The 71,367-nt window shown below is 43.8% G+C and overlaps 4 protein-coding genes and 1 pseudogene across 4 annotated transcripts; 4 read left to right on the top strand and 1 right to left on the bottom strand.

The window, feature by feature from the left end:
* Window positions 1–35,663: 35,663 nt before the first annotated feature.
* Or1m1 (olfactory receptor family 1 subfamily M member 1) lies at window positions 35,664–46,318 on the bottom strand. Its single transcript, XM_027954959.2, has 2 exons — window positions 46,285–46,318; window positions 35,664–36,610 (listed from the first exon to the last, which is right to left on the bottom strand). The coding sequence occupies exon 2, from the start codon at window positions 36,603–36,605 to the stop codon at window positions 35,664–35,666; it is 942 nt and encodes a 313-aa protein (XP_027810760.2). The 5' UTR covers window positions 36,606–36,610; window positions 46,285–46,318.
* Window positions 46,319–48,791: 2,473 nt separating this feature from the next.
* Window positions 48,792–49,784, top strand: LOC114107460 (olfactory receptor 7G2-like). Its single transcript, XM_027954881.1, has one exon. It carries the CDS (start codon window positions 48,813–48,815, stop codon window positions 49,782–49,784), a length of 972 nt encoding a protein of 323 aa, XP_027810682.1. The 5' UTR covers window positions 48,792–48,812.
* Window positions 49,785–56,626: 6,842 nt separating this feature from the next.
* On the top strand, window positions 56,627–57,565 carry LOC114107504 (olfactory receptor 7G2-like). Its single transcript, XM_027954913.2, has one exon. It carries the CDS (start codon window positions 56,627–56,629, stop codon window positions 57,563–57,565), a length of 939 nt encoding a protein of 312 aa, XP_027810714.2.
* Window positions 57,566–64,362: 6,797 nt separating this feature from the next.
* Window positions 64,363–65,489, top strand: LOC114107461 (olfactory receptor 7G2-like). The gene is made up of 2 exons (XM_071604247.1): window positions 64,363–64,430; window positions 64,538–65,489. Exons 1-2 carry the CDS (start codon window positions 64,363–64,365, stop codon window positions 65,487–65,489), a joined length of 1,020 nt encoding a protein of 339 aa, XP_071460348.1.
* A 499-nt stretch (window positions 65,490–65,988) lies between these two features.
* LOC114107462 (olfactory receptor 7G2-like) lies at window positions 65,989–69,275 on the top strand (annotated as a pseudogene).
* Window positions 69,276–71,367: the final 2,092 nt, after the last annotated feature.

Genomic DNA, 71,367 nt, shown 5'->3' with positions numbered 1-71,367 from the left:
CCCAGGCCAAATTCTATGCTGGAAACCAAGAATTATAGTACTATTCTTGTTATTACTATTATTATCACCACAGTGGAAACAGCAATCCTATAACCCTATTCTGGGCTGCTTGCTTATTCTAGGAGTTGTTTTTATTTTATTTTATTTTTTATAGAAATCCTTCTATTTCCCCTATCTCACAGAGAAGGAATAGGGGGTCAGAGAGGCCCTAAGTCATTCAGCTGAGTTAGGATTTGAACCTGTGCTGTCTGGCACCAGATGGGTTTCCATTCAATACCTTGCATCTCTCCACCCTCATGGAACATACAGCATAATGGGGGGACATGTAATAATTACTTAAACAAGGTCATTTCAGGTATTTAAATACTCCAAAGATTCTAAAACAGGGCATTTCCTGTATTATTTTTTTCTGAGAGGGGGCTGGTCGTACCTGGAATGCCAAAAAAGAGACAGCTCTGGGGAGAGCTGCAGAGAGAACACCCAGCTAGAATAAAAGCAAGGGCAAAGGCCCCATGGCATAAACCAGCTTGAAAAGAATCAGAAACAGCAAAGGTCGGGGAGGCTAGAGAAGGGGTAAAAGGCAGCAGAGTGGAATGCAGAGGTCGTAGGTCATGCAGAGTGTTGGGATTTTATTCTGAGGACAGGAGCCTAAAAGCACCAATGGAAGAATGGGAAGCTGTATTGTAAGCAGGCTAGAATCTAGCTTCAAGCTCCCATAGGCACCATCAGAGGCATGCTCCTACACTAAAGCATCCGCAAAACTGTCCCCTCTGTTTGCTTCAGCTAAAAGCACTTGGAGAAACTTAAGAGGGACCTGCCGTGGTCACCCAGTCACTCTAGGCCACCTAGGGTAAAGCTAGCTCCTTCCAGTATTGAACTGAGCATGCTCAGAAGCGTTCCTGTCCACCATCTCTCTGTTTTGACCAGGTTCTTTACAACCTGGAACTGAGCCTGCTCAGAAATGTGCCTACCCCTGCATGCGCTTGCCTGTATAAATGTGGACAGGTCCCCCAGTAAAATCCAGTCCTTCCTTTGTTCTGGGAGAGCTGCCTGCGGTGGATTCCAGAGCTCTCCTTACTATCAGTCGGCAAAAATCCTTCTCTGCTCTTTTAGCTTCGGGATCTGCTCACTGGCTTTGCAAGAGGAGAGCCTGTCGCATTCAGACGCACCAGGGCCAAGCTCCTTCCTCCCCTTCCTCCTGCCAGAACCAACCCTGTGAAGTCCTTGCTGCCCCCAAATACGACAAACGAAGCCAACCACCCACAGTCCCCCTCCCTGCTCCTATACTTACTCTCTTCCCACTTTGGCTTTCTGTTGGGGACTCTGTCTGTGTAAGGACAAATAAAATGTATAGTCAGAGCCCAAGTTCCCTGTGTGTCCTGGTTTCTGAGGGAGGGCAAGAGCTGATTTCAGTGGCTGCCTTGTTCAAATTGCAAAACTACCTCCTGTCATAATGAAAAATTTGTTTTCCTCTGGATAAAGCCAGTTAGCTAACACGGTCCGTCCCTGGCCAGGCTGATCTGGGTGGACTTTGTGTGACAAATGGTGCTGTCAAGCCCTCTCACTGAGGGCTGGTGCCTGTTTATCTCAGCATGAATGCAAAGGGCTGCTGGCTTGGCTGTGGCAGGTGTGGGAGAGTTTCCTGTCTTTGAAACCTCTCCGTGGCTGGCTCTGATGTGCTCCACATTCTCGTCTGATGCTTATTCAATAACAAAATAGTCCCCCCCCCCCCCCCCCGTCTTCCTTTCATGGTGAGATTTCCTGGATTAGAAGATTTTTGTTTTTGAATATATTTCCTTAACCTCTATAGGTTCCTACTTCTTTCTGAATCTATACAGCCAGCCTGAGTTTTGGGAGCCCCCATGGTCCAGTTTGTCATTATACTTTTAGTAGGCTGTGTCGTCAGTCCTGGGTTCAAATCCTGTGTGGCCCTAGATAAGTCACTCAATCTCTCTGTGCCTGAGTTTTCCTTTTGGAAAGTTAGGGTGACGAGTGTCAGCACCTATTTGGGAAACTCACTGATAGCTTAGTGTAGATCCCAGCATTGGGCTAATTTCTTTTACTTTTTATGAAATTTGTAGTAAAGTATGTGTAACATGAAATCCACCATTTAGCCATTGTTTCAATGCAACCGTGGCCACCACCCACCTCCATAGCTTTCATCTTCCCCAACTGAAACTCTGTCCCTACTGCATGCTGACTCCCACTCCTTCCCCCCAGGCCCCCACCACTCTCCTCTGTCTGTGAATCTGAGGCAGAGTTCTCACACCGAGTACTAGTGACTCATCCAAATGGAATCAGACCCTATTTGTCCTCTTGCAACTGGTTGATTTCACAGAGCACAACTCCTCTGGGTTTATCTCTGCACAACAGGTGAGAATCTCTTTCCTTTTCAAGGCTGAATGATATTTCATGGTAGGGATGGAGCACATGGTGTTAAGCATTCATCCATCAAAAGACACTTGTTCCAGCCCGCAGGGTGGCGAATGCCTGTCATCAGAGCAACTTGGAGGCGGAGGCAGCAGGATCTCAAGTTCAAGGCCAGCCTCAGCAACTTAGCAAGGCCCTGAGCCACTTAGTGAGACCCTGTCTCAAAATTTAAAAAGGGCTGGGGACGGGGCTCAGTGGTTCAGTGCCCCTGGGGTGTAATCCCCAGGACCAACAAAAAAGACACTTGTGTGGCCTCCATCTTTTGACCACGATGAATAATACTGGTGTGGACACGTATGCATGTAAACATCTCTTTGCGGCTGTGCTTTCCGTTATTTTTCATATGTACCCAGAAGTGGAGCTGCTGGACCATGTGACAATTCCATTTTTATCTATCTGTCTGTCTGTCTATCTATCTACCTGCGGTTCTGGGGATTCAACCCAGGGCCTGGCACCTGTGAGGCGAGGGCTCTCCCACTGGGTTGCATCCCGTCCTGAGGGCTCCTTTTGTAGTTTTGAAGGCACCTGCGGAGCCTCTTGCTCAGTGGGTCCTGCTCACACCCGGCGTGAGGTGAGGCTCACTCATCTTGCCCATCGCCTTTTTTTTTTTCTGGGGAGCTGCTGGGTGGAACTATCAGTAAAAACAAAACAAAACAAAAAAACCTCCCTTCTTTTTCTCAGAATCCCTGAGGGATGCTCGCAAAGCGCTAAGAGATGTGCGGGCCAGGCATCGCTCTGCCAGCCTTCCTGAGCCTCAGCTCACGGTTCCCAAGAAAATCCCAGACCCCCCACATCACCTGGGTACCCTGTTGGAAATGCACCGCACCCCTCCCCCTCGCTTGAAAAGGAACTAGGGGCTGGGCCTGCCTGTGTGTTTTAAGAAGCCCCCTCACCCCACTGTGTTCCCTACAGTGAGGGCCACTGTCTGGATTAACCCTCATCCAACCCTGACCCTCTTCCACAAGCCCATTGTACTGGTGAGGAAACTGAGGCACAGAGGGCAGGGGGACTGGACCAAGGTCAGTCAGTGGGACTCAGGGCTCTGACTTTCAACACCTCCAACCCCACTCCTGCCCCACCCCGCAGGTGACTCTCAGGCTGGGGGGACTGGGAAGCTGAAGGAGGGGTCCTCTGGGCTTTCAGGCTGACGGGGACACAGGGGGGATTCTTTTCATTTTCCATTTTTGGTTGCAGAGCTGAGGTCATTCTTGTTTACAAAGTGAAAAGAAATGGAAGCCATAAAACTGCTTCTCAAATGAGTGGGGTCCTCAGAACCAGCCGGATCAGCATCCCCCGGGAACCTGTTAGAATACAGACTGAAGCCCTTCGTGGCCCAAGCCTGTCATCCCAGCAGGAGGATTGCAAATTCAAGGCCACCCTCAGCAATTTAGTGAGGCCCTAAGCAATTCATTTGAGACTTTGTCCAAAAAAAAAGGCTGGGGATGTGGCTCAGTGGTTAGGTTGCCCCTGGGTTCAATCCCCACTGCAACAAACAAACAAACAAAAATATGCAGATTTGTGACTGGGTACATAATTCAGTGGTAGAGCTCTTGCCAAGCATTGGTGAGGCCCTGGGTTCCATCCCTAGTCAGGCCAAAATAAATAAATAAATCAACAAATAGAATTATTTTATATTTAAATAATTTAAATATTTTTATTTAAAGAAATAAAAAAAACTAAAAGGAAAGAAAAGCAAAGCATACAGGTTTCTAAATAAGTAAAATGTGATAAAAAATTGAAAATTAAAAACCAATTTAAAAAGTGCATATTTGTAAATAAAAATAAATTTACTTAAAATCAAAATACAATGCCAATTTCCGGAACCCGCTCCAGATTTACTGTCTGTTATGGTTTGGATATGCGGTGGCCCCCAGAAACTCATGGGGGAAACGATGCCAGAAAGTTCAGAATTGAAGTGATTAACTTGTGAGAGGTGTAGCCTAATCAGTGGCTGAATCCAGTGATGGGGATTAACTGGAGAGTATCCTAAGTCACTGGGGGCACGTCGTTGGAGTTTATATTTTGTCCCTGGAGAGCAGAGCTCTCTCTGCTTCTTGGTGCTCCCCTCTGTGGGCCCCGAGCTACGGGGATGGCCATCTGTGGCCGGAGACTGTACAGTGGTCCTCATGCTGTGACGCAGCCCTTGCTGGCTCCTTTTTAAAAGGACAAGCTTTCCTTTCCTCTCCGCCCTCTCCTCCTCCCTGACCTGGGGCCAGGAACAGGACCACCTTTTGCCCATCCTAGGCTGAGTTTTGTGCCCATGAGCACTCGGCCACCACAGGGACCAGGTAATGACTTCAGGGAAGGCGGGATCTAAGCGATGGCTGGCTCCCAAATTAATGCGAATCCCCTCCCCCTCCATCCCCCACAGGGAACACCTGGAATGAATCGCTTCTTTAAGGACCCTCTTTTCTCCCTGATGGGCAGAACCACAGCCTCTGGGACAGGAGTCCCCAGTGCTTCTCCTTTGCTGGCAAAGCAATAAACCTTCTTTTTCCTTTTTTTGTCAAAACCACATCCTCATTACTGCATAGGCCTAGGGCACAAGGACCGAGCTTTCAGTAACAAGACCGCTGAACCATGAGCCAAGATAAACTTTTCCTCCTCTAATTGTTCTTGTCAGGTCTTATGGTCACAGTGATTTAAAAAAAAGAAAAAGAAAAAAAACCTAATTAAAACACTGGCCTATGCACGAACTGGGTTTTAACCACTCAAACCAGCATTTGGGGTTGATGGTCTAGCTCAGCGGTACTGAGCCGGTTAAAGGCCACCTTGGAGACAAAGAGCAAATGCGCTCCCAGGCCTTAAATCATGGCCTGACACCCATTAAAAGATGGTGCAGGTTTTTTCCCTTAACTCCTAGTCAGCTATGAAGCCTGGTACCTGCCTGGCCCAACCCCTTCACCAACCTGGTCAGCTCAGACACCAGGTGCAACGTTAGGACCAGGCGGCTCTTGCCAGGACTCTCGGAGGACCAACCAGACAAAGGACAGAAACTGCTGAGGAGCCATCAGGACAGCCAGTGCCCGGCCCTCTCCTTGTCACGGCTGTGCTTTGTGTTTCCTTCTGTTCCCGCCTGTGACTTCTTTGAACAGCTACAGCAGAGAGGCCCAGGGAGAGGCCACCAGGGCTTGCGAGCTGGGAGGCCACAGGGTGGAGCTGCACAAGCCCTTTGGAGAGGCTGACACGTGTCCCGTGTCCCGTGTCCCCGATGCGGGTGCGGAGCTGCGGCCACAGCAGTTCATGGAATCTCGAGGCAGAGACCCTTACCCAGGACGCAGCCTCCACTTGCAGATCTAACCTTTGGTTCCAGAATGACCTACTGACCTTGCCTGCCTCAGAGTTAAGGCACCCCCAGAGGAAAAGAAAAACACACCTCAGTTAGTAAAACTAACTAGTTCGTAAAACTAGCTCTCCCTTTTGTTCTGGGGGCCCGACACGCTCCCCAGTGCTGTCCCCCTTCTCAAGTGAAGCTCATGAAGCCTGTGCATCTGCTCCCTGACCTGTGTTCACCCTGCCACCGTCAAGTCCAAGTTCCCAAGTTCAGCACAGCTACAGCGCGGTACTGAGCATGGGCAGGCGTCAGGTCTCCGTCAAACCAGAGGGATAAGCTCTGGAGGTCCTCTGTTCCACGTCACATCCCTCAGTGGCCTCGGCCATCAAAAACAGCCAAGTGAAATCCACCGTCTTGGGTGGTGCGGTCAGGAGTCTGTTAATAGGGTACATCTTGTATAAAGTGTTCTTACCAAAGTGAAATTAAAACAACAACAACAACAACAACAACAAACAGTTCCAATAGACAGGGACACCTTCCCCTAGACAAAACCGAGGAACCAGCAGCCATGTTTCTGCAGGTCTTCTAGGATACACTGGTGTGTGGGGGCCCAGCCCTGTCCTGCCCTCCAGCAACCTCCTTCCAGTCTCCCCGTAAGCTCCACCTCCTGGGAAGACCTTTTCTTATCCACTTCTGGGCCTAACTCAGGCAGCCCCTGTGCTTCCCCTTCCCCTCTGTGAACCCACATCTCCCCTCACCAGACTCAGGTGCCAAAGTCCTCCTCTCTAGCAGCTCTCAAGGGGACGCCTTGTTTGGAAATGGCATTCTGGACGATGGAACTGAGGCCTTTCTGAAGGGGGGGGGGCGCCCTAATCCCATTTTATTGGTATCTTATAAATAAAAGAGATTGCAACACAGATGTGTACACAGAGAGAACACTTTGTGAAGGTTACGGTGGACAGCGAGAAGCCAGGGCATGCCACAGATGGCCAGAAACCGGGGGACAGATCCAAACCAACCCTGCCGCCGCCGACGCTGGATCTCTAGCCCTGAGCTCCAGAAGGAGAGGCGACAGACTTCCATTGTGGAAGCCCTCAGTCTAGGGTAGGTTGTTACAGCAGGAAGTGAACACAAAATCTAATTCCTTCTCTTCTCGTGGAGTCCCTGTGTTCCCTTTAAGTTCTCAAAACCTGTAGAACTTCTCTGTCAGAGACTCCATAAAATGTCTATTGTGTGACTGAGGAGCCCCCCCCCCCGCCCCGCCAAGGGTGTCTAAAAAAACGTTCCCCTGAATTAGGGAACCCACCTTTCCTGCTGCATCACCCAAGGAAAAATCCGGAGTCCCTGGAGCCTCGTTTTATTCCCCTGCAAAATGGGTCTTCAGACCAGCCAATATTTCTAAGATCCCCATGGGGATTGTGCATCCTACATGACACCTTCCTTTAAGTCTGCAAGGAAAACGAGGCTTCTTCTAGTGTCGCGCAAAGAAGGTCCCTTCCTTGCCTCTCAAGGCTCCCGTGCCCTTCCCACCTCCTGCAAATTAATTAAATTTGGCTCGAACCTGCTTCCAGCACAGAGTGAACTGCACCCAAGTTTGGTACCTAAAGGAACGCAACCTGACTTCAGAGTACAGCCCTGTAGCAAAGGGAGCCTCCGCCCCAGGGGGCCAAGCTTCAGCCAATCACAGGCTGCTGCCGGCTGATGCCTTCATTTGCGTATTAGGCTAATGCTGCGCTGTGGCCAATCAGGTCATTTCTCTGCATCGCCTCCCTTTGGGGTCTATAAATACTGCCTCTCCGCGTGCTGGGTTCTGAGCGCTGCCCTTGGTCCATCTTTGACTCCAGGGCACTCTGCCAGATGTTTTCTTTCTTTAGCAACCGCAAGGTTCCTTCTCCTTGAGCCTTTTAAGGTGCCGCGCATGATCCGCAGGGTCCCACGGACTCCACCCAACATGCTCTACCAGTGTATGACCGTCCTTTCCCTTTGACAAATGAGGAAACTGAGGCTCATCAGATTGGCCAAGTCCGTGGTTTAGGGACCCACAGCCAATGAGGGGGTGAAGATGAGATTCAGCCCCCCCCCCCCCCCAGAGTCAGCCCTGGGCCTCCCGCCGCCCTCCCCAGCCAGCCCACTGGATGGAGTAGCCAGTGCGGGTTGAGAGTGTTCCGAGCAAGCACTGCAGCCCCCTGGGAGTAAGCCAACCACGGCCAGGAGCTCACAGGGCAAAGGGAGGGACCGACAGACAGTCATTGTGGAACTGGTGAGGTTAAAGGGGAAGGAGTGGGAGAGTGGGACGCTTTGGGAGAGGTCTTTGGGGGACATGGGAGAAGTGACAGCTGGAAAGAGCGACCCCGTGGGGTAGTCAGTTAAGCCAGCCAGAGATGAGCCTGGGCCCTGGTGCACCCGCGAGCCCCCTCCCCAGAGGACTAGGACCTGAAGGAGTCCCTTACCTGCGGGCAGCGCGCAGCTCAGCATCAGCAGCACCAGGAGCCTCTGCTGGCCTCCAGGGGGGCCCTGCCGTGGGCAGGCCATTCACGGCAGGCATCAGGAAGACACGGGCCACCCCTCGCCCTCAGCCCAGCCCCCTGGCTGAGCCCACAGACGTGCCTGTCACCCCCTCCCTAGAGCCAGGCAGCCGAATGGCTGAGATGGGGCGGGCGGGTATGGAGGGTATCGAATGTGCACTGAGTGAATAATCCCTGAGTCGGGCGGGGCTGGGCAGGGTCCCCTTGCCGGTTCCCAGGCCCCACTGGGCTCTTCCTTGAGGCAGTCTTCCTGGATTCCCAGGAAGGCAGGTATCCTGGGCACGCGGGGTGGGCGGCCAGGCGCAGCGGCAGGTGTCAGGACGCCTCCCCAGCCCGTTTTCCAGGTGGCCTTGTGACTTCGGTAGGCCATAGTCACTTACTTTTTTTCCTATTAAAGAAAAAAATAAATTTCCATGTTGCAACCGTACTACTGGTATACTAGTAAAGGAACTCAGGCCGAATTATGTTCCTTTCCCCCTGGTTTGGAAAGAAATTAATACATTTTCACGAGGCCTTAAAAGTATTGTGGGCTGGACATAGTGGCCAGTGGCACAGGCCTGTAATCCCAGCAGCTTGGGAGCCTGAGGCACGAGGATGGAGAGTTCAAAGCCAGCCTCAGCAAAAAGCCAAGAGCCAAGCAACTCAGTGAATTCACTCCCCAGTACCAAAAAAAAAAAAAAAAAAAAAAAAAAAAGGATTGTGGGTAGATACTTGGGCCTTCTTAACCCAGACCATGTTGCCTCAGAGGAAAGAAGGAGAGAAAATCTCTGGGAAGCCTGGGAGCCTCCTCTTAGAGGACTGGAATGTGGGCTAAAACTGCACAAATATCTGGGGGTGGAGTTCAGAGGCAGAGCACTTGCCTGGTGTGTGTGAGACCCTGAGTTCCATCCTCAGTGTGATGCAGGGGGAAGAGAAAGAAAGAAATGCCTCCACAAGTGAGTGAGCAAACCCATTGAACTCTGCATTTCTTAAACCTGTTTGATCAATAGCTGCTTTAAGAACAGAGAGGTTAAACTGGGCATGGTGGGACGTGCCTGTAGTCCTAGCTAACTAGGAGGATGAGGCAGGAGGATTTCTTGTTGCTGTGCTCTGGATGGAACTCGAGAACTTGCTTATGCCAGGCAAGCACTTTCCTCTGAGCTCCACCCCCCATCCCTACATTAAGTTTCTAAAATTAGCGTTATTATTAATAGTACTGTTTATTTCAGTACTGAGGATTGAATTTAGGGATGTTCTACCACTGACCTACCTCAGAGATTTTTTTGTTGTTGTTATTTTATGTATTTATTTATTTTTGTGTTTGGGAATTGAATCACATCCCCAGCCCTTTTTATTTTTTATTTTGAGACCAGGTCTCACTTAATTGCTGAGGGCCTTGCTAAATTGCTGAGGCTGGCCTTGAACTTGCAATCTTTCTGCTTGAGCCTCTTCAGTCGCTGGGATTATAGGTGTGCAACACTGTCTCTGGCACACATTAATATTGTTTTTAATTGGCAAATCACAATGGTACACATTTATAGGGCACAGTGTGATGTCTTCATATCTGCAATGATTAAATCAGGGTCATTAACCTATCTATCACATCTCTTCCCTATCTTTTTTTTTATATATATATTGAGGCATTTGAAGTGTTTTTTCTCTGTTATTTTAAAATACATCTCTGTTTTGTGGTCACTTTGTCGTGCAATAGATTTCAAAGCTCCCTCCTGTTGCACTGAGACTTTGTCCCCTTCCATGGGTCCCTCCCCACTCCCTCCCTCCCAGCCCCTGGTTCCCATGGTTTCCCTCTCTGCTTCTCTGAGTTCAACTCTAAGTATCAGTGAGAGCATGTGGGTTTTGTCCTTCTGTGCCTGGTTGATTTCCCTGAGCATCACCCACCAGGTTCATCTTTGTCATGCAACAAAGGTTTACTGAGCAGCCACCATGTGCAGGGTGGGGGGCAGTGATGACACACATTGTTCTAGGTTCTTTTTAAGGTCATAGGCACCGCATGACAAAAACACACCAACATCTCTTTGTAGCCAGGAGCCCCCCCCACCCCCATGAAAACACCGGGAGCTCAGTAACTTCAGACACCAAAAAAATAACAGAAAGAGTTGCGATGTCGGATCTGTTGCTCTGTATGGCGAACACAGTTATAATAATGTATCATATATTTTTAACTGCTAAAATAATAAATTTTAAATGTTTTCACCATAAAAAAAAGAAGTAGGTAAGGTGATAGGCATGTTCGTTAGCTTGACTTAATTGTTCCACAGTGTGTACATATGTCCATGCATCTCATTGAAACATAAACATGTGCAATTATTTGTCAGTTAAAACAATTTTAAAAAGAAAGTTTAAAAAAATCTATTGCTTTGAGATGTAGTGTTAGATCATTTATTGGTTGACTTTTTATTCTTTAAATGAATGTACTCAGTGCAATAAATTTTCCTCTGGGTACTGCTTTCCTAGTGTCCCGGAGATTTTGATGTGTTGTATCAGTGTTCTCATTTACCTCTAAGAATTTTTTTTAAATTCATCCTTGATTTCTTCTAGGATCCATTCATTGTCCAATTGTGTATTATTTAGTCTCCATTTGTTACAGTAGCTTCTATTTTTTATTTTATCATTGATTTCTAATTTCATTCCACTGTGGTTGTTCCAGTTTTTAGTGGGAATTGCTTTCAACTTTTCTCCATTTAGAATGATGCTGGCCTTGGCTTTGGCATAGATAGCTTTTACAATGTTGAGGTATGTTCCTACTATCCCTAGTTTTTCTAGTGCTTTGAACAGGAAGATGTGCTGTATTTTGTCCAATGCTTTTTTTGCATCTATTGAGATGATCATATGATTCTTGTTTTTAAGTCTATTAATATGGTGAATTACATTTACTGATTTCCATATGTTGAACCAACCCTGCATCCCTGGAATGAATCTCACTTGATTGTGGTGCACTATCTTTTAAATATGTTTTTGTGTACAATTTGCCAGAATTTATTGAGAACTTTTGCATCTATATTCATCAGGGATATTAGTCTGAAGTTTACTTTCCTTGATGTGTCTTGTCTGGTTTTGGAATTACGGTGATATTAGCCTCATAAAATGAGTTTGGAAGGGTTCCTTCCTTTTCTATTTCATGGACTACTTTGAGGATTATTGGTGTTAATTCTTCTTTGAAAGTCTTGTAGAACTTGGCTGAGAATCCATCTGGTCCTGGGCTTTTGATGGTGTTTTCTTTTTTTTTTTTAAATTTTTTATTGTTGGTTGTTCAAAACATTACAAATTTCTTGATATATCATATTTCACACTTTGATTCAAGTGGGTAATGAACTCCCATTTTTACCCCATATACAGATTGCAGAATTACATCAGTTACACATCCATTGATTTACATATTGCCATACTAGTGTCTGTTGTGTTCTGCTGCCTTTCCTATCCTCTACTATCCCCCCTCCCATCCCCTCCCCTCCCCTCCCCTCTTCTCTCTCTACCCCCTCTACTGTCATTCATTTCTCCCCCTTGTATTATTTTTCCCTTTCCCCTCACTTCCTCTTGTATGTACTTTTGTATAACCCTGAGGGTCTCCTTCCATTTCCATGCAATTTCCCCTTCTCTCTCCCTTTCCCTCCCACCTCTCATCCCTGTTTAATGTTAATCTTCTTCCCCTGCTCTTCGTCTCTACTCTGATCTTAGTTACTCTCCTTATATCAAAGAAGACATTTGGCATTTGTTTTATAGGGATTGGCTAGCTTCACTTAGCATAATCTGCTCTAATGCCATCCATTTCCCTGCAAATTCTATGATTTTGTCATCTCTTAATGCAGAGAAATACTCCATTGTGTATAAATGCCACATTTTCTTTATCCATTCGTCTATTGAAGGGCATCTAGGTTGGTTCCACAGTCTTGATATTGTGAATTGTGCTGCTATGAACATCGATGTAGCAGTGTCCTTGTAGCATGCTCTTTTTAGGTCTTTAGGGAATAGACCGAGAAGGGGAATAGCTGGGTCAAATGGTGGCTCCATTCCCAGCTTTCCAAGAAATCTCCATACTGTTTTCCAAATTGGCTGCACCAATTTGCAGTCCCACCAGCAATGCACAAGAGTACCCTTTTCCCCACATCCTCACCAGCACTTGTTGTTGTTTGACTTCATAATGGCTGCCAATCTTACTGGAGTGAGATGGTATCTTAGGGTGGTTTTGATTTGCATTTCTGTGACAGCTAGAGATGGTGAGCATTTTTTCATGTACTTGTTGATTGACTGTATGTCCTCCTCTGAGAAGTGTCTGTTCAGGTCCTTGGCCCATTTGTTGATTGGGTTGTTTGTTTTCTTATTGTCTAATTTTTTGAGTTCTTTGTATACTCTGGATATTAGGGCTCTATCTGAAGTGTGAGGAGTAAAGATTTGTTCCCAGGGTGTAGGCTCCCTATTTACCTCTCTTATTGTTTCTTTTGCTGAGAAAAAACTTTTTAGTTTGAGTAAGTCCCATTTGTTGATTCTAGTTATTAACTTTTGTGCTATGGGTGTCCTATTGAGGAATTTGGAGCCCGACCCCACCATATGTAGATCGTAGCCAACTTTTTCTTCTATCAGACGGCGTGTCTCTGATTTGATATCAAGCTCCTTGATCCATTTTGAATTAACTTTTGTGCATGGTGAGAGAAAGGGATTCAGTTTCATTTTGTTGCATATGGATTTCCAGTTTTCCCAGCACCATTTGTTGAAGATGCTATCCTTCCTCCATTGCATGCTTTTAGCCCCTTTATCAAATATAAGATAGTTGTAGTTTTGTGGATTGGTTTCTGTGTCCTCTATTCTGTACCATTGGTCCACCCGCCTGTTTTGGTACCAGTACCATGCTGTTTTTGTTACTATTGCTCTGTAGTATAGTTTGAAGTCTGGTATCGCTATACCGCCTGATTCACACTTCCTGCTTAGCATTGTTTTTGCTATTCTGGGTCTTTTATTTTTCCATATGAATTTCATGATTGCTTTCTCTATTTCTACAAGAAATGCCGTTGGGATTTTGATTGGCATTGCATTAAACCTATAGAGAACTTTTGGTAATATCGCCATTTTGATGATGTTAGTTCTGCCTATCCATGAACAGGGTATATTTTTCCATCTTCTAAGATCTTCTTCTATTTCTCTCTTTAGGGTTCTGTAGTTTTCATTGTATAAGTCTTTCACCTCTTTTGTTAGGTTGATTCCCAAGTATTTTATTTTTTTTGAAGATATTGTGAATGGAGTGGTTGTCCTCATTTCCATTTCAGAGGATTTGTCGCTGATATACAGGAATGCCTTTGATTTATGCGTGTTGATTTTATATCCTGCCACTTTGCTGAATTTATTTATTAGCTCTAATAGTTTCTTTGTAGACCCTTTTGGGTCTGCTAGGTATAGAATCATGTCACCTGCAAATAGTGATAATTTAAGTTCTTCTTTTCCTATTTTGATGCCTTTAATTTCTTTCGTCTGTCTAATTGCTCTGGCCAGTGTTTCGAGAACTATGTTGAACAGAAGTGGTGAGAGAGGGCATCCCTGTCTTCTTCCAGATTTTAGAGGGAATGCCTTCAATTTTTCTCCATTCAGAATGATGCTAGCCTGAGGCTTAGCATAGATTGCTTTTACAATATTGAGGTATGTTCCTGTTATCCCTAGTTTTTCTAGAGTTTTGAACATAAAGGGATGCTGTACTTTGTCGAATGCTTTTTCCGCATCTATCGAGATGATCATATGGTTCTTATTTTTAAGTCTATTGATGTGGTGAATAACATTTATTGATTTCCATATATTGAACCAGCCTTGCATCCCAGGGATGAATCCTACTTGATCATGGTGCACAATTTTTTTGATATGTTTTTGTATCCGATTCGCCAGAATTTTATTGAGGATTTTTGCATCTAGGTTCATTAGAGATATTGGTCTGTAGTTTTCTTTCTTTGAAGTGTCTTTGTCTGGTTTAGGTATCAGGGTGATGTTGGCCTCGTAGAATGAATTTGAAAGTTCTCCCTCTTTTTCTATTTCCTGAAGTAGCTTGAAAAGTATTGGTATTAGTTCCTCTTTAAAGGTTTTGTAAAACTCTGCTGTATACCCATCCGGTCCTGGGCTTTTCTTAGTTGGTAGTCTTTTGATGGTTTCTTCTATTTCCTCAATTGATATTGGTCTGTTTAGGTTGTCTATATCCTCCTGAATCAATCTGGGCAGATCATATGACTTAAGAAATTTATCTATGCCTTCACTATCTTCTAATTTATTGGAGTATAAGGATTCAAAATAATTTTTGATTATCTTCTGTATTTCTGAAGTGTCTGTTGTGATATTGCCTTTTTCATCCCGTATGCTAGTAATTTGAGTTCTCTCTCTTCTTCTCTTCACTAGCATGGCTAAGGGTCTGTCGATTTTGTTTATTTTTTCAAAGAACCAACTTTTAGTTTTGTCAATTTTTTCAATAGTTTCTTTTGTTTCGATTTCATTAATTTCAGCTCTGATTTTAATTATTTCTTGCCTTCTACTTCTTTTGCTGTTGTTTTGCTCTTCTTTTTCTAGGATTTTGAGATGAAGTATGAGATCATTTATTTGTTGGTTTTTTTCTTTTTTTAAGGAATGAACTCCAAGCAATAAATTTTCCTCTTAGAACTGCTTTCAATGTGTCCCATAGATTCCGATATGTTGTGTCTGTGTTTTCATTTATCTCTAAGAATTTTTTAATTTCCTCCTTGATGTCTTCTATAACCCATTGATCATTCAGTAACCTATTGTTCATTCTCCAAGTAATGTATGCTTTTTCCTTCCTTCTTTTATCGTTGATTTTCAGTTTCATTCCATTATGATCAGATAAGATGCATGGTATTATCTCTACTCCTTTATATTGTCTAAGAGTTGCCCTGTGACATAATATATGATCTATTTTTGAGAAGGATCCATGTGCTGCTGAGAAAAAAGTGTAACTGCTTGATGTTGGGTGGTATATTCTATATATGTCAATTAAGTCTAGGTTATTAATTGTGTTATTGAGTTCTATAGTTTCCTTATTCAACTTTTGTTTGGAAGATCTGTCCAGTGGTGAGAGAGGTGTGTTGAAGTCTCCCATGATTATTGTATGGTGGTCTATTAGACTCTTGAACTTGAGAAGAGTTTGTTTGATGAACATAGCTGCTCCATTGTTTGGGGCATATATATTTATGATTGTTATGTCTTGTTGGTGTATGGTTCCCTTAAGCAGTATGTAGTGTCCCTCTTTATCCCTTTTGATTAACTTTGGCTTGAAATCTATTTTATTTGATACGAGTATGGACACTCCTGCTTGTTTCCGAAGTCCATATGAGTGATATGATTTTTCCCAACCTTTCACCTTCAGCCTATGTATGTCTTTTCCTATCAAATGCATCTCCTGTAGGCAGCATATTGTTGGGTCTTGTTTTGTGATCCATTCTACTAGCCTGTGTCTCTTAATTGGTGAGTTTAAGCCATTAACATTTAGGGTTATTATTGAGAAATGGGTTGTTCTTCCAGCCCTATTTGTTTATTTCTGTTACTAAACATGGTTTGTTTTCCTCTTTGATTATTTTCACCCCCTTTACTGTCCTACCTCCCACTGTTGGTTTTCATTGTTATTTTCCATTTCCTCTTCCCGTAATGTTTTGCCGAGGATGTTTTGAAGAGATGGTTTTCTAGCTGCAAATTCTTTTAACTTTTGTTTATCGTGGAAGGTTTTAATTTCATCTTCCATCCTGAAGCTTAATTTCGCTGGATACACAATTCTTGGTTGGAACCCATTTTCTTTCAGTGTTTGAAATATGTTATTCCAGGATCTTCTAGCTTTCAGAGTCTGTGTTGAAAGATCAGCTGTTATCCTGATTGGCTTACCCCTAAATGTAATCTGCTTCCTTTCTCTTGTAGCTTTTAAAATTCTCTCCTTATTCTGTATGTTGGGCATCTTCATTATAATGTGTCTAGGTGTGGATCTCTTATGATTTTTCACATTCGGCATCCTGTAGGCTTCTAGGATTTGGGATTCTGTCTCATTCTTCAAGTCTGGGAAGTTTTCTCGTATTATTTCATTGAATAGATTGCTCATTCCTTTGGTTTGGAGTTCTGTACCTTCCTGTATCCCAATGACTCTTAAGTTTGGTCTCTTAATGTTATCCCATATTTCTTGGATGTTCTGCTCATGGTTTCTTAACAGTCTTGCTGAGCTGTCTATGTTCTTTTCAAGTTGAAATACTTTGTCTTCATTGTCTGATGTTCTATCTTCTAAGTGTTCTACTCTGCTGGTAGTATTCTCCATTGAGTTTTTAAGTTGGTTTATTGCTTCCCACATTTCTAGGATTTCTGTTTGTTTGTTTTTTATAACCTCTATCTCCCTGTATAGTTGATCCTTTGCTTCCTGGATTTGTTTGTGTAATTCATTGTCGAAGTGATCTTTCATTGTCTGATTTTGCTGTCTAATGTCTTCCTTGATACTCCAGATCATCTGAAGCATGTATATCCTGAATTCTTTATCTGACATTCCATCTGCTGCAGCTGTTACCTCTTCTAAAGTTGAGTTGACCTGCATTGCTTTTGGTCCTTTCTTTCCTTATCTTTTCATACTGCTTGCGTTTCTTTCTGCTTGGTGAAACTGTTGTGTTTTTGAAATGTTTTTTTCCCCTATATATTTATATTGCTCTTGTATAGTTGAAAAGTCTCCCTTGCAGGGTCGGGCGGCGGTCTGCCTACCTTGCAGGCGCGGGCGGCAGCTCTGCTCTCTCCTTACTCCAATTGGAGTGTCGTGACTACCACGCCGGCAGGTCACTGGGCCTGTTCCGGGCGCGGGTGGCGGCTCTGTTCTGCCCCTACTCCAATTGGGGTGACGAGTGTACCATGCCGGCAGGCCACCGGGCCTGATCCGCCGGTCGGTTGCAGGTCTGCCTACCTTGCGGGCACGGGTGGCGGCTCTGCTCTGCCCCCCCTCCAATTGGTGTGACTTGTCTACCACACCCGTGGACCACTGGGCCTGTTCTGGGCGCGGGTGAAGTCTCTGTTCTGTTCCTACTCCAATTGGGGTGACGTGCCTACCACTCCGGCCGGCCGCTGGGTCTGTTCCACCGGTCGGTCGCAGGTCTGCCTACCTTGCGGGCACGGGTGGCGGCTCTGCTCTGCCCCTACTCCAATTGGGGTGTCGTGACTACCACGCCGGCAGGTCGCTGGGCCTGTTCCTGGCACGGGCGGCGACTCTGCTCTGCCCCTACTCCAATTGGGGTGACATGTGTACCACGCTGGCAGGCTCCTGGGCCTGATCTGCCGGTCTGTCGCAGGTCTGCCTACCTTGCAGGCGCGGGTGGCAGCTCTGCCCTGCCCCTCCTACCACGCCTGCGGACCGCTGGGCCTGATCTGCAGGTTGGTCGCAGGTCTGCTCACCCTGCGGGTACGGGTGGCGGTTCCGCTCCGCCCCCACTCCAATTGGGGTCACGTGACCACCACACCGGCGGGGCCTGATCTGAGCGCGGGTGAAGGCTCTGCTCTGCCCCTACTCCAGTTGGGGTGACGTGTGTACCACGCTGGCAGGCCGCTGGGCCTGACCCGCCAGTCTGTCGCAGGTCTGCTTACCTTGCAGGCACGGGCGGCGGCTCTGCCCTGCCCCTCCTACCACGCCTGTGTACCACTGGGCTGCGGGTCTGCCCACCTTGCGGGCGCGGGTGGCGGCTCCGCTCCGCCCCCTCTCCAATTGGGGTCCCGCGACCACCACGCCGACGAGCTGCTGGGCCTGCTCTGGGCGTGGGCAGCGGCCCGGCTCCTCCCCTCTGGCTCGACGACAAATCGAGAGAGACTCGGGTGTCTGTGCCTCACCCTCCCTACCAGGAGACCAACTGTTTCTGTCGCCGCTGGTATTGATGAAGTTCTCTCCTCCGCCGCTTTCTGATGACATCAGATCTCTGCCATGTTGGTATCCTATGGGAATGGCAGCATTTCGTTCCCTTTGCCGGGTATCCAAAGCAACGGGTGATTCCTGACTGGCCCTCAGCAGGACCCGGACCGAGAAGCAGTTTCCCCGGGCTCCTTAGCCCTGGGCCAGGGCAGCTCTGGGAGCCAGAACTCAGCCGCTCCGTGCTCGGTGTATGCTCTGATAAGAGCAGGCTCCAAGAAGCACTCAGGCACTGAGCCTGAGTAATCTGTCTGCAAGCCGCAGGTGAATGGCAGCCTGAAATTACCTGTTCTATGGCTGAATGAGCTGTGGTCAGTCGAAAACAGGGATGGTGACGTCAGCTCTCCAATATGGTGGCCGCTGGCCTCCTCTGTGGTCTGACCGGTGTGGAGAACCGAGATGGACCGCTTCCTTCCCCCGTCTCGAACCCAGTATTCAGCACTGAGTACGGCGCTTGCACGGCTGGCAGAAACTGCAGCGCTGTATCCCTGCGCCGCTATCTCCTTGTTTCCCAGCGCGCTGCAGACTCTAGCCGCGGGGCGATTTGCTGAATAAGCAGTGTTACCCTCCGTGCGACAAATCTCTCGCGTTTGAGTCCCCGTAGCCGATCCTCGTGCGATGGAAATCCTTCCTCTAGGTTCCGGAGCACCCCACTATTGCTGGAAATTCCTAACAAGATAGCCTTTAGCCGTCCTGACTCATCATACTCCCACACAGTGACGTGGCACACGGGGGCAATGCACTCCCCTCGCCGCCATCTTTGATGGTGTTTTCTATTTCATTACTTGAAAATTGATCTGTTTAAATCATGTCTGACCTTCTCATTCAGTTTGGGTAGGTCATATATCTCAAGAAATTTGTTGAAGTCTCCCATATTTTCTATTTTATCAGAGTATAAATTTTTAAAATAGTTTCTAATTATCTTCTGTATTTCAGATGTATCTGTTGTGATATTTCCTTCTTCATCTTGTATTTTAGTAGTTTGAGTTTTCTCTCTTTTTCTCTTCATTAGCATGGCCATAGGTTTATCTATTTTATTTATTTTTTCAAAGAACCAACTTTTTGTTTTGTCAGTTTTTTCATTGGTTTATTTTATTTGATTTCGTTAATTTCAACTCTGATTTTAATTATTTCCTGTCTCCTACTGTTTTTGGTGTTGATTTGTTTTTCTTTTTCTAGGTCTTTGAGATGTAGTGTCACCACTTCTATTCAACACCACCCTTGAAACTCTAGCCAGAGCAATTAGGCAAGAGAAAGAAATTAAAGGGATACAAATAGGTAAAGGAGAACTCAAAGTATCACTATTTGCTGATAACATGATTCTATATCTAGAAGATCCAAAAAATTCCACCAGAAAACTTCTAGAACTAATAAATGAATTCAGCAAAGTAACAGGATATAATCAATGCCCATAAATTAAATGCATTCCTAGACATTAGCAATGAATCCACTGAAAGAGAAGTTAGGAAAACTACCCCATTCACAATAGCCTCAACAGAAACAAAAATAAAAACACCTGGGAATCAAACTAACAAAAGAAGTGAAAGACCTCTACAGTGAAAACTACAGAACAGAAAAGAAAGAAGTTGAAGAAAATCTCAGAAGATGGAAAGATCTCCCATGCTCCTGGATAGGCAGAATTAATATTGTAAAAAAGACCATACTACCAAAAGTGTTATACAGATTTCATGAAATTCCTATTAAAATCCCAATGACATTCTTCAGAGAAATAGAAAAAGCAATTATGAAATTTATTTGGAAAAATAAGAGACCCAGAATAGCTAAAGCAATCCTTAGCAAGAAAAGTGAAGCAGGAGGCATCACAATACCAGACCTTCAACTCTACTACAAAGCTATAGTAATAAAAATGACCTGGTATGGCACCAAAATAGACTTGTAGACCAATGGTACAGAACAGAGGACACAGAGACAAACCCACATAAATACAGTTATGTCATACTAGACAAAGGTGCCAAAAACATTCACTGGAGAAAAGACAGCCTATTCAACAAATGGTGCTGGCGAAACTGGAAATCCATATGTAGCAAAATGAAATTAAACCTCTCTCTCTCACCCTGCACAAAAATCAACTGAAAGTGGATCAAAGATTTAAGCACTAGAACAGAGACCCTGCATCTAATAGAAGAAAAAATAGGCCCGAATCTTCACCATGTTGGCCTAGGATCTGACTTCCTTAACAAGACTCCTAAAGAGAAAGAAGTAAAATCAAGGATCAATAAATGGGATGGATTCAAATTAAAAAGCTTCTTCTCAGCAAAGGAAACAATCAATAACATGAGGAGAGAGCCTGCAGACTGGGAGAAAATCTTTACCACATGCACCTCTGATAAAGCATTAATCTCTTGGATATATAAAGAACTCAAAAAACTTAACTCCAACAACAAACAAACAAACAAACAACAAATAACCCAATCAATAAATGGGCTAAGAAACTGAACAGACACTTCACAGAAGAAGAAATACAATTGATCAACAAATATATGAAAAAGTGTTCAGCATCTCTAGCAATTAGAGAAATGCAAATCAAAACTACTCTAAGATTTCATCTCACTCCTGTCAGAATGGCAATCATCAAGAATACAGGCAACAATAAATGTTGGCGAGGATGTGGGGGAAAAGGCACACTCATACATTGCTGGTGGGACTGCAAATTAGTGCAACCACTATGGAAAGCAGTATGGAGATTCCTCAGAAAATTGGGAATGGAACCACCATTTGATCCAGCTATCTCACTCCTTGGTTTATACCCAAAGGACTTAAAATCAGCATACTATATTGACACAGCCACCTCAATGTTTATAGCAGCTCAATTCACAATAACTAGACTATGGAACTGACCTAGGTGTCCCTCAATAGATGAATAGATAAAGAAAATGTGGTTTATATACTCAATGGAATATTACTCAGGTTTAAAGAAGTGAAATTATGGCATTTGCTGGTAAATGGTTGGAGTTGGAGAATGTCATGCTAAGCAAAATAAGCCAATCCCACAAAACCAAAGGCCGAATGTTTTCTCTAATATGTCGATGTTAATTCACAATAAGGGGGGCTCTAGGGAAGAATATTGTCACCTTAGATTAGGTAGAGGGAGGTGATGGGAGGGGAGGGGAGGGGATGTGGGGATAGGAAAGACAGTAGGATGAAACAGACATCATTACTGTATGTATATATGTGGCTGCATGACCAATGTGATTCTGCAACATGTACACTCAGTAAAGTGAGAAATTATGTCCCATCTATGTATGATCTATCAAAGTGCATAAATGCATTCTACATAAAAAAAAATATTATTGCTAAGATCCTCGTTTCAAATCTAATACAGCAGGGCAGGGGGGACCTTGTCCTTTGAGCTTAGATGTGTTTTCTTTCATTTCCTTCTTTCTCTTGCGGGGCGGGAGGCTGGACTCGGGTCTTGGGCAGGCTAGGCCAGCCCTCTACCTGGGGCGAGCTCACCACATCCAGTGGGAGAGGGTCTGGGGAACACCAGAACCAGAGTCCAGAAGATCAGAGCAGAGATCCTGGCTCTGGGTCCTCCCTCTGGGATTTGGTAGCTGCCCTGCCCTCTGGGGAATGCAGGGACCCAGCCAAGGGCTGGCCTTAGTAACTGAGCTGCCCCATTGTCCTTAAGCTGCCCGTCCATTGTCCTCCTGGGAGGGCAGTGAGGTGCCTAGTGAGGTCAGTGCTGGTTGGGGCTGTTCCATGGGTCCCCAGGGTTCTGGCTTATCCCCCTAAAATGTGAGGTTTTGCCACACAGATGGGCTCCCAGGTCAGCAAGGTGGCTAAGGGTAAGATTTCTTGGAGGTCCTTATGTTCAGAGCAATAACCAGACGCAGGAAGACAAATGCCATTTCTCACTCCTATGTGGAAGCTAAAAAGTTTGTCCCATAGAACCCAGTGGGAGGGGGATCACTAGAGATGGGGAGGGGCAGGCCGGAGTGGGACGAAGAGAGACTAGTTGCAGAGGAAACAGGTGGGAGGGGTCCGCTCTGGAGTCCTTCATCCCAGCAGGATACTATTGTCTTCAGCCACTTGTGGTTCATTTCAAAATAACTACTGAGCAGAGTGCGAATTTCACAATGTATAGAAATGATTAATGTTTTGTGAGATGGAAATGTTTATTACCCTAATTGGCTCATTACACATTGCTCATATATTGAGCTATCATGCTGTACCCCATAAATAAATACAAATACCATCACTCAATCTGCACAAGCACACACATTTTGGTTCCTGAAGTCAGATGCTAAGGTTCCCATCTAACTTGGATCTCTGCCAGCTGTGTGACATTGGACAAGTTACTCAACTTCTCTGAGCCTCAGTCTCCTTACCTGCCAACGAGGATAAGGCTGACTCTGCCTCACACAGTGGGCTAGAGTGGTAGTGTGTGGAGACCTTTCCAGTTGCCATTGACTCAAGGAAGAAGTGTTATTGGCATCAAGTGGGCGGAGGGCAGGGTGTTGCTCACCATCCTAAAATGCACAGGACAGTCCCACCACAGAGCTGGCCAGCCTTAAATGTCAAGAACACCGGGGTGAACAACGCACTGTGCAGTTAGAGTGCAAGTGTCTGTGGCTAAATTGACAGTCTGTGCTCCTGGCAAATATTTGCTCTGGTGTGTGGTACATCTTATATGCCCACGAGTCTCCTCTGAACACTCCTTAGAAAACAGATCAGAAACATCTCACCCAGGGCTGTCCAATAGGAATAAAATTGGAGTATGTATGTGTAATTTAAAACTTTCTTGGAGCCACACCTACAAAGGAAAAAGAAACAGGTAAATTTAATTTTAATTATGTATCTTATTTAACTTAACATATTGAAAAACACTATCATTTTGTCAGAAAAATCAGTGTAATAAATTATTGTATAGGATTTGTTTTATCCATGGCTTTACTCTGTGCAGTTTTAGTTACCCATGGTCAAGGTTGGTACAAAATATTTAAAGGAAAATGCTAGAAGTAAACAATTTGTATGTTTTAAATTGTGTGTTATTCTGGATAATATAATGAAATTTTACCACATCCCAATCCATTCCACCTGAGATCTAGGTCATCCCTTTTGTCCACTGTATCCACATGGTATATGCTACCCTACTATTAGTCACTTTCTAGTCATCTCAGTTATGACAGTGCTTGTGTTTAAGTATGACAGTGCTTGTGTTTAAGTAACCTTGAGAGAAAAGGGAGGAAGAAGAAAAGGAGGGGGGAAGAGAGAGAGAGAGAGAGAGAGAGAGAGAGAGAGAGAGAGAGAGAGAGAATGCATGCACAAAGGAAAGGGGAGGGAGACCATATTTACATCTTTTATTTTTGTACTTTTTATTTCTTTGCAATATTGGGCATTGAAACTAAGGGCACTCTACCACCAAACTACATTCCCATACCTTTTTTTTTTTATTTTTTAGTTTTTGAGACAAGAGTTCACTAAGTTGCTAAGGCTGGCCTCAAACTTGTGGTCCTCCTGAATTGCTAGGATTGCAGGCATGCGCCACCAAGCCCAGTCGTTCATAATTTTAATCACAGTATATTGCTATAATTGTTCTGTTTTATTATTATTGTTGTTAATCTCTCACTGTGACTGATTTATGTAGGCTTCAGTGCCATGTTGATTCAGACACCCACTGGGGTCTTGGAGCATATATGCTCCATGAATAAAGACGAGGGTGTTAATTAGATATTTTACATTTTTTTTAAACTCAGCCTTCAAAATTCAGTATGTTTTTTTACATTTGCAGCACATCTTAATTCAGATGCTAAATTTTTTATCAGTATTATTTCATGTGTATTTAAATTTCATGAAATTTACAGTCTAAAAAGTAGGTCCAAATAGCCAATTTCTTTTTTGCTGTTTGTAAACATTTTTTTTTTTTCAGTACTGCGGATTGAACTCAGGGGTGCTCTACTACCAATCTACACAGCTACCTTATTATTATTATTTGAGACAGAGTCTTGCTGAATTACCCAAGCTGGCCTCTAACTTGTAGTCCTCCTGCCTTAGCCTCCTGAGTCCCTGGGATTACAGGTAGGCACCACCACGCCCACTTGTTACCTAAATATTTTTCTGACTGTAGGATTGAATATCCCTTTTCAAATTAAAATGAATTACAATTGAACTCACCCCATGCTACAAGCCACCCTTCCAGCTGCCCTGGGTGCAGAGGGCCCTGACTTTCTCTGCAGAGCCCACTGTTGAGCTGTAACAAGTGTCTGCATGGAGATCCACCTGAGATCAGCAGAAGGGAAATCCAGGTTCTAACTCAGGATGGAATCATTAGAGTTTTGACTCTTTTAACGATCGCCCTTGCTCTCTGCCGGGCACTAAAACAGGACCCGGACAGGTCCACGGACACCTAGAAAGCCACCGGATGGGGCTCAGCGACTGCATGGATTCAGCTTCTGCTGTGGCTGCACACCACCCCAAGCCCGCCGCCCGCCCAGGGTGTCATCAGCCCGTAACCCAGTGAGGGCGAGTGCTGACAGCATTAGGCCCATCGCCCAGAGAACACGGAGGCCCAGGGAGCTAACGGTCTAGTCCAAGGTGAGCTAATTAGCGAGGGATAGGGAATTTCTGCCCAAGCACCCTGAGCCTGTGCAGGTGGCCCCAGAAACAACCGAAATCACGGGTGTGTCCCCAAGTGTGTGTGTGTCTAGCAGAGCAGCTGGCTCTCCTGAGGCGCGCAGTAGGGTTGGGGACCCCAGGAAGGCAGAGCAGGCTGCATCGGCTTATTGCTTATGAAGCCCTCTGCCTTCCTTTGCCCCACAAAGACCAGAGGGACCCAGAGACCATGGCTGCACTCTCCTCTAGAGGACAGCTCCTGTTCTCCCCTCCCTTGTTGGAGGACCTTGACAGATATATGGAAACCTCATTCTCTCCCAATAGCACAAACATTTTCTTGGACTCCCTGGGAGCCGGGGGAACCACAGCACCTTCCCTGCTTCCAAGGCACAGAGAGAAAATCTCTTTGTGGGGTGCCCCAGGCTTGCTGGGCCCTGAGGACACGGCCGTGAGCAGGACAGATATATGGTCTCTTCCTGAAGGACTTTCAGACCAGCTGGGAACCGGATACTCCACAAATCCTCAAGTAATTCATGAATGACATTTGAGACCGATGCTCTGCCGAGGGGCAGGGCACGGCATGGCACAGTCTGGAAAGAGGGTTTTAGAAAGCCTTCTGTTTTTTCTTTTGATTGACACATACACATACGGGGTATGTCATGATAGTTCTAGATTGTGTGTGTGTGTGTGTGTGTGTGTGTGTGTGTGTGTTTGGAGCCTTCAACCTCCTCTTAGTCCTTCATTAAATATACAACAGGCAGGTGGTTGGGGACTGTCCTGGGCCTGCTGGGCTGTAGAACACGAGCACTTAGTCCTTCTATTTAACTGCATCTTGGTCCCTACCGTCCAGCCTCCCTCTGTCCCCCCTACCCCTCCCTTTCCTAGTCTCTAATAATGACTGTCCTACTCTCTTCTTGGAGATTGGCTTTTTACGCTTCCGCATGTCAGTGACGACGTGTGGCATTTGTCTTTCTGGTTCTGGTTCATTTCACTTCATGTGATCTTTAAGCTCAGGACTGAGCTGCAGGAAGAGGCAGAGGAAGGGAGGGGGTGGGCAGGATTCCAGCTCCCCAGGGGGCCTCAGCAGTGGCCACTGCCTCCCAGCCTGGCCTGGCCACTGCTCCCAGGTGGCACCTCCTCCCAGCCGCTCACCATTCCTGTTTGCAGGACGACTCCCCACCATCTGCTCTGCACCCATCTGTTCACCCCGGGCTCCCCCTCCCTCCAGAGGCTCCGGACTTGGCAAGGGAGGTCTCAGCCATTGCTGGGACTCGTTCCTATTTCCTCACACTGGTCATGGCTGAGCTGGAATGGCCCCATCTGCCTTCTCGGAGGGATTCCTCCACCCAGCCAGCCTGCCCTGTGCCCACCTTCACCTTGACTCAGACATCGCCTTCCTGGCGAGGTGTCCCCTAACCCCTTGATTTAAAGCTACGATCTTATGAAGGGATAAAAAGAATGTGGTCTGCCTACATAGTGGCACATTCTCCAGCCACAAAAAGGAATGAAACTGTGTCCTTTGCAACAGCCCCCATGGAGCTGGGGGACACCATTAGGTAAAAACATCAGGCTCAAAAACACCTCAGGTGTTCATTTATATGTAGAAGCTGAGATTTTTTTGTCTAGAGAAGCAGAGAGTAGAGGAGCACCGGGCAGGGTTCTGGAGAAGGGAGGGAGGCCAGGGGGAGGGTTAGTGGGGTGCTGTTGCAAGGGAGCAATGGCTGGCAATGTCCCCGAGCGAGGGAGGAGCGAGATTGTGGCTGACAAAGGTGTATTTCCAAGCCGCCAGCAAGAGGCCTGGAATGTACTCAGCACAAAGAGGTGAGGTGGCATAGGGTCATCGATAGATAGGTCAGTTCCCCTCATCAGGTCATTACAGACCATAAACAAGACATGAGACCTGGCCAGGAAGTACAGTGGACCAGGTAGACTGGATAGTAGAATGCTAGTCAGGGGAATGGGCCCCAACTAGGTTTTTCCCCCCCTAAATGCAAAGAACACTCCATGACGTTAACCCGTGGAGACATTCCAAATACCCAGCTGACTCCTCTGTCCTGCAGCGGAAGGAAAACGCAGGTGGGGATGGACCCAAATGGAAATGCCAAGTTCAGGTTCAAGGGCTAAAGGTCACACCGCCAATCAGAAGGTCACGCGCCACGTCAACAGCCTTCCTCCATTTTCTAATACCTGTTTAACATGGGTTCTGACTGAAGGGAGAGCGAGGAACAGAGACAGGTAAGTGAGAAATGAAAGACAGAGACCAGGCGGAGATCCACAGAGTTTATTTGTCAGAGCTGAGAAATGAAGGCCAACTGTCTATAGGAGAGAGAGGCAGCACAGGCCTGGGTTCTGGGACTCTGATGGGGCAGGCTCAGGAATCCGAGCCGGGGAGGGGGTCCTAGTGCGGGTGGTTAGGGGTGGGTTGGTGAGAGGGAGTGGAAGCCTTTCTCAGACAGGCCCTTGGGTGGGGAAACTGAAACTTTTTCTTTAACAGGGTGGCTGTCACTTAAGATGGTCGTCCAGATGCTAAGCAAGGACCTTATGTTGGCCAGTGCTCCTACATGGGAAATCTAGAAGCCCCTAGGTTAGCACCCCAAAATGGCCCTTGCTCTCGGGTGCCCTCCCACACCGTGGATGCCCCGTCTCTTCTCACTTAAACAAACAATACTCCTCTCCCTCTGGCCTTCTGATGTTGTCTGTGGATTTTGTTCTTTGAATCTGTGGGACAAGAAGCCAGAAAGAAATTGGTGGTGAGCTACTGGGGTCTGCTGAGACACGGTTGGGGGTCCTGGCCCACCATGAAAGGCTGTATCAAGGGGCCCAATAGGAGCAGAGACAATCCAGCTTTGCCACTGGGACCCTGGGAGCCGACTCGGGAGGCACCCCCTGCTGTGACTAGCTGCTGTCACTGAAACAGGCTTTCTGGGCTTTAGGGGACTGCAGGTAGAAGCAGAGGATCTGGTCTCATGTTATGAAAACTCTGGTTTCATAGTTACTGTGTGTCAAATATATTTAAAATTTAAAGTGAAAACAACACTGTAATCCCATCTGCATAAAACTCTTACATGAAAATGGGCATAGTGATCTTTGTAACAGCCAAAAGTAAGTTGAGTGTTCCTCCAGGAGAGAATGGATACAATGCAATGGGATATTATGTAGCCACCAAAAGGAACGGAACACTGAGATAAGCTACAGTGTAGATGAACTTGGACACATTATTCTCAGTGAGAGAAGACAGGCAAAAAGATCTCACGACATGTGATTCCACTGCCACAGACTATCCACAATCACCAAAAGACAGAAAGCAGATTGGCAACTGCCTATGCTGGAGGATGGAGAGTTGGAATAGAATGTGGTGATTACCCCACTGGCTCTGGGTTATTCTGGGATGAGATTGTGTATGTGTGTATGTGTGTGTGCGTGTGCGCGCGTGCGCGTGTGCAGGGGTGGGGAGGGGGGATTGAAGCCACAACCTCCTACATACTCGGCAAGTACTCTACCACTGAACTACATCCCTATAAATATTTTTTTTTTTTTAAAAATTTTGAGAAGAGGTCCTGCTAAATTGCCAAGGCTGGCCTTGAACTTGTGATCCTCCTGCTGTTGTTACCAAAGCTCAGTCCTTATCCCCAATGCCAGTCAATAACAAGAACATCTGGAATGAAGCCTTTGAATAGCTTCTTTAAAAACACTCTGTTCTCCCAAGATGGGCAGAATCACAGCCTCTCATAGTTATGCACGGATTGGAGAACAGCACAGCGTGTACCGGGTTCAGCGTGTTGGAAATTCCTAGGTGTCGCAAGGAATCGAACACGTGCTCGGAAGTGGGTGGGCAAGGCAAACTCTTCTTCTGCCAGAGGGCGTGCTACAGAACCTGGCTAGCAAGCGCACCTGAGTGGCCAGGCGCCTATTTTTATCCCTAAAGCAGTGCTCACGCTTGCCCTGAGCTCAGGGTTACAATTTATGCAATTAGCTAATTTAAAAAGTGTGTGTGTGTGTGTGTGTGTGGGAAATGGCTACAACTGGATCTTACATCCCAATTAGAGAGAAATACTATATTCTGAAAAGGCCCCACTGGAGTTCCTAATTCTCACAAGCATTACCCACAAAAGCTGGCAGCCACTGGTGGTCTTGGAATGTACCCCTAAAGTAAAGGGGGGGACTAATGTACTCTCAGCCCTGGGAACCTGTCAGGTACACAGATCGTAGGGGAATGTTGAGTGATCTGAATTCCCAATTATCCTGCCAATAATGTTTCCAAGTCCTGCCCTGGTGTCCACCTCTTGGATGAATGGACTCTATGTCCCACCTTTTCCCATGGATGCCCCAGCATGGCCTTGACTATTAATGTGGGTGGCTACTGTCACTTTATTTTTAGTTGTGTGATCGCTTTTTCCTCCTCCCTCTCTTCCCTATGGAGGAAGCAGGCCATAGAAGTGAGAATTTCTTCTCCCCAAGGTGGGTCATACAAACTCATCTTCCTTGACCTTCCTGTCTTGGATCTCATCAAAGGAATTCTCTGTTCTACCTAATCGGATCATAAGCGCATTCCAGAGGGGTCCCGTCCTGCACAGTAGAAGAAGAAAGGCTGCCCAGAGAGGCCAAGAAGAATCTGCCGAGATAGGCTTGGATGTCCCCACTTCCTACCTTCAGCTAGCCTGTTGGGGTTAGGTCACATTCAGAGGTCCATGCTTCATAGAACCTAGGCATGGAAATGGATAGTCCACTCTGGGTCTTCGATCTGAAGTCTCTGGTGTCATGTAAAACTAGGATCAAATAAATTTGATGCTTTGTTTTTTTGCTAACCTTTTTTTTTTTTTTTGGTTTAGGGATGATGGGCAGGAAAATCTGCCTCTAAGCCAGAAAGACAGAAGGAAATTCAAAGAATCAGTGGGCTAGTGGGGAGGGGAGATGTGATGAGCTGGGAAATGCAGGATGTGTAAGGTCACTTTCCAAGTCCCAAGTTGGGAAGTCCCTGGACTTGTGGCTCCTGGGAACTGAAAAGGGCCGAGTGGGGTGGGGCGAGGTCCGAATTAAGCAGAATGCACCTGGAGCTGAGACACTCTGCCAACTTCCTTCCAGAGAACTTGAAGGATGAGAGCCAGCAATCTATGCATTCCTGCTGCCCTTGTGCGTCTCCGTTTGGAACTACAGGAAGTCGGAGTCCAGTCTCAGTGGATCTTTGAGGATGCCCTCACTGTCCAGTGACTCTCCTAAAGAGGCCAGCCAGGGGAATGTTGGCATGATGGGCAGCCTCTAGGACTGGCTAAGATCCCAGAGACCCTCACTTCCTGACACTGGCTTCCAGTGCAATCCCTCCTGAGCGTGGAGGGGTTATAGATACAGAAAAAGGGATGGGACGTCACCTTTGGTTTTAGACTGCAAGGGTCCTGACCTTGGTTTTCTCTCTTCTCCTCCTCCTCCTCTTCCTAATCTTCCCTTCCTGTTCTCCTCTCTTTATCCTACTTCCTCCCCCTCCTCTTTTTCTTCTACTTCTTCCCCTTCTTCTTCCTCCTCCTCCTCTCCTCCCCATCTCCTCCTCCCCTCCTCCTCCTCCTCCTCCTCCTCCTCCTCCTCCTCCTCCTCCTCCTCTTCCTCCTCCACACCCATGACTCTGGGTTTCTCCCATCAGGAGATCATACCTTTTTGTTCAGTCATATTTCTACATGGTTGCCTGTGCTTCATCAAACCTGTTGGTCCAGTCTCGATGGACATGTCCAGACCAATGCCAAGGTCCAGCTTTGAGGATGCCCTCAACCTTCCTCTTTCTCCTCTGCTCCTCCCCCTCCTCCCTTTCCTCTTCTTTCTCCCTCTCTCCCTCTCTCCACTCCTCCTCTCTGCCTCTGCCCATGTCTGGGAATTGCTGTCCTCCATCAGTGAGGAACAGGTCTGCTCAGGGAGGTTGGCCGTAGGTCCTCTAGCCTGGTGAAGACAGGCTGGCCACAGCCCTAGCTGAGACCTGGGCTGCAGCCACAGGAGAGGACCGGGTAGCTGAGCCACTTCCAGTCTCCTGACCTACAGAAACTGCGGCAGGTCAACTGTTGGCTGTTTAAAATTGAGTTATAAGTTGGGCTCATAGTGCTAAGTGTGTGTGTCCTGAAAATGTGTTTAAATGCTAACTTGTTCCTCGCGGTGCACGTGCAGGTCCCTCTCTCTGGCACGCTGTCCCACCTCCTTCACAGGACTGTGTCCTGATTCCCAGGTTCAGGTCTCAGCTCAGAAGTCTCCTTACTGAGCGGCCCTCAGCAACCCCAGCTTGAAGACCTCTCTGTTTCTGTGACATCACCTGGGTCATGCCTTGAAAGTCCTGCTCTTCACAGGTATGCAGTTTGTAGTTTATTGTCATTGTCCCCAGAGGACTGGGAATGGTGGTTTTATTTTTCCTTTTTTACAGGTTCTTTTTAGTTACATGTGACAGTAGAATCCATTTTGACGTAATTGTACAAGCATGGGATATATCTTATTCTAATTAGGACCCCCCTTCTTGTGGTTTTGTTTTGTGTGGTTTAGCACAGACAGGTCCTGACTTATGGCTCAATGGTACTGAGACGTAATGACAGTGTGAAAGTGACCACACTCAGTCTCACCATTCAGAAACCAGACTTTGAATGCTGAAGTTTGGTCTTCTCCCAGTCTGATGGTGAAGCTCTCTCATGATGCTGGGCAGCAGTTTGAACCACAGCTCCCAGTCGGCCACATGATCAAGAGGGGGAACACTGAACCCCAGAATTTGCTGCATTTAATAAGTTGCAGCAAGGAGTCAACACTTTATTAAAAGTTGGCTTTGCAGGATATAAAAGCAACACCATAAATCAAAGGCATTTCTGTACATCAGTGACGAATCCTCTGAAAGAGAAACTAGGAAAACTACCCCATTTACAATAGCCTCAAAAAAAAAAAAAAATACTAGGGAATCAACAAAAGAGGTGAAAGACCTCCACAATGAAAACTATAGAATGCTAAAGAAAGAAATTAAAGAAGACCTTAGAAGATGGAAAGATCTACCTTGTTCATAGACAGGGAGAATTAATATTGTCAAAATGACCATACAGACTTAATGCAATTTCAATCAAAATCCCAATGGCATTCCTCAGAGAAATAGAAAAAGCAGTCATGAAATTTATCTGGAAAAATAAGAGACCTAGAATAGCCAAAGCAATCCTTAACAAGAAGAGTGAAGCAGGTGGCATCACAATACCAGATCTTAGACTATACTATGAGCAATAGTAACAAAAACGGTATAGCATTGGCACCAAAACAGATGTGTATACCAATGGTACAGAATACACAGAGACAAACCCACATAAATACAGTTACCTCGTAGTAGACAATGGTGTCAAAAACATAGAAGAAAAAGTAGGCCCAAATCTCCGTTCTGTTGGATTAGGCCCTGACTTCATTAACAAGACTCCTATGGTGCAAGAAATAAAATCAAGAATCAATAAATGGGATGGATTCAAACTGAAAAGCTTCTTCTCAGCAAAAGAAACAATCAGTGAGGTGAAGAGAGAGCCTACAGAATGGGAGCAAATTTTTACCACATGTACATCAGATAGAGCACTAACCTCCAGGATATAAAGAACTGAAAAATCCCAACACCAAAAAACCAAATAACCTAATCAATAATGTGCTAAGGAACTGAACAGACACTTCTCAAAAGCTGATATATGAAAAAATGTTCAACATCTCTAGCATTATAGAAATGCAAATCAAAACTACTCTAAGATTTCATCTCACTCTAGTCAGAATAGCAGTTATTAAGAATAAAAGCAACAATAAGCATTGGCAAGGATGTGGGGAAAAGGCACACTCATACATATTTCTGGTGGGACCACAAATTGGTGCAACCAATCTGGAAAGCAGTATGGAGATTCCTTGGAAAACTTGGAATGGAACCACCATTTGGCCCCACTATCCCACTCTTCAGTCTATACCCTACAGACTTAAAAGCAGCATACTACAGGGACACAGCCACGTCAATGTTCATAGCAGCTCAGTTCACAATAGCTAAATTGTGGAGCCAACCTAGATGCCCTTCAGTAGATGAATGGATAAAGAAACTGTTTTATGTATATATATATATATATATATATATATATATATATATATATATATATATATATATATATACACACACACACACACACACACACACACACACATACACACACACACAATGGAATGTTACTCAGCATTAAAAGAGAATAAAATCATGGCATTTGCAGGTAAATGGATGGAGTTGGAGAATATAATGCTAAGTGAAGTTAGCCAATCCTCCAAAACCAAAGGCCAAATGTTTTCTCTGATAAGTGGATGCTGATCCATAATGGGGGACTGGGGGGAGCATGGGAGGACTGGAGGAACTTTGGATAGGGCAAAGGGGAGGGAGGGCAAGGGAAGGGGCATGGGGGTAGAAAAGATGGTGGATTTAGATGGACATCATTACCCTAGATCATGTATGAAGACACAAATGATGTGACTCTACTTTGTGTATAACCAGAGACATGAAAAGTTGTGCTCCGTATGTATACTATGAATTGAAATGCATTCCGCTGTCATGTATAACAAATGAGAACAAATTTAAAAAGTTGGCTTTGTGTTAAATGATCTCGTCCCACTGTAGGCTGATGTATGTGTCCCAGAGTATTAGGTAGGCTGGGCTGAGCTAGGATGTTTGGTGGGTTAGGTATAGCCAATGCATTTTCAGCTTAGAATAGTTTCAACTTCTGATAAGGTTTATTGGGTTGTAGCTCCATCACAAATTGAGAGGCCTCTGTAATTTTATTTTTGAGAATGAACATCAGTAAAACTGACTTTTTTCATATGAGTGTACAGGTCTTGGAATCTTATCCTACATAGACATTTGTGGAATCTTGGTAACAAGCACGCCATTTAAAGACTCATGGACTTCCCTTGGGAAATGACAGTCTTCTCAAATTCTCTAATTTATTGACCAGCGCATCTCTTTAATGTTGCTGCTCAGCAATCAGGATATAGAACAGTCCTGTCACCCTGCAAATTGCCGTTAGAGTCGCAAGAAAGTGGTTTTACTCTCTCCTGCTTACCCTTTGTATACAACGCCTACATGATAGCTTGCCCTTGGTAAATATTTGTTGATTGAATGAGGGAAACATATCAATGCCAACAAGTGATGAGAGTGGATATTGTAAGGGCCATCAGAGCAGATCTCTGGTGGAGTGGTGGTCTTTTTTCTCCTCCTCCCCACTTTATTTTCTCTTTCTTTGCAGTGCTAAGTGTTGAACCCGGGGCCTCATGCATGCTAGGCAAGAACTCTACTAGTGAGCTACACCCCGACCCCTTGGCCTTTATTGCTTAATATCGAATGATACAGAGATGAGATGACAGAGAGGATTTAGCTGACAAATCCAGAGCAGTTTTATTGGCACCTGCAGCATCTCCCATTCCACAGGAGAGGGAGGGGGCCAAGGGGAAAAGATGCTTCAGCTCAAGCGGGCTACAAAGAGACAGATTTCCACAGATTTCTAGGAGCCCCCAGGTTGTAGTAGTGTCCCAAGTCTCTGGCAATTCTAAGCCTCTCCCAGCCAGCACTGTTACCACTTGCATGCACATGGCTAGAGAACAGAGGGAACTTCCGTGGTCTTTGGTCACTCCAAAAGTGCCTCACCCAGACTTCCCAACCTCTGTTCTTATAGAGATGTGCAGCCGAGTCTGGGGGCTCCTAGTTCACCTGTGAAATCCCAATTTATTTCCTTGGAATAAAAGCAGCCAAAGCAAATTCGATGCACGATTACTCGAAGCCATTCTGCTTAGGATGATGTCAGCTTCACAGCACCGTTTGAAAAGTTCTGGTCCTTTCCAAGTCACCGTTCATTCCCTTTTAGCTGCCGTGTCCAGATGAGCACGAGGATTGCCCCACAATAGACCTAAGTTTGCAGCCTTCGTAGGGACTGGAGCGTGATGCAGTGAGACAATTCAAGGAAACATGGCGAGGAGGCGTTAGGAGCTCCGTTGCTGGCTTCCCCTGGGCGGGCAGGATCTGTGTCCACCAGACAGTGATTCCTGGTCCTTTCAGGGCAAGGTCCGGGTCCTTTTCTCTTCTTCCTGGGCCTTTCTCAATCTTTCCCTAGTGTAGCCCGCCCTGCGCCCTTAGCTCATGCGGAAGGGGGATGCTTTGCACCATAGGCTTCCTGATTTGGGCCCTTGGATGTCAAGTTGTTAGGAGAAAAGTCAGACTCTCAGGTCGGTTTCCAAAATCCACCCTGACCTGGCATTCCCCAGCGGCTTTGGCTACGACTGGATTTTCACTTCTCAAAAGCGTCTTTCGCTAATATTTTCTCATATGGTTGTCCCTGTCTGAGATGCTCTTTTTCCTTGTTTTTACGTGGACAATATATCTTATTTGGATCTGGGATCACCTCTCCCAAGGAAGCTTACTTAACCTTCTCTTCCAGACTCTTACCTTTCCCTCAAGGTTCGGATTCTGCTTACTGTAATCACCTGGGCTCTGTCCTCCCCACGCTTAATGATAAACTCCACACTCCAAGGATCCTGTCTCGCCTGCTTGCCGCCCTGTGGCCAGCACCTAACATCAAGCCCTCAGTGAGTAAGTACTCAACAAACAGAGTCACATGGCCCTAATGACATTCAGTCAATGACAGACTGCATGTATGACAGTGGTCCCAATGAGATCAAGCAATGCACGACTCTGCGTACTGAGTACTATCTGGACTATGAACCAGGGCACCTCCAATTGGGAAGGGCTAGACTCACCCTTCTGGGAAGGTGGTGTGAGATATACTCGGCAGGATGCTCACCGGTTCCAGCATTTGGGGGAAATAGTTATAAAGCCTTCTTAAGATTTCCTTTTGAACTTCTGCATCTCAAAATCCAAAGTGGCCACTCTTCCATCCCATGCAATTCCAGACTTTGTTCCAAGCTCAAACATGTTTCGTTTCTCCTCTCTGGAAATTCCCCAGTGTCACGGTGGTCAGGAAGATGAGCTGACCTTTCTGTTGATGAGCTTCCTCAGGGCCCCCTTCAGGTCCCTGTTCCTCAGGCTGTAGATAAAGGGGTTCAGCATGGGGGTGACCGCTGTGTACATCACAGCGGAAGCCTTCTCCCTCACAGCTGTGCGCACAGAGGAGGGACACAGATACACCCCAATGGTGGTCCCATAGAAGAGGGCCACCACAGAGAGGTGGGAACTGCAGGTGGAAAAGGCTTTCTTTCTTCCGCCCGCAGAGGGGACCTTCAGGATGGCCACCATGATGCGGGCATAGGAGGCCAGGATGCAGACGAAGGGTGTGGCTATCACCATCCCGGCCACAATGAGGACGAAGATCTTGTTCACCGATGTGTCCGTGCAAGAAAGCCGGAGAAGGGGAGTGAGGTCACAGAAGTAGTGGGGCAGCTCATTGTAGCCACAGAAGACAAGGCGGGCCATCAGGAGGATGTGGGTGAGGGAGAGGAAGCAGGAAGTCACCCATGGACCCCCGGTGAGCAGTCCACAGAGGCGGGGGCTCATGATGGTGGTGTAGTGTAAGGGGTGACAGATGGCCACGAACCGGTCATAGGCCATCACGGCGATCAAGACGCTATCCATGATACCAAAGAAATGGAAAAAGTACATTTGGGTCAGGCAGCCAGGATAAGAGATGGACTTGCTCCTGGTTTGGATGTTCACCAACATCTTGGGGACAGTGTTGGTGGCCAGGCAGAAATCGACCAAGGAAAGGTTGGCCAGAAAGAAGTACATGGGCGTGTGGAGGTGGGAGTCGGAGCCGATGGCCAGGATGATCAACAGGTTCCCGATGACGGTGACCACGTACATGCAGAGGAACAGGGAAAAGAGAAGAGTCTCATGTTCTGGATTCTCTGAAAGTCCCAAGAGGATGAATCCAGATGCACTGGTTTGGTTCCATGGTTCCATGGGGGGTGGTGCCTCTGGAAGCATTGAAAGGGAAGTTAATGGAGGTCAGGGAGATAATTTTAGGAGGTCAGATAGGATCACACCCTGGTTCTCATCTGGGCTAATTACAACACCTTGAACTTTGGTCAAAGTGCTTACATTAACACATCTTTCAAGGCTTAGTTCCTCTTCTGAATATTACCACTTCATACAGAGATCGAGAGAGTGGATCATGCATGGGCACTTGCGGCAGAATTAACCAAAGGGTGTTCTTCAGCATAAACAAATTGAATCAAGAAAGACATGATGTCCAAGGAGCAGTGGTCAGCCAAAAAGTTGGCATATAGGTAGAAAATCTATAACCCAAACACTGAGTTGTCAATAGTAATATTATTTAGAATGTGTATGTATAAAAAGTGGATTAAAATATGAGGCAACCAATAAATTTATGAAAAATGCACAAAATCGGCCAGGTGCGGGGGCATGTGTCTGTAATCCCAGTGGCTCTGGAGGCTGAGGCAGGAGGATCGAAAGTTCAAAGCCAGCTTCAGCGAAAAGTGAGGTGCTAAGCAACTCAGTGAGAACCTGTCTCTAAATAAAATACAACATAGGGCTTGGGATGTGGCTCAGTAGTACAGTGTCCCTGAGTTCAATCTCTGGAACCAAAAAAAAAAAAAAAAAAAGGCACAAAATCACTAGCCATCAGAGAAATGCAAATCCAAACTACAACCAGGTATCATCTTATTCCAGTTATAAGACCTATTAACAAAACTTTAAAAAGTAAGAAACGCTGGTGAGGATGTGGAGAAAAAGAAACCCTAACACACTGTTGGTAGGTACATAAATCAGTGCATCCACCCTGGAGAACAGCATGGAGGGCTCTCAGAAAAAGTGAAACCCAATTACCGTAGAATCCAGCTCTCCCTTTCCTGGGTATGTAGCCAAAGGGAATGAAATCATCATACCTAAGAGGCACCTGCATACCCATGTTTATTGCAGCATAATATCAAATCAATCTAGGTGCTCACCAAAAGGTGAATGGAGATAGAAAATAGAGCATGAACACAAGAATATCATTCAGTGACAAAGAAAGAGGAAAGCCTATCGTCTGCCGCAGTGTGTGGACAACATAATACTGTGTAAAATAAGCCAGATGCAGAAAGAAAAGTGCTGCATGGAAATAAAAAAAAAGTTGACCTGAACATAGAAAATATATAAGATAAAAAAGTAGAGTTAGAATAAAATCTAAGTCTAAGGTTCTCACATTGTAAAGAATAGACCTGTTGAGTATGCTGGACTTTCTCCATCAGGTATACCTGACTAAAACATAAGGATGACCACTAAACTAATGATAGTGCCTGGGCGACTTCTAAGGTGGCAGTCGGGGTATTGCAGAAAGGCGTGGGCCAAGCCAAGCAGGAAAGGCGAAGCCCCCCATAGCTGCTGGCTCCACACCCACAGGGTCAGCCGACTGCAGGTGCGATGTACTTTCAGAAGTTGCATCTGAAACAAGCCAGGCACAGAAGGACAGGTACAGCATGAGTCTTCTCACCTGGGGAGGCTAACAGCATCTCTCTGAATATGGAATACTGGTTTCTAGAGGTTGGGAAGGTGGGGAGGGTGGATCAAGGGAGACAGGAGGCTGGATTTAACAGAAGTGTCCCATAGGCGTGTGTTGAAATGCCCCCTGACCCCTCAATACATGCAACTTACGTGTTAATCAAATCCCAGTTCAGGGGCGGTGCAGGTTAGAGTCTGTCTCCAGTGCCTATGGATTTCCGTCTTGGGAACCGCTCGCTTCTCAAACTCAAATGCTTTCCAAGCTCCTGGCTTTTATTTTTTATGCCTCTGTGGTCCCTGATCCTTGAGGGAATCTGATAAAAGTCACAGGATCTCCTGTCAAGAAAAAGAAACACTGGGGTGTAATTTTCCGTATCCTTTCAGGATTGATGGTATAAATTCCAAGATACGAGTTGCTTTGAAAAGCTTCGCTCCTGCACCTTTTTTCAAGACTTCTTCCCCAACCACGACTCCAGGCTGAAACCCACACCTGCATTGCTTCCACATACTCAACATCCTCGTGGGGACAGCCCTCAGGCAGAGGGAACATTGGGAAGCAGACCTGAGTGGGTCAGATGGACCAGGACTTGGATCCTGGCTCTGTTACTTACTACTACGCTCTTCCAGCGTCACCTTCCTATGTTTACAGTCTGGAGAGGCCCCTGAGGTTTCCTAGAGGATGACATGGGGTGGCGCAGGAAGGGCTATCTTAGGGCCAGGCACCAAGTATGGTCTCGCCAATGTCAGGCAGTGTCACCTCAAGTCTAAAGAAAGAGGTGTGAAGCTGGGAGCCGTGGTGCATGCCTCTGATCCCAGTAGCTCGGGAGGCTGGGGCAGGAGGATTGTGAGTTCAAAGCCAGCCTCAGCAACTTAGCAAGGCCCTAAGCAACTCAGTGAGCCCCTGTCTCCAAAATAAAATACAAAAAGGGCTGGGATGTGGCTCAGTGGTTAAGCACCTCTGGGTTCAATGCCTAGCACCAAAAATAAACAAACAAACAGATAAATAAATAGATAAATAGATAAACAAATAAAAGAAATAGGTGTGAAAGAGACAGACCTGGCTACCAATGGACATATGGATACAGAATTCACGTCCATATAGACAACAGAACATCATTTGGTCTTGAGAAAGAATAAAATTCTATGATTAGTGGCAGCATGGGTGAGCTCAGGTGACATTATGGGAAGAGAAATAAACCAGTCACAGGAAAACACATACATCCTCTTCCTATATGTGGAGGCTAAAAGGTAGATTCCACAGATGCAGAGAAGGAAACAGTGGTTGCCCGGCTAGAAAGGGTTTGGGGGAGGGGACAGAATGACGTTGTTGATTGAGAATAAAAAAGAGAGCTGGGTGCGAGGAATAAGTTTTTTTTTTTTTTTTCTGCAGCACAGTTGGGTAACTGTACAAATAATTCATTGTATGTTTTTAAATGGCTAGAAAGGATTTTAAGGTGCCCAGCACAAAGATGATAATGTCCTAGGTGGTGTGGATGTGAATTACCCTGATGTGGTAATTATAGGCTGCATACACCTACTGAAATATCACACTATAACCTACAAATATGCACACTTCTTATGTGTCCATTAAACATGATGAAAAATAGAGACACTCCTGGGTTTGGCTCAAGGAGTCACCATTTATGAGTGTTCTTGAGAATTGCCTAGAATCTTACTTTGTCAAAGGGGATGATATTCTGTATAATTTTTAGGGTTGTTTTGAGGACTAAACTTGTGGAGAATTCTCTGCATAGATTCTGACATTAAATAATATTGTTATGATGAGCAGTCTCTTCCCTTTTTACTTCTTCCTGGCATGGCAAGCTCAATATGTAAAAAGTAAAGTCTACTTTCCTCTGGAGCCTCTTCTTTCCACGAATGGAATCCCCATCCTTCTGACACCCACACTGGAAACTGCAGCCTTTCTTCCCTCCTTACTTCCTTGGCCAAAGGTGATGAGTTGCTCTGTTCTGCACGAGTTGGACGATCTCTGTAGTCGTTCCCACCCACTCCTCTTCCATTTCTGAATTCACAGGTCTTTAGCGAGTGCTCACAGATCCTTTCTCTTTCCTCCACTAGTTTCATCTTCTTGAAGGTTAGTTTGTAGCATGTCGTTCTCATTCAGTTACTCATTAGCTCCTGTGCACGATGAACACCTAATGATGACTACCCCAGAACAGGACCTGGGCTTAGTAGTGGGGACAATGATGTGAAAACACACAGAGAATCGAAATCAAGGGTTATTTGCTCATGTTTGTGGCCAGTGTCTTGTCTGGGATGTAACGACACACAAGGTTTTTCAATGCATGCATGAAAAAACAATGGTTCTCTTTTTCCTACTTGCCTTCTCCAGTGACAGCCACTGTTCTTAGTTCTTTGCTAACTTGTTAGTCACAGTCACCCAAAGGGGTTGGTGCTGCTTCACATTAGAAGAAATGGAGGCACCATGAGACTCATAAAAATCAGACGACACTTCCAATAGGGTAGGTGACAAAATTCACCAAAGGAGTCCGAATCCAGAGCATGCATTCCTCACCTGTGCATTTCATGAATCATGAATGAACAAATCCATTTGTGGTTTAGGGAGGGAGATGAACTCTAAGGGTCATTTCTTTAATTATGCAGACATGGTCTTAATAAAGAATCACCCTGAGGATTACAGAATCACTCAGGAAACACAGTCAGGCACTGATTTTCAGAAATTCTGGGGTCTACATGATATCCTTGAGTTGCTCCCTATTTCCCACTGATCAAGGTCCAAATATTGAACTCTACCTTCAAAAGTCTCCTGGATCTTTGGCAAGTCTATACTTGGTGACTACCCTTCCCCTCTAAGTGTTCCTCCAGCTGCTTGGGAGCAGATGCTGATCCTCCTCAGGGTCCATTCTTTTCTGCTATTTCCACCTTCCATGCTTCTTCACATTCTATAATATTTAATAGTGTCCTAACATGTGCCAATTACTGCAGTTGGCACTTTACATATCTGGCATATCATCCTAACAACAAATTGTGATCCCTGATTTGCAGATGAGGTGCCCGGGGCTTTAAGAGGAGACAGGATGTGTCTGAGCTCCCACAGATATTTCAGGGGTTGAGCTTGGATCCTAATGCACGTCTGCATGGGTCCACAGCCCACAGCCTTTTCCCTGAACCATGCAGCCGCCTCGTGGTCTCTGTCCTGGAATTCCTGTCTCAGACCCTTCTCCCTCAAATCCTTCTGCAGGTCAATGTCAAAGGGAGTTTCTTATTCTGTGTTCTGACGTCACATTAGAAGTTTATGTCATGCTGTGGTAACCTGATGTGAAAACATCCTTTTGACCAAAAGAACATTTTAATATCCAAAGACGTTTTTAATAACCAAAGAAGAGCTAGTAAATATCCTTTTATTAAATTACTAACTGAACCAATCAGCTGATCTGACTTCCTCCCTCCCTGACACCCGAGTTTTTGCCCACTCACTCTGTCCCTCCTCCTTCTTTCAGAGCTCTTAGGAAAAGTCCGGGGAGCTGGAAGGTGCAGGTGTTGCCTTCGTCTTCTCAGTGAGTCTCCACTCAAGGAAGCACCACTCCAATCCTATCTGGTGCCATAGACTCTAAGGGCACTCAGCCTGGAGAGATCAGGAATCTCCAAGGCTTTCACAGACTCAGTGTTGGGAAGAGCCCAACTCTGGTCTCGGGAGCTATGGCTGACAGAACCCTTCTGTTCTCTGCTTGGAAAAGATGGCCCAGTTACTAAAAAGAACAATGTGACAAAGCATGTTTTTTGGAAAAGGTTTGGTAGCATCGCCGCTGGAGGAGGCCGAGCTGAATGGATGAGTGGCCCCTGGGATAGAATCTTGTGGCCTCTCTGAGATCAAGAGCCTGCCCCTCGAAAATTCTGTGAACCCCTCTCCAGTCTCCCTCCCTGACTACTTACTGGGCTCTCTTCTTTCTTCCAGACACCACCACTCAGGCACTCGTTAAACTGGCTGGGTTTCCTCTCTTGTGAGGGACGGCAAAGAGGCTGACTCTTTGGGCCAGAAGGATGCCTCGTGGGTTCACGAATTGGAATCCTCCTGGCCCGAAGAAGGGAAGCAAAGGTGGAGAATAAATTGTAGGAACTGAGGGAATATTTACAATTTCTGAGCCAGCAAAAGTCAATTCCCGAGACGCCTTGTTAGACAAATTGTCCAATTTCACCTCGAGTCCCTGAATAGTTGCTTCCTGTCGGGCTGAACTTGGCAGCCAAAAGACTACACGGACCATCTTAGGTCTTCAGGAGGTGACTTATGGACAAGTTGCCAACTTTCTCTGCACCCTCTCCTCTGGGAACAGACTCTGCTCCATTCCTAAACTCCCTTTCTAAGGCTCAGTCCTGTCATCCGAAAAACTCCTTTCTTATTTGCAACCTCTGCCCCATCCCATCACTTAAAGAACAGGAAGCAATCCACACATCTCCCAGCGGCCTGTCACCTAGCAACCAGGCTGCCTCCATCCTCACTTGGCCTCTACAGTGGCCTCTCTGTAAAGGCATCGGGGCTTCCTTGCAGTTCTGCTGAAGCAGGAAGTAGGTTCTACCTGATGGGATCCCGCAGAGGGGCCTGGCTGCCTGAGTGCAGCCGGATGCTCCCTGGGCATTGCTACCGTGGGACATTCTGGGCGTCTCTGCTTTTGCAGGTTTAGGAACTCAGATTTATGAAGTCACCCAGGAATCATAGGGTTCTGTGCTCATTCAATGAACACTCTTAGAAGTAGTCGACACATAGTTTTTAAAAGGCTTTAGTTACGTAAATACCCCAATATAGACAGAAATAGAGCACAGTACTAGTTTGAGCCCTATAAAATTGCCCATATTCTTCTATCATTTTGGGCCAACAATATTCACAATTTTTCACATAATCCACTTAATATAATGAAACTCCACATGCTCTTCACCCAGTTTTAATGCACAGCTCTTATGAATTTCACTGGAATTTTCTTGCACTTTATATTCACCCGTCATGTTTGTCTGCGTCACTCTTTCTAGAACCTCCTGTTTGTAACATTGCAGTGCATCTCCTTCCAGATCCTCGCTCTTCCCGACAAGGCATCCACCCAGCCTGTAAGTCCACATTTATTCTCACCTAGGACACCTCATTTGTCACACTCTCTGGGCCATCAGATGCATCATGCCTGCAATCGTGGAAAATGAGGATCTTTTTATCCTACCTTTGTTTATTAGCTAGAATATTTCTACCAAAAGAAACTTCCCTTTATTAACTCATTGCTCTGAAATCTGATTTTCTTGTAGTGCTGGGGATTGAACTCAGGGCCCTCTGCATGCTGGGCAGGTGGTTTACCCGCCGAGTCACGCCCCCCAGCCCGCTCTGCCTGTCTGAGGGACTGTTTATATGGGACAGCAGCACAAGTGCTCTCTCTCCTCTCCAGATTCTTTCCCTTTGCCTGATGGCTTTCAAAACAATGATTTGGTTCCCCAGCCTCTCTCAAGCACGACCAATGAGTGAGCTTCCTTTTCTCTTTTTTAAGCTCATTATTATAAACTCATTATTTTTTGAACCATTGGTCACTTGTCCTGCTGGTTCTCATATTGTCTTATAGTTTTTCAGTAAGAGTCTTTCAAGCTGCCCCCACCCCCAGAATTCTTTAAAGAGCTCCAGATCTAAAAAAAAAAAAAAATTATATTTCAAAACCACAATGTGGCTTCCAGTTATGTTTCTTGCTTCTTGGTTGATCATTATTTCTAGGCTTTAAAATAGACAAAGTCAGGAAATAGATATTTAAAGACAAAATATATCAAGTGTTCAGGAGATCATTTTAATTCAAATTAGGGGTTATAGGGCCTTTTTTTGAGACAAGATTTTGCCATGTTGTCCAGGCCAGTTTCAAACTCTTGGGCTCAAGTGATCCTGCTGTTTCATCCTGCTGAGTAGCTGGGACAGCTGTGCCAGCATAACTACTTGGCCATATATATGCATTTTTTGCAGTGCTGGGAATTGAACCCAGGGTCTGGAGCCTGCTACGTAAACACCTGCCATGACCTGCATCTCCAGTCCCTGGGTTTATTGGTTTTTAATTTAAAAATCGCTTTTTTATTCAATCTGGAAATCCTTTGGATGTTCTGAAATTCTTAGTTCCCAAGACAACAAATTAGGAGAATTATTTTAGAATTTCCCTATGTTGACTGCAGCAAAACAATATCAGCATTCTCACCAAAAATAGACTATTAAAAATAGATTTATTTTGGGAGGATTAAAAAATATTTTAGAATGTATCCCACTAAGAATGTTCAGTCAAGTTATGATAGTTTTAAAGTAACTAAAGAAATTTTCTTTCTATTGTAAAGCCTCCAATGAAACATACAGGTTACTTGTTTCATTTTGACTTTTATGTTTAAGTGAATTGAATCTAATAAATGTATAAAAACCTAGCAGGGTTCCCAAGTTACATTCACAAAAAGAAGAATACAGAGATGTCTGGATTTATCCTCTTCCATTCTATTCTATCTTCCTCCTCTGTTCTGTTCTTTATAAATAATAATTTTTATTTTTTTTTCTGGTTTCTTCCATGATTGTATTCTCAATAAAAGCAAATTTGTAATATTGTTTAAAAATTTAAAAATTAAGTGACTTTCTTATTGTTGAGTTTTAAAAGCTCTTTATATATGTTGGATAGCAGTTCTTTCATCAGGCATATAATTTTTTGAAGATATTTTCTCTAAATCTGGCTAGTTTTCTCACTCTATTGCATTGTGTGTGTGTGTGTGTGTGTGTGTGTGTGTGTAGGGGTACTAGGGATTGAACCCAGGAGTGCTCTACCACTGAGCTTCATCCGCAGTCCTTTCTGTTTCTTTAGTTTGAGACAGGGTCTCAACTAAATTGGCCAGGTTGGCCTTGAATTTTTTGATCCTCCTGCCTCAGCCTCCTGAATTGCTGGGATTATACCTGTGCACTACCAACCCAGGTATGGACCTGACTTGACAGCATCTTTTGTAAAGCAGAAACTTTTATTTCTTGATTTAAAAATTATTATAATTCTGAATACATATTAGTTATACAAAATAATTAAATTCTCTGTGCTCTTACTATATAGCATATGCTGATGGCATCCACCCATCCTTCTCTCCCCTCTCATTCCTTCCCCATCTCACTCTCCTCTAAGCCCCGTACCTGGGGTCTGATAATCCCTCTTCTACTTTCAGGTTGTCAAATTTTTAAAGTTCTTCGGTCTTCACACACGAGAGAGAACAGGCTACACCGGCTTTCGGGGTCTGGCTTATTTCACTTAACATGATGTCCTCCAGTTCTACCCACATTGCTGCAAATGACAAGATTTCATGCTTCTTTATAGCTGAATGCTATTCCATTGTGTATCGATGCTGCATTTTCTTTATCCATTCCTCTTTTGATTAGCACCTGAGCTGATTCCATATCTTGGCTGTTGTGAATAGTTTTGCAATACACGTGAGTAAGCAGGCATCCCTTTCACACGCTGACTTCATTTCTTCATTTCCTTCAGCTTTATGCCCAGCACTGGGACATTTGGATCAGAGAGTGGCTCTGTCTTCAGTCTTTTGAGACCTCTGTGCTGTTTTAAACAGTGCCTGTACTAATCTACACTCCTACCAACAGTGTAACACGGTTCCTTCCACACTTTACCAGCATTTGTTGCTATTACTATTTTTTGATAGTAGGGATTCTAACTGGGTTGGGATGGTATTTCATTGTGATTTTGACTTGCATTTCTCTGATGACTACAGACATTGAGCATATTTTTTCATCTTTTTTTTTTTTGGAAAATGTCTATGCAGATCATTTGCATATTTTAAAAGTTGTTTTATGTGTATTTTTGTTGTTGAGATTTTTTGAGTACCTTATATATTATGGTTATTAATCCTTTGTTAGAAGGATAATTAACAAATATTTCTCCCATTATGTAGTTTGTCTCTTAAGATTTTTTTATTAGTGCATTATATTTATCCATGATATTTGGTTTCATTTTGACATACCTTTATAAGCACGGGTTATAATTTGCTCCAATTCTGTTCCCAGTACTTCCTCTTTCCCTCTCCCCCTCCCTCCCCCATTACTTTTCCTCTACTATTCTGATATTTCTTTTATAGTTTTTTAAAATAAGTGTATTATGGGTATACATAAAAGTGAAATTCAATGTGATATATTCATATAGAGAATAGTATAGTTGGATTCATCCCACCATTCCTCCCTTTTCTTGTCTCTCCTCCCTCCCCCTCAATCCCTGTACTTTGCTCCATTGATTTCTATTTTTATTCCTTCCTCTGTTGTACAGAAGCTTTTCAGTTTGATATAACCCCATTTGTCTCCTTTTGCTTTTGTTCCCAGTTCCCTTGGGTATCACATCCCAAAACCATTGCCTATACTAAAGTCTTGAAGTGTCTCCCTTCAGTTTTCTTCTAGTAGTTTCATGGCAGATTATATAATTCTATTCGGCGAAAACCAAATGCTTCACCAGAATGTGTAAGTGAATCCCATAGAGTTGCAGAATACAAATCAGCACACAAAGCAAATGCACTTTTTGCAAATCACAAGATTGCCAAGGAAGACCTCAGGAAAGCCCTCCCATTCATGTTGGCTACAAAATTAAAATACTGAATAATAAATTTAACCAAGGAAGTAAACGATCTCTACAAAGAAAATGACACAACACTGATGAAAGAAATCAGAGCTGTCATATGAGCCACAGTAACCAAAGCAGCACAGGGCTTGCATAAAAACAAGACACGTGGATAGAACAGAATAGAGATCCCAGAAATAAACCCGCACATGCGCACGATCTTATTCTTGATAAAGATGTCAGTGACTTAATCTGGAGCAAGAACAGAGCTTCCAATACAGGGTTCTGGGCCAATGATATCCATAGGTCAAAGGCTGGAAATGAACACTTCTCTCTTGCTGTACAAAAATCGGCACAACATTGATCAAAGACCTAAATGTAAGGCATGAATATCTGGAAGTACTAGACAAAAACTTAGGGGTGTAGACAATAATAGTTTGGATACTACCCCTGCCATAGTTAATAGGAATTTTCAAATTGATTGGATTAATACATGGAGAAGATTAAGAGGTTGAGGTGTGTCATTGAGCGTGTGTCTAGAATGATTGGCATGTGGGATAGCCAACTGAAGTGGACACCCTCCCTAAGTGTGGGCGGCACCATTCAATAGGCTGGAGGCTTGGATAGACAAGTAGAAAAATAAGGAAGCAGCAGCGGATACCAGCTCAATTCTTCCCTAGTGGGTTCATGATTGCTGTTGTGATCACCTGAGGACATCAGACTCTTGTTCCTTCACTCTTCCAGAAGACTCTGCCAGTGAGTTTCCAGAAGCCTTCAGTCTTGGACTGGGGTAGAATTATTGCTCTTACTCTGAAGCTTCAGCCTGTTAGACTACTCAGCTACTGGTTCCTCCAGCTGTCCAGCCTGTAGACGGCTACTGTGGACTAGCCAGCTTCTGGTCGTGTAAGCCAATCTAATAAATCCCCTTGTTATAATCAGACCTCCCATCGGTTCTGTTCCTCTATAGAACCCTGACTAATACGACCCCCCAAAGCACAGGAAACAGAAGTAAAAACAGACAAAGGGATTGCATCAAACTAAAAAGTTTCTGGACGATGCCCGTGTATATATAATTTGAAGTCAGCAGCATTAAAGAAACAGATTAGAATGTTCTGGGCAAAATGTAGAGAACAAAAATCAAGATTCAACAAACAATCAATGACAATTCGGAAGAGACACGTTGAATGTTTGCAGTTTTCCATCCTAGCCATCTCTATCATTGTATTATGTATTCTCAAGTGCCTGGGCCTTATTTTCACCCCTAAATTGAATCAGTTTTTCTAATATCATGACATAGGTAGAGATGCTTTTGTTTATAGCCAAAAGGGAACACTGTCATTTCTTAGTGTAGAGCCATGTGTTACGAGTGCAAGGTCTCAGAAATTATGAGCATGAACCACGGAGAGAGCTGGGGGAGGTACTGGACATCTGGGGTCAGGAAATCTGTCCCTTGGTATTCTTTACTTTCATAGTCTGGGTCTTTAAGGATGTGTCCTCCTGGGAGGAGAATGTTAATGAAATAGCTGCTCTAATGAGGAGCTCTGGATATTGAACCCCAGGATAAGAACTGCAGGAGTCCTCCTGGGAAGCCAGGAAGCAGCACCTGCACCGCCTCCTCCCAGAGATGGGCCTTCCTGACCGGGAGCCTGCTGCCTCAGTCGACCTGTCGACCTGTGCTGAGAGCAGACCTTCCATCTTCAGCAGCCAGGTGAGATGCTGAGTGTTATCAGCTCTAAACACAATGTGGGAAAAAGTGTTGCTGTCCAGTAAAGAGCATGGGAAGGAGAGTAGGTATGAGCACCGAGGATAGGACAGAAATAGGAAGCAGAGGTGAGCACTGAATGTTGTCTTGGCCTCAGAGTATACAGGAAGGATAATCTTTCTTTTTTGTTTAAAGAGCTGGACATGAAATTTATCTGCAATGTTTGTTCAGACACGTCTTGCTGGTCCACAGCTTCAGATCTTATCATCAGGAAGGTCTGGGTCATTCCAAGATTTTTCATTTCTACCAAGTCACCATCCGATACTCTTTTTGGTTGTATAGACACCATTCATCTTATTTTATTTTTGCCCCATATTTTTCATAACATTCACCAGCAACATGGAACCCAGAAACCACACAGCTGTTTCAGAATTCCTTCTCCTGGGACTGACAGAGGACCCAGCCCTGCAGCCCCTCATCTTCAGCCTGTTCCTGTCCATGTACCTGGTCACAATCCTGGGAAACCTGCTCATCATCCTGGCTGTCAGCTCTGACTCCCACCTCCACACCCCCATGTACTTCTTCCTCTCCAACCTGTCCTTCAATGACATCTGTATGGGTACTACCACGATCCCCAAGGTGCTGATGAACATCCAAACTCAGGATCAAAGCATCTCATACACAGGCTGCTTCTCCCAGACCTGCTTTGTCTTGATTTTTGGTAGTTTAGAAAATTTTCTCCTTGCAGTGATGGCCTATGATCGCTTTGTGGCCATCTGTCACCCCCTGAGGTACACAGTCATCATGAACCCCTGCCTGTGTGTCCTGCTGTGTCTCCTTTGCCTGCTCCTTAGCATTGTGCATGGCCTACTCCACACTCTGATGTTGCTGCGACTGTCCTTCTGCACAGACCTGGAGATCCCCCACTTCTTCTGTGAACTTTCTCAGGTCATCAAGCTGGCCTGTTCTGACACCCTCATCAATAACCTCCTGGTGTATTTAGTGAGTATCATATTTTTTGGTGTCCCTCTCTCTGGGATTATTTTCTCTTATATCCAAATTGTCTCCTCTATTTTGAGGATCCCATCAGTGGGTGCAAGGTATAAAGCCTTTTCCACCTGTGGGTCTCACCTCTCGGTTGTGTCCTTATTCTATGGGACAGGTTTTGGTGTGTACATGAGTTCTGCAGTGACTGACACTTCCATGAAGACTGCAGTGGCTTCAATAATGTACATTGTGGTCCCTCAAATGCTGAACCCCTTCATCTACAGCTTGAGGAACAGGGAAATGAAGGGAGCTCTGAGACATCTCATCAGTGGGAGTCCTTCTCTGGGATTGTGTCATGGCTTTAGGTTTGGGTCTCTGGAATGAGCTAAAGTGACAGGATGCCTGCTCTTGCATCATCAAGTTCCTCCAAAATGACAAAATAATATGGTGTCTAAATACATGGCAACTTGGATTTCAAACCTGACATTGCCATTTGTCCAGGTCTGTGATATCTGTTTGGCAAATGATTTCAATCTCATCTCTAAACTGCATTGTGTTGTTCTGACTCCACAGAAGGAGAGCCCAAGTTGGGTGTTCAATTTTTAGCAATTATTGATGGATCAGTTTTGGAAGAAGGAACACCGGAGTAGGAGAATAGGGCAGGGAGAGGTCTCAGGAGGGCTGTGTTACTATCTGAAGAACAACTTATGCCTGATCCCACGGTTAGGGCCAGGTAGGTTGCCCCCCCACAGATGGACCTAATGTGAAGCAAAAGTACTAATTTCACAATCTACTAAGAGGTTACTGAGACTCATCCTGGACAATGGTATCTACATGATGAAGAGCTTCACAGTGGGACGTTCATATATGTACATAGGAACGTTATTTCAGATCCCTTTCACTGTCTTTCCTATTCCTGTCCCCCCTCTTCCCTTCATTCCCCTTTGTCTGACCCACAGAACTTCTAATCTTCCCCCTGCTTTGTTGTGTTTAACAAATGTGTGTATTGAAACTACTATTGTGAAATTAGGAAAACTAGGAAATTTCTAAAAAAGACAATGAAACTTTCTTACAGTACACGCTTAGTCCATAGTCATTACAGGTATTATTTTAGAAACATCTAACATTAAAGATGTATTTGCTCTCCCTTACCTATACATAGAATTGGGACTTTAGTATCTATATTTCTGGGTACATTCTCTTTATTATCACTTGTTTTTATACAGGATATGGACAAATAGATATCTTTAGAATTAAGTTGTATTTTTTGAGTGAAATTGGTGTCATTCTTCCCCAGAATTTTTTTTTTGCGGGGCACTGAACCTCTGAGCCACATCCCCAGCCCTATTTTGTATTTTATTTAGAGGCAGGGTCTCACTGAGTTGCTTAGCACCTCACCGTTGCCGAGGCTGGCTTTGAACTCGTGATCCTCCTGTCTCAGCCTCCCGAGTTGCTGGGATTACAGGCATGTGGCACTGCGCCCGGTCCCCACAATGTGTGTTAGGATAACGGGACTTGTGAAGAAAGCACAGTCCAGTACAGAGGAGAGGCGTCTCCATATGTGATTAGCACTTGAGACAGGTGTGAGCAGGAAGGGGTGGAGGGAGAACAGTGGCACCCTTCCGTGTCTCAGGGAGAGGACATCAGCCAGTACTAGTTGAGGGGAGTAAGGGACTTGTCCAATTCAAGTCCTTTTCCTCAACTCTCTATCCTGATAATCTTTTATAACAGGGACATCACACTCGCCAAGTGTGAGTTTCTTGCTAAGCCCTTTGTATTGACTTAATGTTTTAAGCCCCTGCCTCCAACGTGATTGACATATGCAGGTGGACTTTGCTCAGCCTCCTGCTTGTCTCTGCTGTCTTCTTCACCCTTCTACTGCAGCTGCACCCTGAACCCGGCTGTCAGGGGCTTGTGTCTAGCTCATCCTAAGACCCATTTTAGGATATACACTAACCAACTGTCATTTTTCCTTTAGTTCTCCCCCACGAAAACCCTGCATATTTTATTTTCTCATTTCTCTGTTTTGGAAAAAAAATATGTGCAACACATCAGCTTAAAAGATAATGGTTTGCAGAAGCTACAGAGGAAAAATGAAAACAAAAACCTCCTAAAAATCAAAGGGAAATCCATAGAGGAAAGGGAACAGGGAGTGGGAGGTGAGGAAGGAGGGGGAAGTGATGGGGAGTGATATTGGCTAAACTGTGTTGTTACATCCTGTGCACGTACAAATATGTAATGACAACTGTCATCAGTATGTGCAACTATAATGCACCAATGAAAAGATGGAAAACATACACATAATCTTCACCACTGTGAAATGTTGAAAGTCAAATAAAAATGTTTTTTTTTTGTGAAATAAAAAAAAGTTAATGGTTTAATCTTCAAGCAATATTTGAAATATTCAAAATCGTAGTCAGACAGCAGCTTTGGCTTCAGGAGGTATGTTCTCAGATCAGGAGCGTGGGTCCTGCTTCCACACTCCACCTGGCTTCATCCTACCCACGAGGCCACAGAGCTGGACACCTTGGATGTTAAAGGAGGCTTAAAGGTGTTTCATTCCAGGTGGGAGTTTTCAGAAGGCTCTTGATGGAGTCCTGTTGACACCTGAGTATTCCTGATCTGGCACTAGCATAGCTTACTTCAGAAGGCCACCGTGAGGTGTGATATCGTTGCTTCAAACGCCCACGAATCTTTCCTAAATGCAAAACCCTTTGTAGACCCCTCATCCTGCTCTAGCTATAGTCTCAGAGAGATCTCTGTATTTGTTCTACCCATTCTTCTACCATATTTTTCTGAGGTCATTCCAATCGAGCTTTGGTCTAATTACTTAGGTGGCACATCCTGGGTTGTCCTCACCCATCAGCAGTCAGCTCTGTGCTCCTTAACTCAACGTACTGACATCGGTGCTTCATATTATGGAAAGCATCACAATCCCATCCACCAAACCAACAGTGATCTTGGTTAAATTGTTTCTTTGGGACTTTCTTGAAACATTGAGGTGCTGTAAGTCCACAGTCCTGGTTTTGGCAGTGCTCAACTCTTGAGTTCACTCATATTTTTCAAGTAAAAAGCACTGTGCAGAAGAATAAAACTAGACGCTTACATGTGATTGGTTACAAATACCCACTCAAAATGGATTAGCCACTTAAGTGTAAGTCTCAAAGCTATCAAATTACTAGCAGGAAATGTAGTAGAAATCCTTTAGGACGTTGGAAATAAAACCCCTATGTGTCATCAGTTGAAATATTTACTCAAAATGGATTAGGCACTCAAGTGTAAGATACAAAGCTCTCAAATTATTAGAAGGAAACAGAGTAGAAACCCTACAGGACATTGGCCTAGGCAATAATTTTTTTTAAGTCCCCAAATGTACAGGTTACAGAACAAAAATTGACAAATTGGACAAAGTGAACCACAGAGTGGGAGAAAATATTTGTAAACTACATGTCTGGCAAGGTGTTAATATCCAGAATGCGTATGGAGCTCAAACAACTTGACAGTAAAGACACCAATAACCCAATTAAACAATGGTCCTATGTATATATCTGGCAGTCCGCATCAATCACATGGATTAAAATCTTCCGTGGAAAATATAAAAAGCAATCTTAAGGGTCAGTCGACATCAATCTTACATGAAAAGGCTGAGCATTTGCCTTTTTGCCTTACATTAGCTAATATTAATTATAGTATTTACATCCACATATGCTACATATTTTCACTCCTAAAATAGCTACAAGTCTTCCTGATATCAGTAGTTATGTGGAGATGATTTCATTTGTAGTTTAAAAGGACCACTTTAGGGGCTGGGGAAGTCTCCCAAGTGGTAGCACGCTCTCCTGGCATGTGCAGGGCACTGGGTTCTATCCTCAGCACCACATAAAAATAAAATAAAGATGCTGTGTCCACCAAAAACTAAAAATAAATATTAAAAAAAGGAGAACTTTACTTATTAGAGAAGTGACATGTGTTATGTAAGCAAGGGCCAAGAAACAGAGATGAGCAGACACCATGGTGACAGCTGGATGGCTGGATGCCTGGCCTCAGGGGTCAGGAAATCAGCCCAAACTCCTCACTGTATATTCTTGGTCTTTAAGGATGTGCACGTCTGGGATCAGGATGATAGTAACATAGCTGGTCTAATGAGGAGCTCTGGATATTGGGCCCCAGGGAAAGAGAGGCTGCGGGAGTCACATATGACCGCCTCCCTCAAAAAGCCCTGCCCAGCCAGGAAGCAGCCTCTGAGCTCCTCCCAGAGATGAGCCTTCCTGACCAGGACCTGTCGAGTTGGTCGGGCTGTCTGCATTTCCTGTGGGCACATCCTCCATCTTCAATATCCCAGGTGAAATATTGATCACTATTGCTTTTTAAAAATGTTTTTATTAGTGTGTTACAATCATACATAATAGTGAGGTTCATTTTGACATCATCCCATACTGAAAGTCCCTTATTTTTGTCACCAAAAGCTTATCCTTGTCCCCGATGCCAATCCAATAACAAGGACTAGATTTTGAGAAAAAGGAGGAAGTTTTATTGCTTTGCTAGCAAAGGAGAAACAGGACACTCTTGTCCCAGAGACTGTGTTTCTGCATCACGGGGGACAGGGGGTTTTTAAAGAAGCTATTCAAAGGCTGCATTTCAGGTGTTTCCTGTCCGGGGGTTTGTAATTTAGGAGATAGTCATTTCTTTTTTGAATTTAATTTTATTTGTTCTTTTTAGATATACTTGACCAGGGAGATAGTCATTCTTAGATCTTCTGGTGCCATCCCTAGCGTCTGAATTCCTTGGTTCCTGTGTGTGTGTGTCGGGGTGTGCTCAAGGACAGAGAACTGGGCCTAGGATGGGAAAAGGTGATCCTGCTTCCTGCGAGGGTAGGGAGGGGAAGAGGGAGAAGAGGAATAGAAAACACAACATCCATTTAAATAAAGCCCCCGTGGCAGAGCAGACAGTCAGGCAGGACGCTGCAGTTGGTCAGTGTTACTCTGTCACAGTTAGTGCTGGTATCATTGATGTTTCCTTCTGATTATTCTCCATGACCAGCGTTTCCAGAGGTAGTTCCAGTGGGTTACATGCTTCCTGATATTTTCATTTGTCGTATTGGGGATGTTTTCTTTCTTTCCTCTTCCCTCAACCTCCCCAACATGTTACTTCTTTTTGAGGAATAAATAGCCATGCCATCATTTGTGACAGGGGGAGAAAAAAAAGAACCCAATAGGAAAAGTCAGCGTGAGGGTGGCGAGGATGTGGCGAGCACTGTGGGGAGCACTGCTTTTGTTCAATTCATTTCTTATCATGAAAAATCCCCAGGTTTTTTCCAGCTTCACTGAAATATGATTAAATATGATTTTATCTGTTTGAGGTGCACAGTGTGATGCTGTACCAACCTTGCAAAGTCATAGTGAAGCCAATTAACACGTCCTGTTGCGTCATCCAGGTTCCTCGCTCAGCTGGAGACTTTTCCCCTTGCACAGACACGAGCTGGAGCTTGGATCACACTTGGACTGTGTGAGTCCAGTGTCACATCTAATGGTAAGTGCTGCTGCAGCCAGACACTTCGGTCTCCCCTAAAGGCCACGACTCTAAGTGACCCTCCTAGTAGGGCTCTGATTATCTTCTAAGTCTCTTATAAAGGTAGGTTATCTTATAATCTGTATTCTGAATACCAGCATATGGCTATTAGTTTTATCTGTTTTCTTAGAAAATTATGCTTATCACTTTTTATTATTTAGCTGACCCCCTCCCTTTTTTAAAATGATACGCTACCTATTACCTCATGGGAAGAACTCTCTTAGGATGCAACAGAGTCTCATAGATAGAGTTGCTCAGCTTCTCCTAGAATTAATTGCTAAAAGAGGTGGCTTACATTTCTAAGGGGAAGTCTTAAGAGCAACACATCTAGAGGCAACTTTTTCTAATCCTTGTTCAGTTCCATTGGGATGGATGCTATCTACCTGCCATAAGTTACTTTGTGTTTTGAATATAACCCTTGCTGCTCCGTCACTGCAATTTATTTTTTAGAGGGGCATGTTTCTTTCTCTTCTCTCCCTGCTCCTCCCTAATCTCTCCCTTTCCCTAATCTCAGGGAAACAGGATTACCTTTTTGAGCCATCCTAGGCACAGCTATCTGTCCTTGAGCACATACCCACAACAGGAACAAAGTAATCCAGACTTTGGGGATATACCAGAAGATCTCAGAAATGACTATCTCCCAAATTAACAAGTGAATTACAACTCCAATGAGAACAAGAACCTCTTTAAAAGTCCCCTATTCCTGCAGATGGACAGAATCACAGTCTTTGGGACAGGAGTCTCCCCAGTTTCAATAAACTTTCTTTTTCCTTTTCCTCAAAACCATGTCCTCGTTATTGGATTGGCATTGTGGATCAAGGACCAATCTTTCAGCAATAGTGCTGGACACACCTTTGCAATCCAGGGAAAGACTTAGAGGCTTTGGTTAGAAAGGAAATATTAAAATTGCAAAGGTAAATTATGAGATCTGAGTGATCATTTAGTAATGCTAATTCTGTGCTATCCAGGGCATTAACAGGTTGATCAATAAAATCAACTCATCAGTGAACACATCTGAGTTCAAATCCAGTGTTTGCCAAGTACTCACTGTTTATTTCACATTCATGATGAAGCCTCACCTTGAGTGCCCTTGTGGGTAAATGGGGGTGATAGTAAGAAGTAACACACCTGCTCTTTGACATAAGCTTCAGAGATTCCGAAGGCAAGGAAAAGTGTGGGAACCATTGCTTTAGAAGATAGATTTCGTGATTTTATTCTCATCTTTTCATTTAAGGCAAAGAATAATTCTAATTGAAAAGCCATATCTTATGTTTTGTTTAATTCTCAGTTCTTAGCACAATACATGAGATAGTTGATGTCAATAAACCAGTGCTTCAAGGGAGTGGAGGAAGAGGAGTGAGGGAAGGAGGGAAGGAGCATGGAGGAAGAATTAGAAAATAAAAATATTTGAATATTCACTTGGCATCATAAGAAGGTTCTGCACTGAATATACATATTCTCAAAAGTCAATATATATCAAAACTCCCAGAGGGGCTTTTTAAAGTGTAGAAGTGGGTCCTTATCCTCAGAGTTCATGAGGAGTCAGTTTGATTAGGCAATAAAAAACCTGTACTTTTAACATGTTCCCAAACGCTGCTGCTGCTGGTTCATACATTTTAATCCACTCAATATTTCCCTCCGTCAGATTCATCAACAACATGGGGGCTAGAAATGAAACAGATGTTTCCAACTTCCTCCTCCTGGGACTGACAGAGGACCCAGCCCTGCAGCCCCTCATCTTCAGCCTGTTCCTGTCCATCTACCTGGTCACCATCCTGGGGAACCTGCTCATCATCCTGGCCATCAGCTCTGACTCCCGCCGTCACACCCCCATGTACTTCTTTCTGTCCAATTTGTCCTTGGCTGACATGTGTTTAAGCACAAGCACGATTCCAAAGATGCTGGTGAACATCCAAGCACAGCAGCACAGCATCACCTATGCAGGGTGTCTCTCCCAGGCCTGCTTCGTTTTGGATTTTGCAGGCTTAGAAAATTGTCTTCTTGCAGCAATGGCCTATGACCGCTATGTAGCCATCTGTCACCCTCTGAGCTACACAGTCATCATGAATGCCCGCCTCTGTGGTCTGCTGATTGTATTTTCCCTGGTCATTAGCCTTGTGAATGCCCTGCTGCTCAGTCTGACAGTCCTACAGCTGTCCTTCTGCACAGCCCTGGAGATCCCCCACTTCTTCTGTGAACTCGCTCAGGTCATCGAGCTGGCCTGTTCTGACACCCTCGTCAATAACCTCCTGATATATGTTGCAGCTGTCCTATTTGGAGGAATTCCTCTCTCTGGAATAATTTTCTCTTATATTCAAATTGTCTCCTCTGTTTTGAAAATCCCATCAGTTAGAGGAAGGTATAAAGCCTTTTCCACCTGTGGGTCTCACCTATTTGTTGTCTCCCTGTTCTATGGGACAGGTTTGGGGGTATACATTAGCTCTGCAGTGACTGACTCCCCCAGGAAGACTGCTGTGGCTTCAGTGATGTACTCTGTGGTCCCTCAAATGCTGAACCCCTTCATCTACAGCTTGAGAAACAGGGACATGAAGGAGGCCTTGAGGAAACTCTTTGGTAGGATAGGTTCTCTGCTATGATGTGCCATTTTCTTTGGATTTGGGTTTTAGAGTAAGGTCAAGTGACAGGAATCCTGGTGAGCCAGAATGCCTGACTCTTTTTTTTTTTTTTTTCAAATGTCCAGATGAAATAAAAGCTAAACATATTCCATCTTGGGTTTGTTACCTAACCCTGATTTTCTTTCTAGATCAGGGTGTTTGACAAATGTCTCGACTCTTTAAACTCCATTTCTTTGTTCAGGTCATAGAGTCAGAGGTTGAGCTAGGTGTTCCAGCTTTAGTGATTTTAATAGATACAAAATATTTATTAACATATAAATTTTTCTTGACAAATAGCAAAGACACAACTTATGGGTTTCACTGTGATGTGTAATCAGAACAAGTCAACTGGGATATCAACCACATTCCTTTTGTTGGGGACATTCAGAATCTTCTCATTTTGAAATATCTATCCATCATTGTCAACCACAGTTGTTCTACTTTGCTATGGAACAGTAAAGAAGTCATTTTTCCTGTCCCACTGTGCCTCTGTACCCTCCCTTTCTCCCACATCTTCTGAAACTCTGGTCACCACCAAACTCTGGTCATGAGCATTAAGCACCCACATATAAGTGAGAATGTGTGGTATTTTTCTTTCTGGGCCTGACTTCTGTTCACCCAATATCTTCTGGTTTCATTCATGGTGCTGCAAATGATAGAATTCCACCTTTTAATGTCAAAATAATAGTCTACTCTGCATTCCACTTACTTTGTCCATTCACCCATTGATGGGTGCCTGGTTTGATTTCCTCTCCAGTCTACTGTGAAGAGTGCTGTAATACACAGGGAGTGAGATGTCTCTTGTATGTACAGATAAAATCACCGCTGAATACATACCCAGTAATGGGATTGCTGAATCCAATGGAAGTTGTTTATACATTTTTTTAGGGAAGTTGCACATTGCATGCTATAAGGGGTGTAGTAATTGACAGTCCAACCAACAGTGCATAAGAGTTCCCCTTTCTCTGCATCCTCACCAGCATTTGTTACTTTTTGTCTTTTTAATAATAGTCATTCTGAGGTGAGATGATATTGTTGTGTTTTGATTTGGGTTTCCCTGATGATTAGTGAAATGGAACTTTTTTTCTCATACAGTTGTTGTTCATTTATATATCTTCTTTGAGAGATGCCTTGTCAGGTCATTTGTACATTTTTAAATGGGAATTTTTTTGATGAAGAGGAGCTGTGGAATTCGTTCTATATTCTGGAGAGTCTTAGGGATGCTTTTCTGGGTCAGTCTCAGAGGCAGGAATGTAGTAGAGGGAGGATAGGTCAGAAGAAGGCCAAAGAGGCTGTTGTCATATCTGGAGGCTGGCTTCTGTCTTTATTGCATGTCTATGGTCTCATCCATTGAACCCCAGGAGAGGCCCATAGTGCAGAGAAAGAGCTACATTCTGAACCCTGTTTCATAAATATTGGGACCAGGTACTAGTGGACCATATTCTTCTGAGGGTAATATCAGCATCTAATGTACTCAGTTAGATAATTAGATTATCTCAGAATTTGAGATAATGTTAAGAATCTGAATATATCAGTGAGGACACTAAAGTTTCCAATAAAAAGGAAACCTGACTCAAACACTATAGAGAGCTCATACTAAAGAGAACTGACTGGTGATTGTTGACCACCACTGATGAATGGCCACATGAGAACCTCAGAGTGGGCATATACTTGAATAGTCGTTCAGTCTACCATAATGTGGGTCTTCCTAGGACTTGCTCTTCCAGGGTCACCTGGTGGTTGCAGCAGATACTGGTGTTACACCTAGATGTGGCTGCCAGAGACAGAAACCTGAGCGCCCTTCGCTGGGTCAGTTGATAATAACATTTCCATCGTGTCAACCAGATGACATCTCTTTTATGAATCATTTTACGTCACTTAAAATGATATGTGTAGGTTCTAATTCCCTCAGTAACTTAAATGATGAGAAGGTGAATGTTGCATACATAGGAGGAGTGTCTTGGGGAGTGGTGGCTTGTCCTTGACTATCTGGGTGGGCCTGGAACTCATTCCATTACAACCCTGCTGGGATCATTAGGTGCTGTTTATAGTCATTTGGTGATTCTCTGTGCTTTGCTTGGGAACTTGGGCCTTGACAGGGAACTCGTGGCTTACAGAACTGTGGCACAAGGTATTTCTCTTCTTTATAAATGAAACTTCTCTGTGGTATTCTGTTATAGCAGCACAGAATAGACAAAAAACACTGTTTCAGGATTTTTTCTCTTCTGTGTTTAAATTTTGATTTGCAGATCTTATGTGAGTGAGAATGAAGTTCTCTTCTTATTTCTGTCTGTGAGCTCATATTTTTCTAATATAGAAGGCTCTCAGTGGTTTCTACCAATCATCAATCACCTCTCTTGTCCTTCATTAAGTTGAATGATTCCTTTTCTTGTAATTTTTTTTTTTTTTTGATACCAGGGATTGAATTCAGGAGCACTCGGCCTGAGCTACATTCCCAGCCCTATTTTGTATTTTATTTAGAGACAGGGTCTCCCTGAGTTGCTTAGTACTTCACTTTGCTGAGGCTGGCTTTGAACTTGTGATCCCCCTGCTTCAGCCTCCAAGCCACTGGGATTAGGTGTGAGCCACTGCGCCCAGCATGATTTTAATAATAAAAAATCCAGCCAAGAGGCAGCAAGGTAGCATGGTTCACTTGCTTCCTGGTAGATTTTTTGAAATCTTTAGCTATTCTATTATAATCCAGACATTTTAATAATTTCTGTTTAGCCACGTTTCTCCAATATGGAAGTTCCACTTTTGCTCCAGGCTTCAACCACCTAATCTCTTTGAGAATGTTTTGCCCTATTACATGGAGGCAGTAACATTTTTTCCATAATTTGTTGAGCACTTTGATCATCCCAATCATTTTTTTGATATGCAGAAAAATTTGTAAGTTGTTATATGGGAACTAGCTATATCTTTTAAAAATTTATCGATTATTTCATGTGTTCAAAATTAATGGTGGTAGTAAGGTGTAGACTGACATAATAATGCCATCTTGTCTCACGTCATTTTGAAATAATATATCAAAGCACCACTGATTAAAAAATCAGTTCAAATAGAAAGGGTTAACATGCAATGAAATGTATGATAAACTGAGAAAATGATGTGACTCCATTTTTGAAAACCCAGCTTCTACCTCAAGGCCTGTCCAAAGGGAGGGGGCATGGCCCTTGTCCTTGGAAAAACCCACAGAGCACTCCTAGACACATAGCCATCCTGCCGAGTTGTTTGTCTGTAAATTGCAGGAGAGATCTGTGGCACCAGGTGTCACTGACTCAGTTACGCTAGATGAGGACCCATAGCATCCCCCTAACAACCACCAATCAGCGAAGACAGGGAAAATACCTGAAATTCCAGGTGACTCCCCCCGCCCCGCCCCGCCCAGTAGTCTTGGTGATTGATAACATGTTAGGAAACCGTGTAGATTAGCGCATACAAACCAATCAGTTAAAATGTATCCACCTCTTGAACTCACCAATTACCCTTACTCAACTTGTTCCCGCCAGTGAATGTGCTAATCAATGTTCAGAGTTGTTGTTTGATTTCCCGTGGTATGAAATGATTTGCTGTGTGATGTTGTGACTCATAGAGTATCCCCCCAAAACCTATAAATCCTCACTGAACTAAGGGCCGCGACTCACTCCCTGGGACTGCTGCATTGGAAATGGTTGTGAGTCCAGGCTCGAGCGTGCAATAAAGACTCTTGTGGGATTGCATCGGATTTGGCTCCTGGAGGTCTATTGGGGGTCCCACGAATCTGGCATTACAAAACACGTGAAAATATTGAACTCTTTAAAGTGAAAATTTGTAATTAAGTTTCAAAATGGAGAAGTGTCTTCACCTAACTATGGTTGAAATCTGACTGTGTTTACTGGATAAACTGTCTTGCCTGTGATGTAATTTCCCAAAACTTTATAAAAATCAAGTCATGAGTTCATGGGTTGAACTAATTTATTTCCCCTGATGTGAAATAAAATGTAAACTAGCACTATTGTGATGAAAATTATATCCACATTAGTTACAGATTGTAGATTGGAATCTGATGAATTAATTGCTCAGAATATAGATTAAGTCTCAGGAAACATTCAATGATACTTAAGAAAAAATGAATGTTTCCATATTTACATTATATATATAGCTATATCTTAGCTATATTTACAAATGTATTTTACATACACACATAGAAGAGCTATGCTCTGTACATAAAACTAGAATTAGTATTCAGAGAGGCCATTCCTTCTACTGAGAATGAAAAAGGGAGACTGGGATACAGACGAGGGTGGCATGTGCTGAGACAGGCAGGCGGTAAGAAGTGGATGAGTCACTTGTTTTTGCAGAGTGAGGGACTCAGCCATATTGAATTCTGTTTGTAGCGTCTTGGCCTTTAAGGATTTCCAGTGCCATAGGATTCAAAAACTAATAACAGCCTTCGTGTAATAGGCAGCTTTGGATATTAGGTCCCCAGGGATACAGAAACTGCAAATTTCCTGTGACCAGTCAGGAGACAAGAGCTGGGAATCCCCTCAGAATTCATCTATTTGGCTTGAGCTCAGAGTCTCACTCTGTCCCTCTGCCTTCCTGAGGACAGATCTTCTGTGTCCATCCACCATCCGAGGGAGATGACCAGCACCACTGCACAATGATGCCAGCCAGGTAACCTGAAGTCCCTTAGGCAATGGGAAGGAAGCAGGAATTGAGTACAGTTTTATCCTGGTGATGCCGCTGTGAGGAAAATACCTGAGGATGATCCAGACCAAGTCTCCCAGGGCACTCTTGTGCCTGGCTGTCTTTCACCACTGTGATATGTTCTTTGCTACCTTTGTAAACTCATTCAACACAGCTCTCAATCTGGTGGTCTCCTCTATGTACATAATGACAAGAACCATTTTCTTCTTGAGCATAAACCCTCCTTTTTCAAAATGGATGAATGTGACCAAATTCTTCACCATTTTCTTTGCTCTTTGGGTGGTGGAGGGGAGATGTGTCAGTCAGCTTCACCTTGTCTCTATCACCTGTCCTACATCTTGGTGGAGGAACTTGGGTGTTGTCTCTGTTTTTTGGCTGTGAGGACATGGAGGGGGGATGCAGAGACCTAGGCAGACTCAGTAAGCTACTGCCCTTATCTACTTGTTTGTTATTTTAAAACCATAGACTATTTTTAATTGTAACAGTGACACAGAGTGTGTAATAATAATTTAAAATATACCACCATTCACCCTTTCCCAGAACTCATAAATGCTGATGTTCTACTAGTATCAATTTAATCATTTTTAATTAAAAATGATATGTACTGGGGTTGGGGTCGTGGCTCAGTGGAGGAGCACTTGCCTAGCATGTGTGAGGCACTAGGTTTGATTCTCGGCAACCCATGTAAATAAATAAAATAAAGGTCCATTGACAACTAAAAAAAATTTAGAAAAAATAATATGTACTGAAGGGCTCATTACACATTTCACTGTATTCATTGTCTCAGAAGCAAGATCAATGCAACAAATTTCCTTGTGCATTTTTTCAGATTTTATATGTGTCCATCCGTATATGTAGGGTAAAAGGAAAACTGTATAACATCAATGAGGCAGAAAATGGAGAAATGAACTTAGATGTAAAAATATAGCAGAACACCATGTGGTAGTTAAAGTTAATAAAATTATGAACAGCAATTTTTAAAAATCACATAAGGAAGTCAATTGTAAAATGACATGAACAATAAGATGCTTATAATATAGACCTTTGTAAAACAAAATACTATAAAATTGCTTGTGGAAGAATAGTATGAAATACAATAAAAATATGAGGAAATCACATGTATGTGTTTGTTAAGTTATAACTCTTTACCCTGTGAACAAAAGGAAATATAATGGTATGAACACATTCCTCCACATACATGTTTTATTTATTGCAATGATAAACCCTAAAATGAAAATGGAAAAAGGTTCAAATTTGATAATCGACTGGTGGATACTCAGACCTGTGTGTTATTTTGTGTACTTTTTGTTATGGTAACATTTTCTACAATGGACCAAAAGAAAAATTCTCTGTAGAGGTTTGTTAAATATTTAAACATTATTTTCATGAAGGACCCTGTGTATCATCCATGTTCTACTCTCTTGTAACTTTTCCATTTTTTATATTGATTTATACATCTAATTTGTTTTCATCATTTAAATCATTTTATTTGTATTATGTCCATGCCAAATTAAGAGTGATGCTATTAATACTGATTTCCTTTCCTCTGGATATGACCAAGACTCCCATGAGAAAGTTAGCACATGAAATATGCTGCCCTTCAAATTTGCAGTTATAATTCCAGGGATGTTCTGTTTCTCTGTCCTCTTTTTCCCATGTGTCCCAGGGACAACTTTCTTCCTAGGCAGAAAATATGCATGTGTCATGGAACACAAAATGTCCCAATGGGAAATGTCATGGTGAGGGCCCCAGGTGCAGTATGAGTGCTGGCCCACTGGGTCTGTCTATTTCTCATCACTGTAATAACAACTCTGTGAGTTTTATGACAGGCCCTGTGATAGGATGAGGGCATTGGGGCTATTTAAACAGCTGAAGAATTTTCTTCTATTTACAAAGCAAATGCTGGAGTATGGATTTCATTTGGAGTGTGTGAGTCCAAGAATTAACTGGGCTGAATTAATGTGTCCAAGGAAGGAGGTGAGGGACAGAGAGGATGAAAGGAGAGATAAGGAGAGGGAAGGATTTCAATATTCATCTAGGTTAAAAATACAGAAGAGAGTTTTTCCAGAGCCCCATTCTCCAATGTGGCCATGTGTGGGAGGGAGAGCTTATTAAATGGCGGATTGCTGGACTTCATCCCTGGAGCTAGTTGTCCTAGGTATGGAATGGGGTCCAAATATTTCTAACAAGTACCCGGGTGATGCTCCTAATGCTGTGACCCTGAACTAAGGATTTTATTGTCCTGTCACTCATCTTTTACATCAGATTCATCAGTGGCACCAAACCCAGAAACCAAACAGCTGTTTCAGAATTCCTGCTCCTGGAACTGACAGATGATCCAGCACTGCAGCCGCTTCTCTTCAGCCTCTTGCTGTCCATGTACCTGGTCACGGTGCTTGGGAACCTGCTCATAATCCTGGCCATCAGCTCTGACTCCCACCTCCATAACCCCATGTACTTCTTCCTCTCCAATCTGTCCTTTATTGACATCTGTATAAGCACAAGCATCATCCCCAAGATGCTGGTGAACATCCAAACACAGAGTCGGAGTGTCTCCTACACAGACTGCCTCTCCCAGATATTCTTTCTCATGGCTCTTCTTGTCTTGGAAAATTGTCTCCTCACAGCAATGGCCTATGACCGCTATGTGGCCATTTGTCACCCCCTGATGTACACCATCTTCATGAATCCTTCCCTCTGTGTGATGCTGGTTCTGATCTCCCTCTTCATCAGCACTGTGGATGCCCTGCTGCACACTCTGATGGTGCTGCGACTGTCCTTCTGCACAGACCTGGAGATCCCTGACTTCTTCTGTGAACTTTCTCAAGTCATTAAACCTGCCTGTTCTGATACCCTCATCAATCATATTTTGATTTATTTTTTCTCCATCATATTGGGTGGTAGTGCTCTCTTTGGTATCATTTTTTCTTATGCTCAAATTGTCTCTTGTCTTTTGAGAATGCCATCAGCTGGAAGAAAATATAAAGCCTTTTCCACCTGTGGGTCTCATCTCTTTGTTGTTTTCTTGTTCTATGGGACAGGTTTTGGGGTGTACATTAGCTCTGCAGTGACTGAATCATCCAGGAAGACAGCAGTGGCTTCAATGATGTACTCTGTGGTCCCTCAAATGCTGAATCCCTTTATATACAGCCTGAGGAACAGGGACATAAAGGAAGCATTGGAAAAAACACTTAGTAGAAAAATGTTTTTAAGGTAATTTTCATCATAATTAAACCCGGTTTCTAGAATGCATGTAAATGATCATTTAGCACTTTCATGTAAAACTTTTAAGCCTTTCCCTGTGAGGTAAACCATTTTTATATGCAGAAAGGCTTGCATTTTTTGTGGGCACTGTTAGGTTTGAAAAATAAAGACTGATAAAATGGAAACAGGCAAGATTAATGGCCATTATTTTCTAAGAAGATGAAATGCTGTTGTAAGTCAGAATGATCTCTCCATGTATAGAGTGTAAACAATGAATTCTCACAGGAGAATCTGAGAGCCTGTAACTGGGACAGAACTGGTGGTTGGGCACAAGGAAAAGTGTTCAGCACCACCACCATTGGACAGCTCCAACACTGGATTCCATGATGTCTTCAAGAGTAGAGGTTCTCTGTCTTCAGAGCACCTGTGGGGGTGAGTCACCTGAGGAGTACATGCACACTGAGGTTCATAGGTATCCCCCCCAAAGTAATAAGTTTTAATCTTTAATCGATATGTTGCAAGTATGTGCAAGTAAGTTTTGTGTGAGATTCTGATACTGTTTCAAGTCGGAGCACATAGAGATTGATATTTCAAGAACAGGACAATGTATTCGTAATATGCAACATAAATGACCCTGGCTCCAATTTGCTTGTTTGTACATTATATATTTGGTATGTAAAACTTATCAGTAGCTTAAAAATTGTGGTAGTATAATAAAAACATACATGAAAATCAATGGATTAAGAGGAATCATGGAGTATTTTTGGAGAGTTCTCCACTCATATTTTTCTCTGTGGTCTCTAATATTAATAGTTTTGCTGAATTTTCTTTTCATCATTTAAAAAATATTCTTTAGGAGAACAGTAGAAAAGAAGAGAAGAAGTTGGGGTCAGGGAAAGGAAGGAAAGTACCGAAAGGGTATATACTTGGAAACAAAACTGAGCAAATTATATTATGTTCTTCTAAAAATATACCACAATGAATCCCAATGTTATGTATAAATATAAAGTACCAATAAAACTGAATTAAAAAGAAAAGTAGAGCATTGTTAAATTACTCTGAATCCTATGAAATTGCCCATAGTTCATTGTGCAACATCCCTATCATTTTTATGGTAATCATTTGCTTGTTTTTAAAATGTTTTTATTAGTAGATTGTAGTTATAACACAATGATGACATTCACTGGGACATATCTATACATGAATATAATAGTTCTGGTTCTCTCTCTCTCTCCTTTGTGTGGGATGCTGTGGATTGAATCTCAGGCCTCATGCATGCTAGGTCAGTGCTCTGCCATTGAGCTGCACCCCAGCCTTCAATTGTATGTTTTTTTTTCATGCTTGCATGTATCCGTGCAACATTTATGAGATAGTTTTACTAAAGAAATTGCCTGACTTTGAACTAGACTTTAATCTTTGTGTATGAATTCTGTTTATGATTGTTTTTGCATCATTGTGCTTTGAGATTCAAACCTGCTGTTCATTGAGACACCAGTTAATTTCTTTGAATGGCATATAATTTGATATTATATATATTGAAATCAAAATATGTCCATTCTGGGCTGGGGTTGTGGCTCAGTGGTAGAGCGCTTGCCTAGCATGTCTAAGGCCCTGGATTCAATTCTCAGCACCACATAAAAACACATAAATAAAAAAGAGATATTGTGTCCATATAATATAACTAAAAATATTTAAAAAGTACAGTTATCTTGTTTGCTGTTGATGCAATTTTCAGTGGCTAGTTTTCTTCTCTTTGTGGATTTTTAAAAAATGGTGTTGTAGATCAGACCCAGGGCCTTACACATGCTCTACAAATACTACTACTGAGCTATAGTCCAAATTTTTGACTAGAATGAATTAACATATTTGAATAATCTTGTACATGTCCCCTGATGGAAATAAGCAAGAGTCTTACCCTTGGAGTGGAGTTGTTTTGTATTTTGGAGACTTTCCTCTCTTTTGGGTAGTTCCAAAGTGCTTTTCTAAGTAATAGAACCAGTTTATATTCCTAATAGAATGTTTTTGTGATTCAGATAATTACGAGCACACAAAGTTGCTGGTGAACATTAAAGTACAAATCAGAGAAGCTGGAAAACAAAACTGACAAAATTATACTCTGTTCCTATAAAATATATCTCAATGAAGGCTGAGGATATAGCTCAATTAGTAGAGTGCTTGCCTTGCATGCAAAAGGCCCTGGGTTTAATCTCAGCACCACACAAAAAATCATAATAAATCTCAATATTATGTATAATTATAATAAAAGTCAATTAAAAAGTAAAGTAAAACATTGTTTAATTACTCTGAATCCTATGAAATTGCCCGAAGTCGATTATGCAATATCCTGATCAGTTTTGTAGGTCTCCCTTGCTTGTTTTCAAAGTGTTTTTATTAGTGGATTATAGTTATACACAATGATGAGTTTCATTGTGTCCTATTCCTACCCAATGAAATGATAATTTTGGTTTGTGTGTGTGTGTGCGTGTGTTGTGGGGGGTGCTTGGGATTGAATCTCAGGCAAGTGCTGTACTACTGAACTACACCCACAGCCCAGATCAGGCATCACCTACTCAGGATGTCCCTCCTAGATCTCCTTTTTTTCAATTTTGCAGGCTTGGAAAACTGTCTTCTTGCAGCAATGGCCTATGACCGCTATGTAGCCATTTGTCACCCTCTGAACTATACAGTCATCATGAATGCCCGCCTCTGTGGTCTGCTGTGTTGCAGTAATTCACTTGCAGGTCAGCATGGGAAAAGAAAGAAGAAGCAGAGCAAGCAAAGCAGCAGCAGACAAAAAGTCCTTTATTGTGTACAAGCAATCTTTTTATAGTATTGTGAACAAAGAAGTCAGCCTTCCAACATCAATAAATCAGGTCTTTCAGCTAATTAAACATAGCATACAGAAGTTTTACTTTCTAATCAGAAGTGACCCGCTTCTCATGGCTAATCTATTCTCGGCCTGGAGTATGTTGAGCTCTGCTCTTTGTTAAGAACAGATAATAAAATTTTTCTCAGCGCCCTCCTAGCCCACTTGGCAGAACATCCCGTTTGCAGGCAAGTCCTCCCAAGGACAGCAGACACCTTGTTTTCAAGCATGTCTGCAGTTACCTTATCTAAACCTTGAAGGAGCCTCTCATTTGCAAGTAGGCCCTCCCAAGGACAGCAGACACCTCGTTTTCAAGCATGTCCGCTGTTACCTATCTATACCTTGACAGAATATCCTGTTTGCAGGCAGACTCTATCAAGGACAGTAATAGTAACGCAGTTACATCTGATTCTCTACACTGCTGATTGTATTTTCCCTGGTCATGAGCCTTGCGAATGCCCTGCTGCTCAGTCTGACCATCCTATGGCTGTCCTTCTGCACAGACCTGGAGACCCCCACTTCTTCTGTGAACTCGCTCAGGTCATCGAGCTGGCCTGTTCTGACACCCTCGTCAATAACCTCCTGATATATGTTGCAGCTGTCCTATTTGGAGGAATTCCTCTCCCTGGAATAATTTTCTCTTATATTCAAATTGTGTATTCTGTTTGGAAAATCCCATCTGTAAGAGGAAGGTATAAAGCCTATTCCACCTGTGGGTCTCACCTGTCTGTTGTCTCCCTGTTCTATGGGACAGGTTTTGGAGTGTACATTAGCTCTGCAGTGACTGACTCCCCCAGGAAGACTGCAGTGTCTTATGTGATGTACACTGTGGTCCCTCAGATGCGGAAACCCTTTATCTACAGCCTGAGGAACAGGGACATGAAGGAGGCCTTGAGGAAGCTCTTTGATAGGATGGGTTTTAGAGTAATATAAAGTGACAGGAATCCTAGTGAGCCAGAATGCCTGACTCTTTTTGTCTTTTTGTCAGATTTCACAGGTGAAATAAAACTAAATATATGCCATCTTGGGTTAATTACCTAACTTTGCTTTTCTTTCTAGATCTGTGAGGCTTGACAATTGGTTTCAACTCTTTAAACTCTATTTCTTTGTTCAGGTCATAGAGTTAGAGGCTGAGCTATCTGTTGTAGTTTTAGTGATTTTATTAAAATATTTATATAAAATATTTTTCTTGACAAATAGCAATCACACATTTTTATAGACTTTAGTGTGATTATAAACAGATTAGGTGAGATGGTATATCAACCACCTTGAATATTTTGTTTTAAAATATTTATTATTTCTTTTTGTTGGGAAAATTCAGAATCTTTCATTTTGAAATATCTATCAGTTTTTGTCAACCATAGTTATTGTACGTCACCATAGAACATTAGAAGTCATTTCTCTCATCCCACTGTACCTCTGTACCTGTTGACCCTCCCCTTCCTTCCACATCTTCTGAAGCACTGGTAACCACTTTCTGCTCTCTCCTCCTGTGAGACTACCATTAGCACACACATGTAAGTGAGAATGTGTGGCATTTTCCTTCTGTGCCTGACTTCTTTTCACCTAGTATCTTCTGGTTCCATTCATGCTGCTGCAAATGACAGTAATCCACTTTTTCATGTCTGAATAATACTGCAGACTGTATTCCACTTCCTTTCTCCACTCACCCGTGACTGGCACCTCATTTGATTTCTGTCTTGGCTACTGTGAAGAGTGCTGCAATGTTCAGGGAGTGTGATGTCTCTTGTACGTACTGATAAAATCACCTCTGGATCCACAGCCAGTAGTGAGATTGCCGAATTGTGTGGAATTTCTATTTACAGTTTTTAAAGGAAGTTGCACACTATATTCTATAATGGGTGTGATGGAGACAGTTCCACCAACAGTGTATAAGAATTCCTTGTTTTCTGCATCCTCACAAACACTCGTTATTTATTGTCTATGAAATAATAATCGTTCTGGAGTAAAAATAATATCTCTATATGGTTTTGATTTGGGTTTCCCTGATGATTGGTGAAATGGAACACGTTTTTCATGCAGTTGTTGTTTATATGTATATATTCTTTGAGAAACATCTAGTCATGTCTTTTGTACATCTTAAAATTGGATTTTTTTTTGAGGGGGAGGATTTGTTCTATATTCTGGTAAGTCTTAGGATGTTTTTATGGCTCATTCTCAGAGGAGAGATGTAGAGAGGGTGGATAGGTCAGAAGAAGGCCAAAGAGGCTGTTGTCATATCTGGAGGCTGGCTTCTGTCCTCACTGCAGGTCTTGGGTCTCATCCATTGAACCCCAGGGTAGGCTCAAAGGGCAGAATGGGAGCCACATTTTGTACAAAATTTAATAATTATTGGGACCAGTCACTAGTTGGTCATATTCTTCTGGGGGTAATATTAGCATCTATCATACTGAGCTAATTAAGATATTTGAACTTTGTCAATGAGGACACTCCAGGTTCCAATAAAAAGGAAGCCTGACTCTAATGTGCTCAAACGCTATAGAGAGTTTATACTGAAGAGACTGGTGATTGGTGAAAACCAAGGAGAACTGGCCACATGATAACCTCATTATGAGAATCTCAGAGTTAGGGCAAGTACCTGAATAGGGAGCAGAGTGTCATTCAGTCTACCATAATGTAGGTCTTCCTAGGACTTTCGCTTCCAGGGACACCAGGTAGTTGTAGCAGATTCAGGTGTCACCATTCAGGTGGTTCCCAGGAAGAGAAACCTGAGCGTCCTTCACTGGGTCAGTTGATAATAACATTTCCATTTAGTCAATCAGATGACATCTCTTTCATGAATTGAATTATGGCACTCAAAATGGGATGTCTGAGTTCAAATTCTCTCACTTGTGCCATTAGCTTAAATGACAGAAGGGTAACTGTTGCATACATAGGTAAATTATCTTTGAGGAGGGGTAGCTTATCCTTGACAATCTGGGTGAGCCTGTAAATCATACTGATGGGATGATTAGGTACTAATTAGTCATTTGGTGATTTCGACCTTTCAAAGGTCATATTGAAA

This window comes from Marmota flaviventris, chromosome 1 (assembly GCF_047511675.1).
Source record: "Marmota flaviventris isolate mMarFla1 chromosome 1, mMarFla1.hap1, whole genome shotgun sequence".
In the NCBI taxonomy this organism is placed as follows: Eukaryota; Metazoa; Chordata; class Mammalia; order Rodentia; family Sciuridae; genus Marmota; species Marmota flaviventris.
This window is presented reverse-complemented; position numbering and strand designations above follow the sequence as displayed.

What these genes read in the sequence shown, in the direction of transcription:
- Or1m1 (XM_027954959.2), bottom strand. Translation starts at nt 36,605, where the DNA reads ATGGAACCATGGAACCAAACCAGTGCATCTGGATTCATCCTCTTGGGA.
- LOC114107460 (XM_027954881.1), top strand. Translation starts at nt 48,813, where the DNA reads ATGGAACCCAGAAACCACACAGCTGTTTCAGAATTCCTTCTCCTGGGA.
- LOC114107461 (XM_071604247.1), top strand. Translation starts at nt 64,363, where the DNA reads ATGTGTGGGAGGGAGAGCTTATTAAATGGCGGATTGCTGGACTTCATC. An exon ending in CCTGGAGCTAGTTGTCCTAG is followed by an intron (nt 64,431 to 64,537) that starts GTATGGAATGGG and finishes CTTTTACATCAG; the next exon opens with ATTCATCAGTGGCACCAAAC.
- LOC114107504 (XM_027954913.2), top strand. Translation starts at nt 56,627, where the DNA reads ATGGGGGCTAGAAATGAAACAGATGTTTCCAACTTCCTCCTCCTGGGA.